The following is a 72,089-nucleotide window of genomic DNA, read 5'->3' on the forward strand; positions in this document are numbered from 1 at the left end:
GTCTATTATGATTATGATTATGATTATGGAAAATGATGAGGCTATGAAGATAACTTTTTTCTGCAAATTATTTCCGAGCATGTATAGAAAAGGATTTTGGATCTGGGTGAAATTCGACCCGTATCTTGGCGGGGCAACCCGAATTGATTAATTTGTGTTTGCAGCCATGGCGGTGCTTGATCCCCTTTTCCCGTTCCCATATTTTTGCAGATCTGAGCCTCTGGCCCCAAATTTATGCTTTGTTAAGTTGCAATCACTCAGACGCAATTGAAATGAGGCAAATATTTCAGAAGGGATGTTAAATGGTTTTTAAGGGTTGTTGCCCCCTTTTGATTTATCAAATCAAACTTTGATCCTTGACTTGGTCAAATATCAATCTTTGTTTTGTTGCTGATGATTTTCGTTATAATTCTAACAACCCTTGATTTTAGGGGTGTTCAATATTCGGATATAATTGAATCGAACACCATAGAGTAAATACATGGTTCATCCCTATGGTTTTCACACATGTGCAACCTGATTATCCTTTATTTAGGGGGATGATGTATGCGGTCGTTACTAGCATGTAATGTGCAAAGCATATTAGGGTATTACACTATTACGTCATGATGTCACTGTTGTAAAAAAACCCGATTACTTTAAAGTTTCTTATTTAAGTGTATGAAACGCTTTATTCATTCTGTCGGATGGATAAATATTTGGTTGATCTTAAGAGGCCGTGATGATGAATTTGAATGAATGCGTCTGAGTGAATTCGAGCAAAGTTTTTAGAGATCATCTGTATCTTGGCGGGGTAATACGAATCCGGATGGTGATGTCAAATTGCAACCGGGTTGGTAAATTTGCAGCCATGGCAGTTTGATCCACTTTGTTTGATTTGTTACCAAATCTGAGCCTCATAGTACTCTTATTATTGTATTTGCAGTTTTAAAATCATCACTTGTATATGTTCACGAATTTATCTTTATGCATTTGATCCCATAACCTTATGGTTGTATAAATACCTCAAGATACTTTTGAGGAAGTTGAAATGTATGATAATTGCTATATGTGGAATCTGATGTTTGTTAAGTGTAGAGTTTTGCTCTTTCTCATCTCATTATGATAAGGTTAGTAGTATTATATGGGCATTTGAGAAAACTAAGCTGCAAATTCAGTTGCTAGTCTTTTTATCCGATAACAGGTTGCCTGCCCTGTTTTGAAAAAAAGTTTCTTACCAAAGGTTAAGCAAACCATGGAGCTTACAAGTGTTGCAAAAAAGCCTTATCTGGAAGATGTAAACAACTTCTTGGCAGGTTGTTTCGGTTATCCGGGATTCGGTGACTAATAATGTCGTGCACAATCGGAATGTTGGAACTAATGTTTTCGAAGCTGTGTAAAGCATGGAAACTGAATGGCTTTTGTACAACGTTGGCAAATGTGGGAAGCAAGAAATTAAGTTGTTTTTAACTTTAGATACGAATGTTCGTCCAAGGTTTTTAAGATCAGGATCATTTTTCATGTATTTTTGCAGGATCTTTCATCAAATTTTTAGGTTAGATTTTTCACAAGTATGGAAGGGGCTGTTGATATTATGATTTTTCTTTCAACGTATAGTGTACGAATTTGAATTTGACTATGAATATGAATATGAATATGAATATGAATATGAATATATGAATATGAATATGAATATGAATATGAATATATTAATTGAAAAAATAACGGAGTTGTTATAATTCAGTAGGCTTATAACTACCTTTAGTGGATTGGTTCTTGAATATAGACTTTGAAAATCTTAAGAACAAGAGTATATGAGTAAAGAGAGAAAGGAAGAAACACTATGGATGTAAGTGTGAGAAATGGTACATCTTTACAAGCATAACTCATGGGTATTTATACTACAAAAAGATACTATGGAAGTGACCCCAAGTTGACTATAAAATTGTACCAAAATTGACTATCCATACTTGCATTATTGTAGTTCCATACTTGCACAATTATTATTATTATCATAACACTCCCCCTTGGATAGCAATTTTGTTTGTTAAAGATCAACTGTAAGTTACTGCCTCGTTAAAAACCTTGGCCAAAGAAAAACCCAGTGGGATAAAAACTTTAGCTAAGGGAAAAAGAGTGCAGCATATAGTTGACTCCCCCTCAAGTAGACATTGCTGAGCTGTTACATCTTTTGAACTTGCCTCATGCCAATATTGTGAACATGCGTTCTGAAAATAGCAGTTGAAAGTGCTTTGGTGAAAAGATCAGCAGAGTTTTGATGGATTGAACATATATCATTTCAATCTAGTTGTCCTTAATGATGTCTTGAGTGTATGAGAAGAATCTAGGAGGTATGTGTTTTGTTCGGTCACTTTTGATATATCATTCTTTCATTTATGCTATGCAAGCTGCATTATCTTCATAGATAGATGTTGGACTTTTATCGGGTTCTAGTCCACAAGAATAAGTAATGAGTTGTGTCATTGATCTCAACCAAAAACATTCCCAAGTAGCTTCATGTAATGCAATCACTTCGGCATGATTTGATGATGTTGCAACAAGTGTTTGTTTTTTAGAACGCCATGATATTGCAGTACCTCCATTTAGGAATACATATCCAGTTTGAGATTTAGCTTTATGTGGATCAGATAAATAACCTGCATCAACAAATTAACTGCAAAAGAAATGTCAGGTCTTGTATAATTTGTAAGATATACATAAGAGCTCCAATTGCCCTAAGTTATGGTACTTCTGGTCCCAGAATATCTTCATGATCTTCACATGGACGAAATGGATCAGCTTCAACATTGAGTGATCTAACAACCATAGGAGTACTTAATGGTTTTGTCTTGTCCATATTAAAATGTTTCAAAATCTTTTCAGTATATGTTGTTTGATGTACAAGTAAACCATTAGGCATATGCTCAATTTGTAAACCAAGGTAATACTTGGTTTTTCCGAGATCTTTCATTTCAAATTCTTTCTTTAGAAGTTGAATGGCTTCATGGATCTCTTTATTTGTACCTATGATGTTAAGATCATCGACATAAACAGCTATGATCACATATCCGGATGTTGTTTTCTTAATGAATATACATGGGCAAATATAATTATTTGTATACCCTTTGCTTATCAAGTAATCACTTAATCGTTTATACCACATGCAACCCGATTGTTTCAACCCATATAAAGACCTTTGTAACTTGATTGAGTACATTTCTTTAAGTTTTGCATTGGTTGCTTCTGATACCTTAAATCTTTCAGGTATCTTCATATATATATATATATCACTATCAAGTGATCCATATAGATAAGCAGTCACAACATCCATGAGATGCATTTCTAAATTTTTAGAAACTGCCAGGATGATTAAGTATCTAAAAGTAATTGCATCCATAACAGGAGAATAAGTTTCCTCATAATCAATTCCTGGTCTTTGAGAAAAATCTTGAGTTACAAGTATAGCTTTACCTTGTAACTTCATTTTTCTCATTTCCTTTTCGGGTAAAAATTCATTTGTGTCCCATACGTTTCACATCTTTAAAGTGAAAATGATTTATCCGAAAACTTTTCTTTTATTGAGCAATTCTAATTCAGCTCGTATATAGTCATGTCTATTTTGACATTCAATGACAGATTTTGGTTTCAGCTCATCATCTTTATTCATGATGTCATTATATGAAAAATTCTCATCAATATTTGTCATTCCATTTCGATTCCATATTATTGCATAATTTATTGCAATTTATGTATTTACATTTATCAATACCCTCTGCAGAAGGAATATTGATTTGTGGTTCTTCTTGAACACTTTCTGTTACCTCATTATCAGCTGTTTTTTCTTTTCGAGGATTTTTATCTTTGGAACCAATTGGTCTCCCACGTTTCAGGCGTGGCAAAGACTCATGAGTGACATTTCCAACTTTTAGAATTTCAATTCTAGCTGAAGCATTTACTGCTGGTATACATGATTTAGTCACTCCTTTTTGTATCTGTAAGTGCATCAGGTAATTTATTTGCAAGTTCTTGCATATGCATTATTTTTTTTTAACTTTCTTTTCGCATTCTTTTGTGCGATGATCAAGATACATTAATTTATGTTCACACCATGAAACATCCTTTTCTTTATTTTTCATTTCTCTCCCTAATCTAGGGAACAATGATAATCAGCAAAACGTGCTGTAAAAACATTATCCGTTATAGGTTCAATATATCTTATAATTGAAGATGTTTCATATTTAACATATATATATATCCCCATCCTCCTTTGAGGACCCATTTTAGTGCGTTGTGGTTGTGTAACTAGAATATACACTGCACAATCAAATGTTCTAATGGTGGGAAATATTTAGCTCTCGGCCAAAATCAAGTTGTAGGGGAGAATATTTATGAGTTGCACTTTGTCAAAAGTGAAATAATATCGCAGCATGTAAATTTGCATGTCCCCATATATATCACCTTGAATTCTTTCAAGAAACATTGGTGATTCTTTCTCAATGTGTTTTTCATTAATCACCATATGTGCTTTTCATTAATCACCATATGTGCTTTTAATTAATGGTTTTTCATTAATCACCATATGTGGTTTTCATTAATCACCATATGTACTTTTTCATTAATTACCATAGTACTTTTTCATTAATCACCAAATGTACTTTTTCATTAATCACCATATGTGCTTTTCATTATATATCATTTTCACCATATGCGCTTTTAATCATATGCGCTGCGCTTTTCATCATATGCGCTTTTAATCATATGCGCTGCACTTTTCATCATATGCGCTTTTCGGTGCTACATAGGTATTTCTCATTTCCGGTTATCATTGACTGATAATCATATCCATTATGATATATTTCAGAGAAACTTAACAATTTCTCTTTGATTTGGGAGAAAACAAAGCATTGTTTATCAGAAAATTCGTACCATTTGGTAATATGAATTTTTGCCTTTTTCGTTCCTTATATCAAGTTTGCAAGACCTGATATAGTATTTATAATTCCTTCATTTGATTTAAATCAATGAAATATTTCTTAGATTTGATCATAGTGTGTATGTTACCACTATCTGCAAACAAGTTACAATCTGAGAAAGAACCGCATTAGAAAGCGGCTCAACAATCGTACTAGTAACCTAGTAGCAATAGTCATGATAAGCCCAATTAATCATCATAAAACTGGACTCCACATAATTTTAAACTTTTATGCATAAAATAATATATATCAAATATAAGGTAACATTTCAAATATTAAATTACCATGTAAATCGATCTAATATATCAAAGGTCTGTGAATTATATTCGCTTGAAAGATATGCATATTAAGTATACAACAAATTTATGTATACATCAAATATATTTCTAATCTTAAAAGATCATGATGATTATCAATTATGCATTAAACATTAAAAATAATTCAATATGCAATTTATCGTGATTTAAAAGAAATCAAATTGCATCAGTGTATAACACATATAATCATGTATATGACGAGAGTTTAAAATAGTACACCGATCACAATATAATATGCCAACCAAATTCACTAACTTATTAATCAATTAGATTAATAATAGCATATGTCATGATATAACAAATTAATATAACCACTTTTTCCAAGTTTCATGTTAGACCAATTAAAAACTTACAAGGTAGCAACCATAACCATGTAGCATATATAATCACAATATATACAATATATATAGATCTATCCAAGATTCACAGTTGCTATTACCATATAACAAATTGTCGTATTCCACAAAATAACTATTAAGTAACGTAATGAGATGAAGATAAGTTGCTTAGAATTTACCAAATGTATAGCACGTGTCCAAGTATTATGCACATACCCATAATCATTAATATTAACATAATCATTAATATTAATAATATTCTTCTAATATATAAATCATAATAACACGTATGATGAAACATTGTAAATTTATACAGAGTATGTGTAATCAAAAGTCTAATTAACATACGTATTTATGATGCATGCCAATTATAATTCATTCAAGAATTAAAACATAAATATCGCCAGTATTTTTTTTTATTTTATCACCGAAGAATTGTATCAGTATACATAAGATGAGTCATTAGTAAGATGAGTCATTAGTAAGATGAGTCAGTAGCCTTGTAAATATTCAGAACAAACAATCCGGTTTACATAGCATCAGTAGCAAGCGTGATCTACTATTACAATTAATATACTTTAATCAAAAGGTACTACAGACGATTATAAATTATATAAGAAATAATCTGTATAATCAATAATAAAATACTCAGTATCACAAGAATAATTGGATTGGATTAATCGTAACTATAGCCAGATGAGCATATATAAATTATAAATATATAAATGAAACACTTAATTAGAACATAGTCAAGAGGTTATAATTGTCAAGCATACATCAATTTGATTAAATACCGTCTATATAAATAGCATATAATATCGATAAGCTCATCAACAACTTACGGCATCAGTTTATTGAAATTCAGTTTCGTAAGAAAACAATAATCTGTTTAAGTTTGTAGGTAAATATGTATATGAAACTGAAACAATTATGCATATTATCACAAACGTAATAATAAGAACAAAAGGATAGAACGATCTAACCGAATTGAAGGTTGAACCGGGCTTGTGTTTGACACAATTCCCTTAAACAGATTCTGCGTCTGTTCCCAGGGTACACCGGTCTGAAGCAGCGTACTGCCGGACTTGAACACTTGCCTTGATTAGTGACTTGTACTTGCTTAGATAAACCTTGATTATACGGAGCACTTCGTGCTGATAACGTGTTATAATTCAGTAGGCTTATAACTACCTTTAGTGGATTGGTTCTTGAATATAGACTTTGAAAATCTTAAGAACAAGAGTATATGAGTAAAGAGAGAAAGGAAGAAACACTATGGATGTAAGTGTGAGAAATGGTACATCTTTACAAGCATAACTCATGGGTATTTATACTACAAAAAGATACTATGGAAGTGACCCCAAGTTGACTATAAAATTGTACCAAAATTGACTATCCATACTTGCATTATTGTAGTTCCATACTTGCACAATTATTATTATTATCATAACAGGAGTAATGAATTTGTTTTGGATTTCTTTGCATTTTTTCGTTATTAGGATAAAATATCCAGCACAACAAAAAGTCAAAGACACAGATTTGACCAGGTTTATTAAAGTCAATGAGGCAGCTGATGGATTTTGCTTAACCTTGAAATCAAGAAACGGTTTATATTCATAATAAAACGGATCAAATTAAATCCAATTTGTACATTATAATAGATAATAGATAGATTGCTTCACACGTACCTCATGACTAATATATGACGATAACTGATCAAACCTAATACTCATGGTAACAAGTTTGAGTGCTTAATTAGGAAAAAAAAAGTGATTGAAAAATTGTTTTAACTCCGATAATCGTGCAAACTCGATCGGAATTTGGATTCACGAGGGTGTAAAACAATCATTAGATTGAATAAATTAATATCCAAGAGACTGGATTCCAGAGAGAACCGGAATTCGATCAGAGTATGTTTGACTGTGGTTATCTGATTTGATTTTTGCAAAGTAATGTTGTGGAGCTTATCATTCACAAGGCGTCACAAAAAATTATTAACTTTACAAGGTAACATATTGCACCAAGTCGTAGGATTAAGTAACAAAGGCAGCAAAACTTTATTAATGTGCAGCCTAGCAGCCTTAACAAAAAAAAAAAAAAAAAAAAAAAAAAAAAATCATCACCTGTCATCGACCACTCCTATAATCAAGATGATACGACCCCTCCTATAATCAGGATGATTAAAAAGATGTCTCACGAATATCATGAAGAACGTCCCACAATAGCATTTCGACCATGTTCTATACTACAGATCCAATTCCAAATCCACTCTTCGTTCAATAATGGATCAGTAAGACTTCTTAGTTAGATTCGAGGTGAAAAAGACGAGTATCTTTTGATGCAAGTGTACAATTCCCATTCCAAACAACAAGTCAAAAGCAAACCGAAAGACCATCTCCTATACTCATGTACATGGCATTATAAGGCAAAATTTGTTGGTCTACGGGTTTATTGCAACACTGAACAATGTTTGCCCTTGGACCATGCAACCGAATCACTTCAAAAACATTCCCATGTACCGCTATTAGGGATGTCATCGGGCCGAGTTTGAGCCGGGTTTGAGTAATCTCGGACCCGGACCCGATAAGGAAAACTAGTCCCAAACCCGGACCAAATACCCAACGGGTAAACGGGTTTACTAACTAGCGGGTAAGCGGGTTTACCCACGGGTAAACGGGTACCCGTTTATTTTTTTTTAGCAAATAAATACATTACCAAAAGCATATACAATCTATAACTCTGTAAATTATATGCTTTATTTATATGTGTATATTTGTACAGTATATATTATTTCCTATTTCCAATTATTATCACTATCAATTTTTAAATATTTTTATAAATCAGATTCTTGATTTGAATGCAGATGAAAATGTGAAGTTGATGGATGATAAATAAATATATAAATTCATATTGACCTTGTAATCAACATATTTTTTAATTTAATTTTTGTTATTATTCATTTTTAATTATTATTGTTATTATATTATTATTATGCGGATTACGGGCCGGGTAAATGGGCCGGGTAGACGGGTCTTTATTTAAACCCAGACCCAAACCCGAATATTTTTTGAAAATCAATCCCATACCCGGCCCGAGACCCGCAGACCCGGACCAGACTCGACTTAATTATGTCAGGTTTCGGTTTTTCCCGTCGGGTTCGGGCTTTTTTGCCATCCCTAACCGCTATAATGACCTTCGACTAAAGAGAGAACAAATGATTTAAATACCCCCATCTCTATTTTAGTAAGAGAACTAGATTAAATGATCTTAAACATCATATATTAAGTCCTCTTTTCTCAGAAGAATTCAACACGTGATCCCGGTGCACCCGGCCCAACACATTTTGTGTTTCACATCACTCCCTTCTCAAAAGAATTGACAACGTAACGATTGCAACACTTTAATCACCGACTCCGAACATTTATACATGGACATGTAACAAACTCCAAGGCTTTCCATAACAGACTTGATTAAAGTCAATCTCCCGGCCTCTAACAGAAAGAAGCTTCCCCTTCCACTGCACAAAGCAAGTCTCTTTTTATCCTTCTCAATGAGATCCAACCAATGACACGCATATATGATTCATGTTCGAACCAATTATGAACCCCAAGTACTTAGCTAGAAGATGACCAATATTAAACTCATTGTGAGGAGATTCAAGGATCCTCCCCATGTTCTTCGTTTGATATCCACATGTGATATCACTTAGTTCTAGCTTGTTTTTTTGAGGTGGGTCGTAAGTTTATGTTTGGCTCATTTTTGGTGTTTGTTGCATGTTTATATTTGACGCATTTTCTTTGTCTCTAACGAACACTCATGTCTTATTCTTTTATTCTTTATATAATATTCAGGTTCTTTACTCAAAAATATATATAAACAAAAAAAATCCAAAACCGTATCCTACACTAGTTTACTTTTAGTCCATAATGCTCTCATATGATAAGTGTCCAAAAATAATTACTACGCAAGGGCACAAGGCAAACTGAACGCATGTATAATTTGTACAGCACGTCTTCTAAAAGTAAACGAAATCTAAACAGCTTACAACTGGGAAAATTGTTTTAAAATGCATTGAACTTTCACCAAATTCCTATTGTATGCATTCAACTTTCAAATCTCTTATTCTATGCATTCAACTATTTTAATTGTTCTATTGTATGTACTAAGTAACCTGTAGAGAAGGTATCAGGTAATATGTGAAAAAAGTTCGTGATTGGTCCTTAGACTTAACGTCAGTTAAATTTTTATGTTAAATCATATCTAATCCTACCATTCCCTTCATCATTTTAAAAAATATCTTCATCTTCAAAAATACCTTCATCTTCAATCTCCTTCACTTACATCTTCATCTTCATCACCAAAAAAAAGTAAGAACTCTAATTTTAAAAGGGTAAATTACCAAAAAGGTACTCGTAATATAAAAGGCACGTCGTTTAACGGATCCTTTAACAAATCAAACAGCATGATCTTCATTTAATGGGTCCTTTAAATTTAAATGGGTTTATTTTTTGTTCATCAAAACAAGCAGCAAAAGGATGAGGCAAAGTCGAAGAAAAATATGAAGCATTTTTCTAAAATTAGATTTACCTCCTTATTCCCATCAAGAAACCTGCAAACCCTAGATCTATAACAAAAATTAAAATATGAACTAAAAAAACACTTTAACTAAAATCAGATTTACAAATACCGACCCATACAATAATCAGATAACATGCTACAAAAGCTTCTTCGATCCCAAAAGCTTCCTTATTTTCGTTCTTTATCGCTAACCAAAAGCTATAATAAATGACACAAAAATATGAAATTTGCAGATCTGAAAAAATCGATGGTGCAGATCTAAAATTTGCAGACATCTGATACATCTCTGGTGTTTCGTCAACCGCAGTCGGAGTTCATCCACTACCACCGGAGTTTATCCACCACCGCCGGAGCTCATCCAGTCGGAGTTCAACGATAACGGAGTTCATGATATTCATCTTCCGACATCGAAGATTAAATGTAGGGATGGCATCGGGTCGGGTTTGGGTCGGGTTTAGGTAATCCCATACCCGAACCCGATTAAGAAACTCCGCCCCAAACTCGGCCCGAAACCCGTCGGGTCCCCATTTACTTACATACTATCGGGTTTCGGGTTTTCCCACGGGTAAACGGGTATACCCGATTATATATTTTTCAATAAGTTACCAAATCAAGATATTGAAAATTAACTTAACTACTTCATGTTTAAAGTATTAAAAAATATCACATACAAAAATTTGATTGAAAATTTTCTGAAATTCTCATATACACAAAGTATATAAAATATCATATCTCGAAAACTTGTGGTATATGATTATATTGAATAAAACTATACTCGTTTTCAAAACAAATAAGAGAAATCTTTCATGCATTAACAATATAATACTAATACTAAAATTTTACATAAAAATTATTATTAAAATTTCTCGGACCGGGTATACGGGTATGCGGGTCGGGTATACGGGTCGGGTAAACGGGTTTGTATCCAAAACCATACCCAAACCCAAACGCGGAATTTTTTTTGTAACCATCCCCATACCCGGCCCATGACCCGACGGACTCGGGTCAGACCCGGCCCAATTATAACGGATTTCGGGTTTCACCATCGGGTACGGGTTATTTTGACATCCCTAATTAAATGACAGTTGTGATTTTGTTGCTTTTGCCTTTGTTGACCAAATCTAGTGACTTTGTTCTGTTTGGTTATAGAACCCAAGGATTGGAAACATTATACAATAACTCTAATTTATGGATTATAATCTTCATGACGTTTGAAGTTTGGGTTGTTAATTTTGTTATTTGGTTAAACTGGGCAACTTCAGTTCTAATTAAGTAGCAGATTATGTGATTAAAGATCTGAAAATTTAGTATGAAAATTTAATCAGATGAAGAATAGATCTTGATTTAATCAGACGATGTGAGAAAGATGATGAAAATAAAAATGATGAAAATGAAAGAAGGCGAAAATAAGGTTTTAGAAGATGATTTAAATCAGGTTTTGGTTTTAGATTTTTTGGTTAGTACAGAAGTTATTTTGTGATCTTTAAAATATTTGAACATCTCATTGGACCACTCCTTAGATTCCTCAATACTAGGTTGCTGCCTCTTCTGTAGGTAAAAATCTACCTTAGTCAACTCAGCATCAGCCACTATATCTTCATCTGGAGCTAAAACAGCAAACCTATTTGCACTAGTAGTTTTTTTGGTCTATATTCATACCCCATATTATGTTGGATTTGCACCCCTGTGTTCCTGAGAATCACTTTTCCTTTCTCTTGCTTCTTTTTAACTTTTTCAAAACCATCATTATCGGTAAGAACCACCTTTTTATTCATTGATAATTCAGCTTCAGTTCTTGGCCTGATTTTACACACCTTTAACTCATGCCCAAACACCTTGCAGTTATCACAAATAACTGGTTTCCATTCATACTCAACCGTAACTTCCTTAATACCTTTCACATTATTTTCTTTATCTTCGTATTTGATTTCAACCTTATCAACAAAACCTCTTTCAGCTTCTGCTTCTATCATAATCCTGGCATACCCAGCCCTGCCACTTCCTTTGTGACACATATGAGCAGTGGTGGTGTCCATTGACATAGGCACACCAATTCTACTTGCAATGGCACTCAAACCTTGAGTATTCCAGGCTTCTAGAGGCACTTCTCTAAGCTTTACCCATATTGGAACCTTCACTGGGTCAACCTTTTCCATTTGTAATTCAGGGTTCCATTTCTGGACCAATAGAGGTTTTCCCTCAACCATCCATGGACTACACTCAATTACTCTATTCATTCCTTGCTCATTGTTAAACTTGAAATAGCATATATTTTTGCTGTCCATGATAATATCTTGTAACCCAAATTTACTCCACATTTTCCTTAGGTTAAAACTCAATGCATTATATGACATGTTACAGCCAATAGTATAACCACAAGCAGTCAGATTCCACTTTTTACTACTCTCAGTAACAAATTGCTCATCAAAAACTACAAATTCCTTACCATTATCATCAGCCACATGAGGTATGTATGTTAATTTCTTATTCATATGATCATCCTTATTAACAATACCAGCATATGTAGGTTTGACAGTTTTACCAATGCTATGATCATTATTAATAGTTGCAACAGGAGATTTTACCTCATCCATGCTATTCACAGTATTCTCAGGATTAATATTCTTACTTGCAGAATCACTATTCATCACCTTCTCAACTGAGGAATTTGCAGATTGCTCAACATTAGGGTTAATAGCTTCAGTGACTTGAACATTGACTTGAACACTTTCTCTCTCTTGAGCCTTGTTTGATTCAATTGATGCTCCAGGTTTTACTAAATCATTCTTCTTATTCAGATCTTTATCTTTCCTTTTGATTTCATGAATGGAATCATCAAATTTTCCAGGAATTTTGCTTTTACGCGTGGATTTTCTAGGATTATTGGAATTCATGGATCTGATGATGTATTCTGATGAAATTGAATCAACGGAGCAGCTCGCCTCACACTTATGGAGTGATTTGAGCAGGAAATTGGTGAATCAATGGAAGAAATGGAGGTTAATTGCTTGAAAAAGGTGGATCTGTAATGGTGGAGGAGTAACTAACTTTCCCGCCAAAATCGCCTCATGGAGTATTGATTACTGGGATGGAAAATGTATTGGCAAATGAATTGAAGGGGGTGGATGTTGGCATTCTTATTTAGTTTAATGATGAATAAGAAGGAATTAAAGATTGCAACATGGAATATAAGAGGGATGTGCACTTTAGATAAGCAATCTGAAGTGAGGAATTTAATTAGGGATGAACAATTGAGCATTTGTGTTATTCTTGAAACTCATTTGAAGAAGAATAACATACAAAGAGTATGTAGTAATATTTTTAATAATTGGAGGTGGCAATCCAATATTAGCTATAGCCAAAATAGTTGTAGAATAATAGTGGGCTGGGATGATAATAAAGTTAATGTTATGCCTATTACTTGCACTAGACAAGTAATCTTTTGCTTGGTGGAAGTGATTGGTACCAATGAAAAGTTGTACTGTAGCTTTGTCTATGCCTGCAATAAAGGAAAGGATAGACTGACATTGTGGAAGGATCTTGAATTACAGAAAAGAATTACTAGTAAAGTCTCTTGGTTCCTTATGGGGGATTTTAATGTTACTAGAACTTTAAGTGAACACTCCTCAGGATGCTCTCAGATTACAGTAGATATGCATGAGTTTAATGAATGTATTAATGAGCTGGAGGTGGATGACATCAACAGTTTTGGGTTTCAATTCACATGGACTAAATTGAAATGACCCGTCCTAATTCATCCGGACGAAGTCCATATCGATTATAAACGATTCACAACAGTTGATTACATCGCGAGGTACTTGACCTCTATATGATACATTTTACAAACATTGCATTCGTTTTTGAAAAGACAATCTTTCATTACATCGAAAGTTGACAGGCATGCATACCATTTCATAATACAGCTAACTATAATTGGCTTAATAATAATCTTGATGAACTCAATGACTCGAATGCAACGTCTTTTGAAATATGCCATGAATGACTCCAAGTAATGTCTCTAATATGAGCTAATGCACAGCGGAAGATTTCTTTCATACCTGAGAATAAACATGCTTTCAAGTGTCAACCAAAAGGTTGGTGAGTTCATTAGTTTAACATAAATAATCATTTCATAATTTTAATAGACCACAAGATTTCATATTTTCATTTCTCATAAACATATGTCCCATGCATAGAGACAAAAATATCATTCATATGGATTGAACACCTGGTAACCGACATGGATTGATTCAAGATAATATTTATCGATTTATTTCTGTACATCTAACTGTGGACAACTAGTTGTAGGTTACTAACGAGGACAGCTGACTTAATAAACTTAAAACATCAAAATATATTAAAAGTGTTGTAAATATATTTTGAACATACTTTGCTATATATGTATATATTGTTATAGGTTCGTGAATCAACCAGTGGCCAAGTCTTACTTCCCGACGAAGTAAAAATCTGTGAAAGTGAGTTATAGTCCCACTTTTAAAATCTAATATTTTTGGGATGAGAATACATGCAGGTTTTATAAATGATTTACAAAATAGACACAAGTACGTGAAACTACATTCTATGGTTGAATTATCGAAATCGAATATGCCCCTTTTTATTAAGTCTGGTAATCTAAGAATTAGGGAACAGACACCCTAATTGACGCGAATCCTAAAGATAGATCTATTGGGCCTAACAAACCCCATCCAAAGTACCGGATGCTTTAGTACTTCGAAATTTATATCATATCCGAAGGGTGTCCCGGAATGATGGGGATATTCTTATATATGCATCTTGTTAATGTCGGTTACCAGGTGTTCACCATATGAATGATTTTTATCTCTATGTATGGGATGTGTATTGAAATATGAAATCTTGTGGTCTATTGTTACGATTTGATATATATAGGTTAAACCTATAACTCACCAACATTTTTGTTGACGTTTAAAGCATGTTTATTCTCAGGTGAATACTAAGAGCTTCCGCTGTTGCATACTAAAATAAGGACAAGATTTGGAGTCCATGTTTGTATGATATTGTGTAAAAACTGCATTCAAGAAACTGATTTCGATGTAACATATTTGTATTGTAAACCATTATGTAATGGTCGTGTGTAAACAGGATATTTTAGATTATCATTATTTGATAATCTACGTAAAGCTTTTTAAACCTTTATTTATGAAATAAAGGTTATGGTTTGTTTTAAAAATGAATGCAGTCTTTGAAAAATGTCTCATATAGAGGTCAAAACCTCGCAACGAAATCAATTAATATGGAACGTTTTTAATCAATAAGAACGGGACATTTCAATATGCATATATAATACTAAAATCTCATAAGTTATGGAGGAATCTACGGAAGTTGTCAGGCAAAGATAACAATAACAGATACGCTAAGATATGAATTAGCAGATACGCTAAGATATGAATTAGCAGATACGCTAAGATATGAATTTTTGTCTATACACTATTCATGCAGTCAATGCAATAAGATGTGTCTAGACTAAGAATAATAAGCAGGTAATTTACTAAGGATGATAAGCAAATAATTTCCGACAAAAATGATTAGCAAAACTTATGACATGCAGACACGGTCGAAGTCCAGACTCACTAATGCATCCTAACGACTTATCAGTTAGTCACACTAATGCAGACCCGGTTCGCTAAGACCACCGCTCTGATACCAACTGAAATGATCCGTCCTAATCCATCCGGGCGAAGTCCATATCGATTATAAACGATTCACAACAGTTGATTACATCGCGAGGTACTTGACCTCTATATGATACATTTTACAAACATTGCATTCGTTTTTGAAAAGACAATCTTTCATTACATCGAAAGTTGACAGGCATGCATACCATTTCATAATACATCTAACTATAATTGGCTTAATAATAATCTTGATGAACTCAATGACTCGAATGCAACGTCTTTTGAAATATGCCATGAATGACTCCAAGTAATGTCTCTAATATGAGCTAATGCACAGCGGAAGATTTCTTTCATACCTGAGAATAAACATGCTTTCAAGTGTCAACCAAAAAGTTGGTGAGTTCATTAATTTAACATAAATAATCATTTCATAATTTTAATAGACCACAAGATTTCATATTTCCATTTCTCATAAACATATGTCCCATGCATAGAGACAAAAATATCATTCATATGGATTGAACACCTGGTAACCGACATTCACAATATGCATATTAGAATATCCCCATCATTCCGGGATCCTCCTTCGGACATGATATAAATTTCGAAGTACTAAAGCATCCGGTACTTTGGATGGGACTTGTTGGGCCCGATAGATCTATCTTTAGAGTTCGCGTCAATTAGGGTGTCAGTTCCCTAATTCTTAGATTACCAGACTTAATAAAAAAGGGGCATATTCGGTTTAATAATCCAGCCATAGAATGTAGTTTTAAGTACTTGTGTCTATTTCGTAAAACAGTTATAAAAGCAGCGTATGTATTCTCAGTCCCAAAATATATATTGCGAAAGCATTTAAAAAGGGATTAATGAAACTCACCTAATGTATTTTGTAGTAAAAATACATATGACGGTATTGAGCAAATGTAGGGTTGACCTCGGATTCACGAACCTATATCATTTATATATATGTTAACACATATAAGGGTAATCGAACAAATTATGTATTGATATTAATAGTATATATATATTATTTTAATTGTTATATATTTTTATATACTTTGTATATATGTTTCACATAAATATTTGTTTGATAGAATAATAATAATAATAATAATAATAATAAAGATAGTGAATAACATGTTGTTTTATTTTGTGATAATAATAATAATCATATTAATAATAATGATATTAGTAATAATATTAGTATACATAAAATAATACTAATAAAAGTAATAATGATAGTAATAATAATAATAATCTTAAAAATTATGATAATCTTAAAAAAGATTGATAATTTTGATAAAAATGATAATCTTAAATATAATGATACTAGTAATAATAACAATGATAATAATGATAATAATTACAATATTCATAAATTTGTAGTAATACTCATAACATCAATTTTATATTATTTTCATTACAATATTAATTTTATTCATTGTTATACCTTACGGTTTCTTTATCTTTTACTCGTTCCTCTCGTTATCGATAATGTATAGTTTTTTTTTTTTAAGTTCTAAAATTCATAATTTTAACTATAAAAATAACTTGCACCTTATATTATTATTAAGCTTAACAATTGTTATATTAATCTTTTATCATAATAATCTTCATGATATATAACCATAGTACTTTTTTATTTATCTTTTAATAATCATAATCATATTCATTTTCATAATTTAATAATAATAATAACAACAATAAATGGAAAATACATATGTACATGTTCATATACTTGCATAAACAATAACAATAATGATAATAATAATAATAATAATATTTTAGAAAAACTACCTTAAAAGGCGCCATAAAAAAAAAACTGCTGTGTATGGGACTCGAATCCAAGACCTCACGCTCACCATACAACACTCTCGACCATCCAACCATCCCTGCTTTTCTGATTAATAACCATCCCGAATATTTATAACCCATTATTATTTTCTGTTCTAATATCTGCTTCTTTGTCCTACAAACCCAGGAACGAATCCAAAAAAAAAAACGAATTTGCCACAAAACAACAATTACGCTCTTCTATCTAATTAAAAGTAATCTAAATTAATTGTTTGTAATGATAAAACGAAAAAGAAAATAAAAAAAATTTAAAAAAAATTAAAACAAAGGTCTGCTGCTATCGCAGCTTCAAAATAAAAAAAAATTTGATTTCGTTATTGAGGTTGTTTTGGACAAATTTTTCAACACGAACTATGTTCTAAATGGTTCGTAAAAGATTACTGAATCACTAATTTCAACAAAAACCTCGAAACAAATACAAATTTGATGAAGAACAATCGTTGACTTTTTTTAGTTCAAAACTTTGACTTGAAAATTCGGATTCAATTCATTGAGTTAGGAGCTGAGATTCTGCAGATACCTTCACGATATGAGTTAGAATACATCTGTATTTCTATATTTTGTTAAGTGGTTTGGAATTGATCCTTTGATTTAAAAGTGAATATACAAAGATGTCGAGCTGCGAAAAGGAAAAAAAAATATGTTTCTGTCTTCTGCTTAATTCATTCAATAACCGCGATTATGGTTGATAATTGATACAAAAAAAATGAAGAATTTAAATGGTTTAGTGTAGCGAATTATGAGAGGATCGAATGGATTTGTAGGGTTGTGTTTATCACGGGCATAATAGAGTGACAGAGACAATTACTTTCAAAAAGGAAATAAACAGATAGTGGTAACAACCTACTCATATATATTGGTATTTGCATCTTATTTTTAATATAAATAATTATTAAATCTTTCGATAATATTATATTAATGTTAACTATATTAATTATCATGTTATCATAATAATATTAATGACAATGATAAGGATAATAATAATTATTAATATAATGTTAATATTAATAATAATAATAATAATATTACTAATGATAAGTTGCATTAATATAACAATAACGATATTAATAATAATTCTAATACCTTTAGTACTATTGGTAATACTAATAATATTAATCATAATATTAATAATTATTTTATTGATAATAATAATTTAAATAATAATAATAATAATAATAATAATAATAATAATAATAATAATAATAATAATAATAATAATAATAATAATACTTATAACATTAATATTACAATTTAATATTAACATACATATACTGAAAGATTCTAACTTCTTCTTATCATATTTAAGAATTATATATATATTCATATATCTATAATATACCTATAATAATTATGTATAGGAATTATGTAAATATATTATATAATAACTTACAATGATATGTTGTGTGTGTGTATATATATATATATATATATATATATATATATATATATATATATATATATATATATATATATATATATATAGTAAAATCATATATTACTTTTATTTACACAAATGAATTAAATCACATAAGTTTCTCTTTCATATTTATATATATGTATATTTAAATATATATGTATTTATTTACAGATAGTGATTCGTGAATCGTCGGGAATAGTCGAGGGTAATTGCATACATGATAATAGTTCAAAAATTTTGAGACTCAAGATTACAGACTTTGCTTATCGTGTCGAGATCATATAAAGATTAAGTTTAAATTTGGTCAGAAATTCCCGGGTCACTACATAAATCCTTAAAAAATCCAAGGTGTGGCACTTTGAAAAAACTTGATAGGATCATGATTAATGATGAGGTTATGAACTGTTTTCCTCAAGCTCATGGTATATTTTTGCCATATGTTGCATCTGATCACAGCCCTGCCATTCTTAGTTTACCAAATAGTATAATCAGTAAATCTAAATCATTTAGATTTATTGTAACGACCCGCACTTTTTCGATCGTTCTATACTTATAAGATTAATATTTACATAAATTAAACCTTACCAACATGATAAGCAATCCAAATTGTTGAGACTTATGTTTTCGAAAAGAGTTTTACACAACGTTTGACCGTCTAGTTTGACCGATGATATCACGAGCTATACAATATATGATAATTATACGTTTGTGTATATATATGTATATATACATATTTAACATGATCTAAGAATGTTTTAATATCTCATTTTGTATTAATAACAATAAGTTATAAGTATATTTTGAAACTACTAACTTAAGTTTTCAAAACGATAACCATACGTAACGTTATTTGACTTAAATACTTATAACCTATAATGTTTATACATATATCGTATAAGTAATGTATTTAATCACTTTTAAAGGGCTTACATACATAAAACAATATAAGTATATTTACAAAAGATAGTTATATTTGAATCCTCGTTCCGTTTTCTCAAAGATTTATATACGTATACCTAGGGTATATGTACCCGTATCATACGCAGCTTCTAGATGTATTTACTATTGGTATATACCAATAAAAATCTGCTCCTTAGCAGCCTTAAATGATTAAGAAACATGTGGAACCAACCATTTGTCAAGTAGCATGAATTGTTTAGCAAGAAAACAAAGTTAGGTATCTTTTTTTTCCTTTATAACCTAAAAACGTTTTTATGCATGCACACCATTTCTTCACCCCATTTTCTCATACTTACACTTCCATTTCTCTCTCAAAATACTCTTAACTTCATACTTGATCATCTTCAAGCATTTTCCCCATCATTTAGCTTCAAAAACAACACTTAAACCTCATAAGAAAACCTTACAAAAACACTTCAAGAAATCCTTCCAAGAACACCAACTTACTTCCAATCTTTCATCCACTTCCATCACCCTTTTGGTTCTAGGTTCTTACTCCTCTTTTACAGCAACCTTGTCCAAGGAACTTGAGGTAGAATCTATGTTCATAACCTTATTCGATTCATATATATATAGCTATCTTATTTTATGGTATAAAATTTTAACAACAAGAACATAGTTTGAATGTTTTCAAACTTGTTTGCAAACTAAATAGATCCTTCTAACTTAACTTTTAAAATACTTCAAGACCTGTAATATAACTTAAATATATGCTAATTTAACAAGGTATAACTTGGTTTTTCAAAGAACACCTTAAAACTGAATCTACGGTGTCGGAGTGTAACCGGGGGCTGTTTTGGGTTGGATAATTAAAAACCATCTTAAACTTTGAATTGGAGGTTTATTTTCTGGAAAAATGATTTTTACTATAAATATGATAACACATAAAAATTTCATGATTTAACTCAAAGTATAAGTATTTTTAGAAAAATAATCATTTAAGGTTGTTGACATGATGGAAAATGATTAACTTCATAAGTTTCACTAAAGTTTGACCTATGACCTGTGATTTCGAATACAAACTAAGGTATTTACAGTTCATAGTCTTAAAGAGGGACTCGATCCAAGGAAGTGGCAAGTTGAATCAACGAAAACGGAGTTGTAACGAAGAAACTATGACCAAAACGAGATCGGATATCTAAGACTAGTTTAGCTACGAAAATAATTGGAGAAAATTAAATAAATCACATCTTTTTAAAATAACATGATATTTTATATATATGTACTCATAATTTAATTTTATATGGTTCAGGATCACCCGTAAACAATACGAGAAGATTAATCATAAGATCCCATGATTGTACGCAACATGTCATTTGACAACACCGGTACTTTATGTACGCAACACGTCATTTGACAACACCGGTACCATGGGTCAAGATTAATCTCGACCAATACATATACGATAGGGTTTTATTTATTTCGTTGGGGGTTTTATTTATTTCATTGCGGGTATATTAAACATCTAAAAATGAACCATTAAAATTGAATTACTAACAACGAACTGCTAACTACGGACTAAGGAATTATTAAAAGTATTAAAAGTATAACAAGTATATATATGTGACGTTTGTTTAAAAAGAAAAGGTATTGATATATTATATATGGATAGGTTCGTGATATCAACCGGAGACCAAGTCAAATTATATATATCTTCAAGACGAAAGTGAGTATATAGTCCCACTTTTAAACTCTAAATATTTCGGGATGAGAATACATGTATTTTATGTTTTACGTTATGGACACATGTAACTGAAAATATATTCTACGTTGAGTTGTACCACTGGCATACTTCCCTGTAGCTTGGTAACTAATATTTACAGCGGTATTGTAAACGCGAATCCTGTTGATAGATCTATCGGGCCTGACAACCCCAACCGGACTGGACGACCAGTATTCAACGGTTGCACAGTACTTCGTTTGGTGACTACACTTGGTACGGTGTAGTAAGATTTCATATTAAAGGGAATATGCGACGTGATTAAATGTTAAGTATGGTTACCAAGTGCTCAACCACTTAGAATATTTTTATGAAAATGTTTATATATGAAATCTTGTGGTCTATATATATATATATATTGCTGCCGGCACTAAACCTATATCTCACCAACTTTATGTTGACGTTTTAAACATGTTTATTCTCAGGTGATAATTAGAAGCTTCCGCTGCATTATGTTGAATTTGAGCAGGATCTTGCGTACGCATATTTGTGTCAAAAATAAAACTGCATATCCAAGAACTTGTGTTGTAAAATATGCTAGAAATCGTGTTGTTATCATCATTTGTAAAGTTTGTAAGTCGAAGATTATCGCTAAACGATAATCATCTTTATTTCGTCCAAAGCTTGTATCAAAAATAAGAATCATGGTTTGTAATGTATAATATATGCAGTTTTTCTTTTAAAAATGTCGCATATAGAGGTCAATACCTCGCAATGAAATCATACGTTATCTAACACGTTCTTACGGTTAAGGACGGGTTATGACATTTATGAATTATATTACTGAAAATCCAGAATTTTTGCAAGTGGTTGAAAAAGGATGGGAAACTAATAGTACTGGATGTGTTATGTTTTGTCTTCTTAAAAAGCTTAAAGGTCTAAAAGGTGAATTGAAGAAGTTAAATTGGAAGAATGGGGATACCTTTAAGAGAGTCAAACTTCTCAAAGCAAAGTTGAAGGATGTTCAGGCTACACTTGATGCTGATCCTCATAATGGTAACATAAAGAAAGAATCAACACAATTACTTCAAGAATATGAGGAGGCTAAACATGAAGAATTCTTGATCTTGCAACAGAAAACAAAGATTCAATGGCTCAGTGAAGGAGATAAAAATACAAAATATTTTCATAAAGTATTGAAAGGAAGGAAGCAAAAATCTAGAATTGAAAGTGTGTGTAGTGAAAGAGGTGATAGATTTTATGGTGATGAAGTACCTGTCCAATTTGTCAACCACTTTCAAAATTTCCTTGGGAAAGTGGATAATGTGCAGCCTGTAGATGAGTTGGGTAACATATTTACTATGAAACTCAATAACAGTGAAGCTGAAGAGATGGTTAAAGTTGTTACCAAGGAAATTAAGGAAGCACTTTTTGATATAGATAGTGATAAAGCAGCTGGCCCAGATGGCTTTACATCCCATTTCTTCAAGAAAGCTTGGTGCATAGTGGGGGATGATGTGTGTAATGCTATAAAGGAGTTTTTTGCAACAGGGGTACTAATAGGGGGAATCAACTCCACTTTAATATCCCTAATTCCCAAGCTTGAAACTCCTGATAAAGTATCTGACTTCAGACCTATAGCCTGTTGTAATGTCATATACAAAACCATCAGCAAGATACTTGTGAATAGAATGAAAAGTGGTCTGGAAAAGCTGGTTAACATAAATCAGAGTGCATTTATACCTGGCAGGGCTATACAGGACAACATCTTGGTAACTCAAGAACTTTTAAAGGGGTATAATAGGCTTCATGGTTCAAAGAGATGTGCACTCAAGATAGATCTGCAAAAAGCTTATGACACAGTAAGTTGGAGCTTTTTAGAATCAATCCTAGATAAGTTTGGATTTCATAGAAGAATGATTCAATAGGTTATGAGTTGTGTTACCACTACCAAGTTCTCAATTTGCATAAACAATGAAATAAAGGGTTATTTTAATGGAGGGAGAGGTTTAAGGCAAGGTGATCCCATATCACCTTACTTATTCACATTGGTAATGGAGATACTCAATCTTATTCTAGCTAACAAGATAAAGAATAATCCTGAGTTTAAATTTCATGTGGGCTGCAAGAAGATGAACCTAACTCATGTATGCTTTGGTGATGATTTACTGGTATTCTGTCATGGTGATATTAATTCAGTTAAGATCATTAAGCAAGCATTGGAAGATTTCAGTCAAGTGTCAGGGCTATTACCTAATATAAATAAGAGCACAATATTTGTTGGTAGCCTGCAAATCCCCCTGCAACAAGAGATACTTCAATTACTTCCTTTTAAAATAGGCAAACTGCCTGTTAAGTATCTTGGAGTGCCTTTGCTTGCTAAAAAGTTGAGCATAGCAGATTGTAAGGACATCATTGATAGAATAAGGAAGAGAATTGATAATTAGAAAAATAAACACTTATCTTATGCTGGAAGGTTGCAACTCATTGCTTCTGTTTTATCCTCCATGCACATTTATTGGGCATCTGTTTATAAGCTCCCTCAATCCACCATTGCAGAAATTGATAAAATTCTTAAAAGATTCTTATGGGGCCATAGTGATAATGTTAAAGGAAAAGCAAAAGTTGCTTGGAAGTATGTATGTACTCCCGAGGATCAAGGTAGTCTAGGGCTTAAATCATTACAAGAATGGAATGAGGTATTGTTAATAAAGCAGCTATGGAAGTTAATTGAGAAGAAAAATTCCCTGTGGTTCAATTGGGTGAATCTGGTGAAACTTAAAGGTAAATCAATACGGGAAATTGAATATAAACAAAGTGATAGTTGGGGATGAAAACAACTACTGCTTTTGAGAGATAAAGTTAAGAATCATGTATATGAATCTGATGATGGTGTGGTTAAATCGGTCACTAACAGTGGTAAAAAGGTTCCATATAAGACCAGTCAAGTATGGGAAGATATGAGGAGTGTGCACCAGTTGGTACATTGGCATCAGGTCATTTGGTTTCCACAAGCTAACCCAAAACATGCGTTTATTCTATGGCTTATAAAGTTAGACAGATTAACCACACAGGACAAATTGGCGAAATGGTACCCAAATTTGACATTTAAATGTGAGCTTTGTGGTAATTGTGAGGATTCAGTCAAGCACTTATTCTTTGAATGCAATTTCTCAAGAATGGTGTGGACTGAATTAAAAAAGAATCTTTTGTTTAAGGGATTACCTGGAGATATTCAGGGTATTATTAATACGCTTGCTCGATATCCATTTCGAAATCAAATTTGGGATGTCATCAATAGAATCACAGTTGCTGCTGTAGCTTATCACGTATGGCAAGAAAGAAATAACAGAATCTTCAAAGGAAAAAGGAGGAATGCAAATGAAGTATTGATGATTGTGGAAGATGGAATTCGTATGAAATTGGCATCTTTAATGGTGAAGAATTCGCTTCAAGTCAAGAGAGCAGCTGAAATTTGGGGCATGCAAGTTGAGATGGGTCGATTGAAGCTGGGAATTGGAGCATCAATTTGAGTTTGGTGTTCTTGTGATTCAAATTAGTGTAACAGTAGTTGATTTAGGTATCGATGTACTGTATATGTGTAACGGGTTAAGGGTATGCCCTAACTCTGTATATTCTCATGGATATTAATAAAATCAAATTTTATTAAAAAAAAAAAAAAGTTATTTTGTGATTCTTGTTATAATATGTGGAAAAAGATGAAAAAAAATATGTAAATGAAAGAATGTGAATAAGGGTAGAAGATGGAAAAGGGTAAGGAAAGGTGAAAAAAGGATCAACGATGTAATTTTGTCTAGAAAAAATAAATTATGCAATATCTAACAAACATGAGGGACTAATGATGTAATTTTGAAAGTAAGATGACCTGAAAGTTACTTGTTATAATAAGTTAAATATATACAATACAACAATTTAAATAGTTAAATGCATACAATAGAAGATCTGAAAGTTTGATACATACAATAGGAATTTGATGAAAGTTCAATGCATTTTCAAACAATTATTCTCATACAACTGACCTTAAACAGCTTACAAGTGACCGATTCCCTCAAAGGTAAATAAACGCATACCTTGGGGTAAAAATGTAAAAAGTGAATTATATATAAACACACTTACCAGTAGTAGGGTTAAAAATGGGAGAAACACTCGGAAAATAACGAATGAGGCTCCGGCGAAAGAGAGGGGAGGTTTCAAAAGGGTGGTTGCCACCTCTCTATTGCCACGTCATCATTGATGTACGTATGAGCCCATGATTTCATTCCCCCATAGTTTTTTACTTTTTATCAATCAACAACCCTTTTGCATTGCAGATGAGATATACCATGGAACTGAATGAAACTTATGATCATAACATTTCATTTCATTTATTTATATTATATTATATTTTACTTGCTGGTAATCTGTCTGTTATGATTATGGAAAAATGTTTTTTTTTTTTTTTTTTTCCTCCTAAAATAACGATTACTATGGATGGAAAATGTTGAGGCTATGAAGATTACCTTTTTAATTCTGCAAATTATTTTCCGAGCATTTATAGAAAAGGATATCGGATCTGGGTGAAATTCGGCCCGTATCTTGGCGGGGCAACCCGAATTGATAAATTTCTGTGTTTGCAGCCATGGCGGTGTTTGATCCCCTTTTTCCGTTCCCATATTTTTGCAGATCTGAGCCTCTGACCCCAAATTTATACTCTGTTCTGGTGTTTTATTTTATTACTACACAAAATAAGTTACAATATAATTACTCAGACGCAATTGAAATGAGACAAATTATTCAGGAGGGATGTAAATGGTTTTTAAGGGTTGTTGCCCCCTTCTGATTTATTAAATCAAAGTTTGTCTTAACATAGTAAGTTCAGAATAGTTTATATCGAATTCGCGTCCAACCTTTTATTCTTTCAGTCGGATGGACGAGGCAATACGTTTGATTTTAAGAGGCTGGGATGATGAATTTGAATGAATGCGTCTGAGTGAACTCAAGCAAGGTTTTAGAGATCATCTGTATCTTGGCGAGGCAATACGAATCCGGATGGTGATGTCACATTGCAACCGGGTTGGTAAGTTTGCAGCCATGGCAGATTGATCCTCTTTGTTTAATTTGTTGCCAAATCTGAGCCTCATAGTACTTTAATTTAATTATTCTATTTGCAGTTTTAAAATCATCACTTATGTTCATGAATTTTGTTTGTTATGCATTTGATCCCATAACCTCATGGTTATAAAAACACCTCAAGATGCTCTTTAGGAAGTTGAAATGTATGGTAATCGCAATCGGCGGTTATTATTATTTTTTATTTTATTTTTAATTTTTTATTTTGAACGGTAGAATATGATGTTTGTTAACTTAAGTTTTGCTCTGTCTCATATCATTATTATAAGGTTAGTATCGTATGGGCTTTTTTTTATTGCCAATCAGCCGATAATACCAAGCTGCAAATTGGGCTTTTTGTATTGCAAATCTTGGTTTTTTGAGACCTGGTGGTTGTAATAATTTTCATGTATATTTGCAAGCTCTTTCATCATTTTTTCAGGTTAGATTTTTCGTCAAGTTTGAAATGGATAATTGATATTATGACTTTTTTCATCGTATCGTGTATTTTAATACAGTATCATATAATGTAAATGCATTAATTGAAAAAACTAATGAATTTGTTTTGGATTTCTCCACATACCATTAGCAGGATAAGTAAGATATCCGGCCCAATAAAAAGTCAAAAACCCAGATTTGACCTGATTAAAGTCAATGAGGCAGTTAATACATTTTTGCTAAGCCTTGAAATCAAGAAATGGTCATTTGATCTATTATATCAACAAAAATGTATCAAATCAAATCAAATTTTCAAATTTGTACATTATAAATTTATAATAGATACGGAGTAATAGATTAATTTACACGTACCTCATGACTAGCATATGACAACAACGTATACTTACTGCAGAAAATGTTGGTGGTTGTTTTAAAGATAATCATCATTTCCTTATAAACATATGCACATTATGATGGATTTTGTACTTAGAAGAAAATAAAGATAGTTGCAAAATAGAATTAGAATACATACTTTAAAATAATATCAAATATGTAAAGTGTTATTCTCACTCAAACCGCTTAATTATTCACATTCACGTTGTTCATTTAAATATTAGTACTAATCTCAATTTCTCTTGATATTAAATCTTAAATGGTGGGCAACCCTAGAAAGGTGGTTATATTACTCGTATTACTTAAGTGGAAACAATAGTATTTGTTCTGCCTTGGATAAATTATTATGTATAATTATTAATGTTAATTATTAAGTGGTGTTGATTCGTGGTCATTATAACTATCTAATCTGATTGTTTATATTCGCAATACAGTCGCCATTTTTGTGGGGTTTAAACCAAAATCACAAGTTAAAGTACATGAAGAAGGCAATGAGATTATATTTTAAGATGTCACATCTTGATATGTGGCAAAAAAAAAAAAAAAAAAAAAAACCAAGGAAAATCCTACCACTCGCGTTAACAGATCAGTGGTACCCCAGGGTATCCGAATTTCATGGGACCGATGGTTCGAATCCAGTAGGAGTCATCTCAAATTGTGCCTTATGGACAATTAATATGGAGCTTCTCATAGGACTAACGAATCACCACCAAACACTACCGAATCGTCGGACCACCACCACAGCGCCTTGAACACTGTCGGACCCGCAAACCACCATCATACCACCACCGGACCACCATATTAATTATAATTATATTTATAATTATAATTATCAATTAATTATTAGTTATACGAATTCGCGGTTGTACAGTTGCGCAACACACACACATACACACACATATGTGTGTGTACTAATGTCTCAATGTTGTTCCAGTGTAACCATATCAGTTCACATATATTTTTCTTTTTTAAAGGAAAAAACACACTTTAAAAAAACAAAAAATAAAACACTTTTTATACGGATTTTTTTACGTAACTTTACAAATGTATACACCACAACCTTTTGATTGGAAAGATTCTTCATACTGATTGGAGTAATTATTATTTGTGATTGGTAGTATAATTATAAATCGTCCTTTAATGCACCTAAGTACAACATCTGGGATCTTGCGTCAAATTTGTTGGTATACAGGTTTCTTTAGTGTTGAGTTTAAAGATAAACATAAGAACTCATTTTAAGATAGTTCTTTTAGATTGTTCATATCGAGTAATCAAATTCAGAGATATATAGAAGATTTGTATTTTGTGGTTATCGTGAGTTTACTTGTCTACAATTTAGACCTTAGGAAGTTATTATCGAATTGAGAAAACGTGAAATGTCAATTATTATATATAACAAATTAACAATTGTCTTTTCTTTTTCGTTTTAGACAATTTCAATGGTCAAAGTTGTATACGTGTGAAATACTTGTAACGCCGTCTCACACATTTGATTAATCCATATATTCAAATAAAAAGTTTCCCTGGTAGATGAACTAGAAAATAGTTATCTATCATATTTTATATAAATTTAATATAACAAGCTTTCTATTAATTATAAAAATATGTAAAAAAAAAAAAACTTTTGACAAAGCTTCATTATTATTATTATGTTGTTTATACAAAACATGTTTTCACCATTACAGTTACACTATCATCAATATATATCTATCTACTCTTTGATTTGTATCCTCATTTTCTTGAATTCATTATTTGTATTGGTTGAGTACGTTTTTTATTTTTTATTTTCTATTTTTTATTTTAAACCATCTTTATTTTATAGGAGTTTTCATAATGTTTGCCAAAAAAAAAAAAAAAAAAATCTATCTACTCTTTGGTGGAGTACATGTTTAAAGATTTCTTGACGTAATTGTTAAAGGTTCTCGTTAACGTGAATAAATATGGTACATAGCGATCCTGTACTAATTTCAAGTGTTGATTATTTATTTTTTTTTGCCGAAAAAACTAGAACATTATAAACTAAAGCATTTTAACGAAACCTTAAGACTAAATCACGTACAAAACATAGACAAACAAAAGACTGAAACAAAATGCAAACTTACAAAACCACAAGTAACAAAATATATTAAAGCACTAAGACCACTGCCCATTCGGCTTGTGATTTGCATGTGATAAACTCTGTTCTCGAAGACACCGTTGACATTGGCGTGTGATGACTGATGAGCCTCGCTCTCACATCTATGTCCTCACTTTTGTTATCAAATAGCATATAGCATCACGAGCCGGATTTCTTTTCTTTTTTCTTTTTGGTTTGTACGTATAGCTTTAACACGTGTAAGCTACTTTTTTTTTTAATTAATTTGATGGGGCCATGTGATGGTGATAAAATATGTCATATTGTAGTTGGTACTGACATGTGATGGGGAAGAAATGAGAAGAAAATGCTAATTAATGTGGCAATGTGATGGGAACAAGGCGTGACGGTTGAGAGTGGTCTAAAAATACCACTCATCCATGATGATCAAGTCTTAACTAATACACTGTCACATTGTTGTAACCTCAACATTTCTTTTGTATAACACACCCGAGATATTTCAGTCTTAAATATGACATAATTTTAACCATCACATGAACTCACCAAATTAATTGATTAAACCAAATTGCAAATAATAATGCACTATATATAACTGTGGGAAACAAAAGAACCCGTGATGCAATATGTTATTTATCGACGAAAAGCTTGACGAATTGCAATTGGGTAGAAGAAGCCAAGACCAAGCCAATGGCGTTATTTTTGGCGAGCTTTGAAGATGTGGTTTTAACGCACCCGTTGGTAAAACTCTACGATACTAGTAAAGTTGAAGATTTACAAATAGAAGTGTCAGACATCTTTTTCATTACACATTATTAAAGCCAACCAATTAATCTTAGACTTCTTTGCCCTACTACTAATCTAACTAAAAGAATTAAGCTTAACGTCATCAAATATAACATCTCATCTTGGATTTCTGCGTATAAATGTGATATTGATCTCGTTTCTATATCGGTAATAGTCGATTGTATGACACAAATCAAATTTTGATCTTATTTTTTTTTCTTTTCAAAATTGAAATACGAGAGCATGTAATCACATCTTTAACATTAATTAGTGAATTTAATTTCATCTAAAGACCATCATCAAAAGATATTTTTTACAAACATCACAAGCCATCCTACATTCTCCAAAGATGGAATTTCTAGAGCATCATCATAAATTGAACATCTAGTAGAACTTAGATCTATACTTTAGAAAAATTCTAATTTATTGTTATCATAATCTTAAGATGCTTTTATTTGCAGGCGTGTAAAATATCATATATTGTAGTGTTTAATTCCAAGTATAAAAGTCTTTGTTTCATTTTAAAACCTACTTAAAGAATAATGACGTACATAACAATATATAGGAATATATTTAATCTAGGCTTTTTATTATTCAAAATATATCTACTTTAACTATATCATTATGTGTCTATATCCACTTTGAGTATATCATTTGGTGTCTATATATATGCATGCATATATTGTTTGAATTATAACTCAAAACAAAAATGTCTCTTTTTGTCCTAATATTTGTCTTTCTTTTTAGCCATGCATTTGCAACTTCAAACAATGATCAAGAAAACTTCATCCAATGCCTAATCAATTCACCAAACCTTACAACTCCGATCACCGGAGACATCTACACTCCGGCCAACTCTACCTTCCCAACCGTCTTACAAACATACATTCGTAACCTTCGTTTTAACGAATCCACAACTCCAAAACCATCCATAATCGTAACCGCTTTAGACCTTTCACATATTCAAGCCACCATTTTATGTGCAAAAAAATACAACTTATTACTTAAAACACGAAGTGGTGGCCATGATTATGAGGGTTTATCGTACGTTTCGTACGCTAATGAACCTTACGTTATCCTCGATTTGTTTAACATACGAGCGATTAATGTATCGATTGAAGATGAAACTGCATGGGTTCAAGCTGGTGCAACTTTAGGCGAACTTTTTTATCGCATATCCGAAAAAAGTAGCACTCATGGCTTCCCTGCTGGAGTTTGTCCTACAGTTGGAATTGGTGGACATTTTAGCGGTGGAGGGTACGGTAACATGATGCGAAAATACGGTCTTTCAGTCGATAATATCATCGATGCTGAGATCATCGACGTTAATGGTAAACTTCTTGATCGAAAATCGATGGGTGAAGATTTGTTTTGGGCTATTACTGGTGGTGGTGGTGTGAGTTTTGGGGTGGTGGTTTCATACAAAATAAACATTGTTCGTGTCCCAGAAATCGTTACTGTTTTTCAACCTAGACGAATTTCAGAACAAAATGTTACTAATGTCGCTTACAAGTGGTTACGAGTAGCGAACAAATTAGATAATAATGTTTTTATTCGTATGGTTTTAGACGTGGTAAACAACACGAATGGTGAGAAAACGATTCGTGGTTCGTTTCCAAGTTTGTATCTTGGAAACACTACTTCTTTACTAAACATAATGAACGAAAGTTTCCCTGAATTAGGGTTACAAAGATCAGATTGTCAGGAAATGAATTGGACACAATCGATTTTATGGTACTACAGTTTCCCGCCAAATTCGCCTGATTCGACTCTTTTGAGTCGAATCCCACGATCACTTACTCATCTTAAACGAAAATCCGATTATGTGAAGAAACCTATTTCGAAAGCAGGATTAGGGTTTATATTCAAGAAAATGATTGAGCTACAACTTCCGGTTTTAACTTTTAATCCGTATGGTGGACGAATGGCTGAGATATCCGAATTTGCTAAACCGTTCCCACATCGAGCTGGGAACATTGCAAAGATTCAATACGCGGCGGATTGGAATGAAAATGGAGTCGAAATCGCGAACCATAACGTAAACCTAACTAGGGTTTTGCATGAATACATGACACCATTTGTGTCCAAGTCTCCTAGAGAAGCTTTCTTGAATTATAGGGATTTGGATATTGGTGTTAACGATAATGGGAACAACAGTTTTATTGAAGGGACAGTTTATGGATTCAAATATTTCAAAAAGACAAATTTTATGAGGTTGGTGTATGTGAAAACAATGGTGGATCCTGGTAACTTTTTTAGAAATGAACAAAGTATACCTGTTTTGGCATCTGCCGGAAAGTAGGCTATGTCAATATTTGACTTATAAATTGGCTTGTAAAATAGGATTTGTTAGTAATTGTTTTGTGTGTTATTTACTTAAATAAGGTATATAAGACTTTGAATTAAAAGAGTCTAATTACCTATACCTCTTCTAGATATGCAAAGTATTTCAACTTTGATATCTTCAAGAAAGTAATTGAACTTATGTAATTCTTTGACTTATATATTGGCTTGTAATATTTGCTTTGTAAAGCTTTATAATCCGTTTCCATTCTTGTTATTATAACGAATATTCAATAAGAATTTGAAATCACTTTTAGTTACCTTGTTTTTGCCAAATTACGATGATAATTTATTTATTATTTTTATCAATTTACTATAAGTATGCATTAATATGTTATATTGTATGATGTATGATAAAGTTATTACAAATTATTGAGAAAATATGACTGACTTTTCAAAATATCATGACTTTTCAAAACATTAGTATGATATACCTCCATGGAGCTGGCCTACTTTTATTTAATTATATAATTAAAAATAATATATTTGGTCACACTTTATATGTCCAACACTCTAACATGGCTGACTCCTTTAGATGAGGTCAGGAGTTCGATCTCCGTTGGATATATATTAAAAACACAATTGCATCTCTGCCATGGAGTATATCCACACATGACACATTTCCCATATCGTTTGGGGGGTAAAGGGGAGGGGATTTTATTTGACAGTGCCCTTGAATCGCTTTCAAGGTTTCCTCCCGGGCAGCGATGGGGGCGGGGTTATTAACGCTGCATTGGCATAGTTGAAATGAGAGATGATCGCAACGAGTGGTTTATTCCTCTCGGGTGATCCCGCTGTAAAAAAAAAAAAACATGATTATATATATATAAAAAACATGATTATAATTTTATATAAAAGTTTTTGCTTCCCCCCGCTTCCCCCCGATTGGTTACTTCCCTCTTGATCATACCACTATATATATATATATATATATATATATATATATATATATATATATATATATATATATATATATATATATATATATATATATATATATATATATATATATATATATATATATATATATATATATATATATATATAACACTCCGTATTGTTATAATTCAGTAGGCTTATAACTACCTTTAGTGGTTTGATTCTTGATGTTATAATTCAGTAGGCTTATAACTACCTTTAGTGATTTGATTCTTGATTTAGAATACTAATAATGAAGTGTAAGAACAAAGATGATAATGGAGAGAAAGAAAGAAACACTTTGTAAGTGTGAGAAATGGTGCAAGTTTAATGCTTGCATTCATGAGTATTTATAGCCTAAAATCTCAATATAAAAATACATACTTTGTGTACCAAAATTGACTATATGTATACACCAAAATTGACTATCCATATCTATATTATTATTATTATTATAACACTCCCCCTTGGATAGCAATTTTATTTTGTTGAAGATCAACTATAAATTACTGCCTCGTTAAAAACCTTGCTAAAGAAAACCCAGTGGGAAAAAACTTTAGCTAAGGGAAAAAGAGTGCAGCATGGAGTTGACTCCCCCTCAAGTAGACATCGCTTCAGCTGTTACATCTTTTGAACATGTCTCATGCCAATGTTATGAACGTGTGTTCTGAAAATAGCAGTTGGAAGTGCTTTCGTGAAAAGATCAGCAGAGTTTTTGCTAGATTGCACATATCTCATTTCAATCTGGTTGTCCTTAATGAGATTTTGAGTATATGAGAAGAATCTAGGTGGTATGTGTTTTGTTCGGTCACTTTTGATATACCCTTCTTTCATCTGTGCTATGCAAGCTGCATTATCTTCATAGATAGTTGTTGGACTTTTATCGCGTTCTAGTCCACAAGAATCAGTAATGAGTTGTGTCATTGATCTCAACCAAAAACATTCTCGAGTAGCTTCATGTAATGCAATCACTTCGGCATGATTTGACGATGTAGCAACAAGTGTTTGTTTTTGAGAACGCCATGATATTGCAGTACCTCCATTTAGGAATACATATCCAGTTTGAGATTTAGCTTTATGTGGATCAGATAAATAACCTGCATCTGCATAACCAACTAAATCTTGTTTTGATTCGTTAGAATAAAATAATCCTAAATCAGTAGTTCCTCGAAGGTATCGAAATATGTGTTTGATCCCATTCCAGTGTCTTTTGGTAGGAGCAGAGCTGAACCTTGCCAACAAATTAACTGCAAAAGAAATGTCAGGTCTTGTACAATTTGTAAGATACATAAGAGCTCCAATTGCACTAAGATATGGTACTTCTGGTCCAAGAATGTCTTCTTGATCTTCACATGGACGAAATGGATCAGCTTCAACATTGAGTGATCTAACAACCATAGGAGTACTTAATGGTTTTGCCTTGTCCATATTGAAACGTTTCAAAATCTTTTCAGTATATGTTGTTTGATGTACAAGTAAACCATTAGGCATATGCTCAATTTGTAAACCAAGGCAATACTTGGTTTTTCCGAGATCTTTCATTTCAAATTCTTTCTTTAGAAGTTGAATGGCTTCATGGATCTCTTTATTTGTACCTATGATGTTAAGATCATCAACATAAACAGCTATGATCACATATCCGGATGTTGTTTTCTTAATGAAAACACAAGGGCAAGTAAGATTATTTGTATACCCTTTGCTTATCAAGTAATCACTTAATCGGTTATACCACATACGTCCCGATTGTTTTAACCCATATAAAGATCTTTGTAATTTAATCGAATACATTTCTTTGGGTTTTGCATTTGATGCTTCTGGTACCTTAAATCCTTCAGGTATCTTCATATATATATCACTATCAAGTGATCCATATAGATAAGCAGTCACAACATCCATGAGATGCATTTCTAAATTTTTAGAAACTGCCAGACTGATTAAGTACCTAAAAGTAATTGCATCCATAACAGGAGAATAAGTTTCTTCATAATCAATTCCCGGTCTTTGAGAAAAACCTTGAGCTACAAGTCTAGCTTTATACCTTGTAACTTCATTTTTCTCATTTCTTTTTCGGACAAAAATCCATCTGTATCCTACAGGTTTCACGTCTTTAGGAGTGAGAATGATGGATCCGAAAACTTTTCTTTTATTGAGTGATTCTAATTCAGCTCGTATTGCTTCTTTCCATTGAGCTCAATCATGTCTATTTTGACATTCAACCATAGATGTTGGTTCTGGATCATCATCATTATTCATGATGTCATATGCAACATTAAATGAAAATTTCTCATCAAGATTTTTCATTTCATTTCGGTTCCATAATATTTTTGAATATGCATAATTGATTGCAATTTCTGTATTGACATCATCAATCTCCTCTGCAGTAGGAGTACTGATTTGTGGTTCTTCTTGAACACTTTCTTTTACTTCATTATCAGCTGATTTTCTTTTTCGAGGATTTTTATCCTTTGAACCGATTGGTCTTCCACGTTTCTGACGTGGCAAAGATTCATGAGTGACGTTATTGCCAGCTTTTGGAATTTCAATTCGAGCTGGAGTATTTACTGCTGGTATATATGATTTTGTCACCGTTTTTGTATCTGTAAATGCATCAGGCAATTGATTTGCAAGTTCTTGTATATGCATTATCTTTTGAACTTCTGTCTCGCATTCTTTTGTGCGAGGATCAAGATACTTTAATTGAGGTTCACACCATGAAACATCATTTTCTTTATTTTTCATTTCTCCCCCTAATCTAGGGAACAATGTTTCATTAAAATGACAATCAGCAAAACGTGATGTAAAAACGTCACCTGTCATAGGTTCAATATACCTTAATATTGAAGATGTTTCATATCCAACATATATTCCCAACCTCCTTTGAGGACCCATTTTTGTACGTTGTGGTGTCGCAATTGGAACATACACTGCACAACCAAATGTTCTAAGATGGGAAATATTTGGCTCTTGACCAAAAGCAAGTTGTAGGGGGGAATATTTATGACTTGCACTTGGTCTGATGCGAATCAATGCAGCAGCATGTAAAATTGCATGACCCCATATAGATACAGGGAGTTTTGTTCTCATTATCAATGGTCTAGCGATTAACTGTAAACGTTTAATCAATGACTCGGCTAAACCATTTTGTGTATGCACATGAGCAACAGAATGTTCAACAACAATTCCTATAGACATGCAATAGTCATTAAATGCTTGAGATGTAAATTCACCAGCATTATCAAGTCTCACCCTTTTAATGGTGTAATCAGGAAAATGAGCTCTCAATTTAATAATTTGGGCAAGAAATTTTGCAAATGCCACATTACAGCTTGATAACAGACAAACATGAGACCATCTGCTAGATGCGTCTATTAGAACCATGAAATATCTAAATGGTCCACATGGTGGATGAATTGGTCCACATATATCACCTTGAATTCTTTCAAGAAACATTGGTGATTCTTTCTCAACCTTAAGTGGTGAGGGTCTAGTTATCAATTTTCCAAGAGAGCAAGATGTACATGGAACCATTGTATCATGATGGATTTTTCTATCCTTTAGTGGATGTCCATGAGTACATTCAATAATCCTTTTCATCATTGTTGATCCTGGATGGCCTAATCTGTTATGCCATAAACTGAATACACCAGGATCAATATATTTTTCGTTAACTACCATATGTATTTCTGGTACATTTATATGTGTATAATGTAATCCAGAACTAAGTCTTGGCAGTTTTTCAACCACATGACTCTTGTCAGTGATACTTAAATATTTCTCATTTTCTGTTGTCACTGACTGATAATCATACCCGTTAAGGTATATGTCGGAGAAACTCAATAAATTTCTGCTTGACTTGGGAGAAAATAAGGCATCATTTATTAAAAATTTTGTACCATTTGGTAGTATGAAATTTGCCTTTCCTATCCCTTTTATCAAGTTAGCAGGTCTTGATATTGTATGTATAGTTCCTTCCGTTGGTTTTAGATCAATAAAATATTTCTCGGATTTAAGTATAGTGTGTGTAGTTCCACTGTCTGCTATACAGAGATCTCCACCACTTGATTGATGTTGTATTCCAGCAAAATTCATATTGAACTTCATATATAAGAAATAAATAGTGAGTACATTAATATTACACAATATTTTAAACGCAAATAGATAGTACTGAAACATTTAGCAAACATAATGACAAAGACAGACGATATTAAATCGTTTATTTTTCAAAAAAGACACACAACTTAAACATTCAAGAAATCTTCATATAAATCAGATGGTTTCTCAGTGACTGTTGGATCAATATTATCCACAAAATTTACTTCCTTTTCTTTACCTTTCAGCGAATCCTGATACATCTTAACAAGATGTTTAGATGTTCGGCAAGTATTAGCCCAGTGGCCCATTCTACCACATCTGTAGCAAGATTCTTCAGAATTTTTAGAAGAATTTTCTTCAACATCTTGTTTAATGGGCTTGTTTTGTGGTTGATATTTATATTTTCGTGGATTACTATTTCTTTGACCACCACGGCCACGACCACGACCACGTCCACGCCCATTACCATTACCATAAGGATGGTTTCTACCATAGTTATGGCTTTTGGCATGATGATGGTGATGGTTATTATAACCACGACCTTGCCCGCGTCCTTGTCCCTGTTTATAATTATTTGCAGTATTTGCTTCAGGGATTGCAAGTGTACCAGTAGGACGGGATTGCTGATTTTTCATTAATAGCTCATCATTTTGCTCTGCAACTAAGAGATATGAATTAAGTTCAGGATATGTTTTGAACTTTAGCATTCTCAAATTTCTTTGCACTGTGATGTTTGCAGCATTCATTGTGGAGAAAGTTTTCTCCATCATGTCTGCATCACTAATTTCATGTCCACAGAATTTAAGTTGTGAACATGTATTATACAGAGCTGAGCTGTATTCATTTACTTTCTTAAAGTCTTGGAACCTTAATGTTCTCCATTGTTCCATTGCAGCTGGAAGTAAAATTTCTCTTTGATTATTGAATCTGCTTTTGAGACCTTCCCATAAAACATGGGGATCTTCTACAGTCACATAATTATTTTGTAAGCATTCATCAATATGTTGATGAATAAAGCAACATGCCGTAGCTTGTTCTTTTTCAGAACAAGTGTTGTTTTCATTTATGGTTTCAAGAATGCCCATTGATTTAAGATGCATTTTTACTTTTATAACCCATGGCATGTAGTTGTTTCCAGTTGATTCTAAAGGAGTAAATTTAAGCTTTTCCAGATTCGACATTTTCTATTATCAAAAATTAAAACAAACATCATGATAAATTAGAGTCAATTTATATTCATAAGTATATAAACATTAAACATAAATTTAATATAACATAAATGATAAGTAGGTGACAGTGTCGACCATGTGTAAGCAATCATAAATAAATGTTATATAACAAAAATATAAATATTAGTAAGCATAAATGAAAATTTGGCGACAGTGTCGACCATATATTTTTTCAGGTGGTATAACCGACCTATATCATTCTGGTGGTATAACCGACCATATATCATTTTGGTGGTATAACCGACCATATATCATTTTGGTGGTATAACCGACCATATATCATTTTGGTGGCAGAGCCAACCATATTTAGTATTAAGATTATCGTGCTGATAACGTGTTATAATTCAGTAGGCTTATAACTACCTTTAGTGGTTTGATTCTTGATGTTATAATTCAGTAGGCTTATAACTACCTTTAGTGGTTTGATTCTTGATGTTATAATTCAGTAGGCTTATAACTACCTTTAGTGATTTGATTCTTGATTTAGAATACTAATAATGAAGTGTAAGAACAAAGATGATAATGGAGAGAAAGAAAGAAACACTTTGTAAGTGTGAGAAATGGTGCAAGTTTAATGCTTGCATTCATGAGTATTTATAGCCTAAAATCTCAATATAAAAATACATACTTTGTGTACCAAAATTGACTATATGTATACACCAAAATTGACTATCCATATCTATATTATTATTATTATTATAACACGTATTATATACTTAATTTATTTTGTTTTGTTTTGTTTTATTATATTACTCCGTACAAGATTATTAATGTAAACCGGAGTAGCTTTTTATGTGTTGGCCCATTTGTGAAATTTGGCCTGCTCCAATCTAAATTGGGCTATTACTTAAGCTTGTGAAAAAGGCCTGTAACTTCATTGTTAGGTCTGGCCTCCATCAGGTGATAGATACAGATATAAATAGTGAATGCAGATGCAAAATTGTTAGAATTCTCATTAGTTTAAGTATGAGGCAAGATGAATGAAATTACGATTTCATTTCTTTTGTCGATGATCTTATTGTAACGGAGGCTGTGACGATTAATTTCTTGTTTAATCATCAGACACGGCGGCGACGGTGGTTGTAGGGTGGCGAAAGTAATTTCGCAGCCATGGCTGACGTCGCTGTCGATTTATGTCTGAATAAAGGCGAATCTGAGCCCTGTATTGGTTTTTACTTGTTTATTTATTTATTTTCACGTTGTTTTTCTAGTAATCAAAATTTTATCTATCTGTTATCAGTACTTATCTGGAAATTGAAATCAGGGTTTATATATCGGAAAATGAGGTTGAGGGCTAATGTAATTAAATAGGCTGATTATCGTACTCGTTACAAAAACAATTAAACTGTAGATGTTCTATAAGAATCAACCTAACACGATCTAGAGACGGAATAACACTAGAACGAGTGATAAAACGAATATCTAAGAGCTTTTGGGTTTGTACGAGTCAAACCAAGATTAGATCTTAATTAACACGAAGCGAGCGATATTCTGTGCTATTTGGACATAGGGATTGAGTTGCAGACAACCTAAGGTTAGTAGGATGCATGACCTAACAAATGAGGCTTAAACTCATTACGACCGATTGACAATTGACAATGACCGACAATGACAAGCTAGTTTAACTATTAATTTAAAGGGTTATGTAGTATTCAATAGTCACTGTTCATTCATTATCACAGACCGAATTATGCGTTAACAAATACAGAACTAGTAGCGATTTACAAATATGCACCAATTTGAATAGTATTGGTTTCTATTTTAAATTGCATAAAAAATTACAACACAACAAATGAGTATTACTGAGTTAAGTAGAGGCATAATATTTGTGTTTACATCGGAGAGGTTATGGAGTATATATATTTTCAAAAACATCGGTAAAAAATGGTACATAAAATAAAAAAACATATATGGATGGGAGGTGAAAAAGGTTCTCATAATATAGTGCAGCATTGATTCGTCTTCTTTGCCTGCTTGTAGAACATCTGTTTTCACAATCAACCACATAATTCTTGTTACTAGTATCCATCCAATAATATACTCGTAATAGATAATACAGAGTAATAAATTATTATTTAAATCACTATATAAAGGAAAAAGAATCAGCTGAAAACATAGTTGATTGTTCTAATTCATATGTTCAAAACTAGTAAATGCAAGCCTGAATGTAAAAAGGACTGCCAAAAAATCTCCTTTATGTATCTTTACATGCACTTTGCTTAAAAGGAAAACTAGTACTGTAAATTGTCAAAATATTGCCACCAAATCACTCAGCTTAGAATAATAGTCATAAGTTTGCAAGTTATTCATTAAATACAGTAAGTAGCATATGTTATATGACTATATCCCTACAGTCAACTAACAATGAGAATTTTAATTTGACGTATCAAGTACCTGAGAAGCTGCACTGAGATCTGAACTCTTCTCAACTAAACTATCTAGCTTTTCCCCTCTTTCAAGAACACTATCAATGGTTTTATGCTGCAACAAAAAAAAAAAAAAAAAAAAAAAAAAAAAAAAAAATCACATGGTGAAATAAAAACTTTAGGTCACATGTAAGATTAGTTTCTCAATTATGTAAAAATCTAAAAATTCACTAATATTAAGTATAGAGATGGCAAAATGGGTTGATTGGGAAAATAGGCATTAAATGTGGGGGGAAAAATAGTTTGAAACATTCTTATTTTTTTGTAGCAACATGGGGAAAACGGTTGTAATTTTCTGTTAAATGCTTACAACAGTTGCATTATTTTCGGTTAGGAATTTAAAAAAAAGTTGACTGCATGGAATAAGGAAAACGGGGTAAATGATAACATACGAAAAAGACACTAAACTATGAGTGCTTACAAGAATAATTTTGGTTTCATCTAATTCTCTCTGAATTTTTAGCAGCTTATCTGCCTCGGCAGGATCCTGAAAAAATGGAAAACCAGTAACGATGAAGAGCAATCAGAACTTAAAACTAAAACGCAAAAGACTAACAGGTCTACAAAATTGATTAAAACGAGAACTAAGTAGGTACCTGAAACTTGGTTAAAGCATCATTAAGATATGGCCATGGTTGAGTACTATCTGCTTGTGCTGTTCTCCATGAATCACCAAAACACTTCTGATACTCATCTATCACCTAATCAACATTCTCGTTTTGCATTAGTTCATAAAAACTGTAATATCTTCCCAAATCTAAACTTTAAAAGATTACAACTTTCATGGATTAAACAGAATTGCAGGCACTGGGATCTTTTCATATACTTAAATGAAGATTAAAGTGATACGAGCATACCTTGTTCAGTACAGAGAATGCACTTCTAACAGGATAGTGATCATCCATGAATCCCACCACACATAGACCATTTCTGTTATATGAATGCACCTTATACTCTATCACAATTCACAACATAAACATATATCATTAGATGAGCGGCTCAACAACTTCTTAAAACACAATAACTAAAACAATTTCAATTCAAAAACTTAAAACTCCGTTCATAAGCTACTCAAATCCTTTCTTCATAAAACAGACGTAGACTTCTTCAAATATTTTACAATCTGATACTAACTTATTCAGACCAGAATCAACAATCATATCCGTTACAATTACGAATCGAATATAAGTTTTTTTTATTTATTCGATATCTATCAACCTATTAACAATTCAAACACAAACTTTATAAAAAAATTCATTTTATAACACAACCTTTTCTCTTATTAATCTCGGTAATCACAATTGTTACAGTCTATCATTTTTTTTCCAGTATTAGAATCAAAACCACCAATATCATCAAAAAGTGATATCAATCAAGGTCAGTACTGTATTTAGTCTCCAATAAGAACACAATCATATGCACGCATAAAGTCCAAAAATTCATAATATTTAAAGTTCTGAAACTTAAATATACGTACAAAATTTGATGCACATAAACAACAACTATATAATCGGAGTGTTTTAATTGTTCATTTGATCAAGTTCCTTATCTGCATCTAAGATTTTATCTACTTCAATAAATTTGAACGTATCATAATTTTTTAAGTATATACCTATATACTTTATGTGTGCAGATGATATATGTGAAATTAAAATTAAAATAAAATTAAAATTAAAAAGACCTTCGTGCTGTACGGAATGGCGTTGATCAGGTGGTGTACGTTTAGCGACGGTGCGGCCAACGAAAACGATGAACTGACGAACGGTGACTCTTTGAAAATAACCAAAATGATTAACATCAGTTGCGTTTGCAAGGATTACAGGATCCGATCCATCTGATCTCGAATCACACTTTAATACTAGTAAAGCTGTGATCTTCATTATATTAAATCAGAATTAGGGTTTCAATAACAGAATATTGATATCTTGGGTGATCTAATAAACGTGTTTGTGGATCGATATATAATTGGATTTGTAAACTGCGTTATTATGACGGTAGAATAATTTCTTTAGATTGTTGGTTGTTGCTTTTTCTTTTTCGGGAAGAAGAAAGGTGTTTGGATCGAATTTTAAATCTTCCCAACTTTTTGCTTCATGTGTTATGATAATAATAATAATTGTGCAAGTATGGAACTACAATAATGCAAGTATGGATAGTCAATTTTGGTACAATTTTATAGTCAACTTGGGGTCACTTCCATAGTATCTTTTTGTAGTATAAATACCCATGAGTTATGCTTGTAAAGATGTACCATTTCTCACACTTACATCCATAGTGTTTCTTCCTTTCTCTCTTTACTCATATACTCTTGTTCTTAAGATTTTCAAAGTCTATATTCAAGAACCAATCCACTAAAGGTAGTTATAAGCCTACTGAATTATAACACGTTATCAGCACGAAGTGCTCCGTATAATCAAGGTTTATCTAAGCAAGTACAAGTCACTAATCAAGGCAAGTGTTCAAGTCCGGCAGTACGCTGCTTCAGACCGGTGTACCCTGGGAACAGACGCAGAATCTGTTTAAGGGAATTGTGTCAAACACAAGCCCGGTTCAACCTTCAATTCGGTTAGATCGTTCTATCCTTTTGTTCTTATTATTACGTTTGTGATAATATGCATAATTGTTTCAGTTTCATATACATATTTACCTACAAACTTAAACAGATTATTGTTTTCTTACGAAACTGAATTTCAATAAACTGATGCCGTAAGTTGTTGATGAGCTTATCGATATTATATGCTATTTATATAGACGGTATTTAATCAAATTGATGTATGCTTGACAATTATAACCTCTTGACTATGTTCTAATTAAGTGTTTCATTTATATATTTATAATTTATATATGCTCATCTGGCTATAGTTACGATTAATCCAATCCAATTATTCTTGTGATACTGAGTATTTTATTATTGATTATACAGATTATTTCTTATATAATTTATAATCGTCTGTAGTACCTTTTGATTAAAGTATATTAATTGTAATAGTAGATCACGCTTGCTACTGATGCTATGTAAACCGGATTGTTTGTTCTGAATATTTACAAGGCTACTGACTCATCTTACTAATGACTCATCTTACTAATGACTCATCTTATGTATACTGATACAATTCTTCGGTGATAAAATAAAAAAAAATACTGGCGATATTTATGTTTTAATTCTTGAATGAATTATAATTGGCATGCATCATAAATACGTATGTTAATTAGACTTTTGATTACACATACTCTGTATAAATTTACAATGTTTCATCATACGTGTTATTATGATTTATATATTAGAAGAATATTATTAATATTAATGATTATGTTAATATTAATGATTATGGGTATGTGCATAATACTTGGACACGTGCTATACATTTGGTAAATTCTAAGCAACTTATCTTCATCTCATTACGTTACTTAATAGTTATTTTGTGGAATACGACAATTTGTTATATGGTAATAGCAACTGTGAATCTTGGATAGATCTATATATATTGTATATATTGTGATTATATATGCTACATGGTTATGGTTGCTACCTTGTAAGTTTTTAATTGGTCTAACATGAAACTTGGAAAAAGTGGTTATATTAATTTGTTATATCATGACATATGCTATTATTAATCTAATTGATTAATAAGTTAGTGAATTTGGTTGGCATATTATATTGTGATCGGTGTACTATTTTAAACTCTCGTCATATACATGATTATATGTGTTATACACTGATGCAATTTGATTTCTTTTAAATCACGATAAATTGCATATTGAATTATTTTTAATGTTTAATGCATAATTGATAATCATCATGATCTTTTAAGATTAGAAATATATTTGATGTATACATAAATTTGTTGTATACTTAATATGCATATCTTTCAAGCGAATATAATTCACAGACCTTTGATATATTAGATCGATTTACATGGTAATTTAATATTTGAAATGTTACCTTATATTTGATATATATTATTTTATGCATAAAAGTTTAAAATTATGTGGAGTCCAGTTTTATGATGATTAATTGGGCTTATCATGACTATTGCTACTAGGTTACTAGTACGATTGTTGAGCCGCTTTCTAATGCGGTTCTTTCTCAGATTGTAACTTGTTTGCAGATAGTGGTAACATACACACTATGATCAAATCTAAGAAATATTTCATTGATTTAAATCAAATGAAGGAATTATAAATACTATATCAGGTCTTGCAAACTTGATATAAGGAACGAAAAAGGCAAAAATTCATATTACCAAATGGTACGAATTTTCTGATAAACAATGCTTTGTTTTCTCCCAAATCAAAGAGAAATTGTTAAGTTTCTCTGAAATATATCATAATGGATATGATTATCAGTCAATGATAACCGGAAATGAGAAATACCTATGTAGCACCGAAAAGCGCATATGATGAAAAGTGCAGCGCATATGATTAAAAGCGCATATGATGAAAAGCGCAGCGCATATGATTAAAAGCGCATATGGTGAAAATGATATATAATGAAAAGCACATATGGTGATTAATGAAAAAGTACATTTGGTGATTAATGAAAAAGTACTATGGTAATTAATGAAAAAGTACATATGGTGATTAATGAAAACCACATATGGTGATTAATGAAAAACCATTAATTAAAAGCACATATGGTGATTAATGAAAAGCACATATGGTGATTAATGAAAAGCACATATGGTGATTAATGAAAAACACATTGAGAAAGAATCACCAATGTTTCTTGAAAGAATTCAAGGTGATATATATGGGGACATGCAAATTTACATGCTGCGATATTATTTCACTTTTGACAAAGTGCAACTCATAAATATTCTCCCCTACAACTTGATTTTGGCCGAGAGCTAAATATTTCCCACCATTAGAACATTTGATTGTGCAGTGTATATTCTAGTTACACAACCACAACGCACTAAAATGGGTCCTCAAAGGAGGATGGGGATATATATATATGTTAAATATGAAACATCTTCAATTATAAGATATATTGAACCTATAACGGATAATGTTTTTACAGCACGTTTTGCTGATTATCATTGTTCCCTAGATTAGGGAGAGAAATGAAAAATAAAGAAAAGGATGTTTCATGGTGTGAACATAAATTAATGTATCTTGATCATCGCACAAAAGAATGCGAAAAGAAAGTTAAAAAAAAATAATGCATATGCAAGAACTTGCAAATAAATTACCTGATGCACTTACAGATACAAAAAGGAGTGACTAAATCATGTATACCAGCAGTAAATGCTTCAGCTAGAATTGAAATTCTAAAAGTTGGAAATGTCACTCATGAGTCTTTGCCACGCCTGAAACGTGGGAGACCAATTGGTTCCAAAGATAAAAATCCTCGAAAAGAAAAAACAGCTGATAATGAGGTAACAGAAAGTGTTCAAGAAGAACCACAAATCAATATTCCTTCTGCAGAGGGTATTGATAAATGTAAATACATAAATTGCAATAAATTATGCAATAATATGGAATCGAAATGGAATGACAAATATTGATGAGAATTTTTCATATAATGACATCATGAATAAAGATGATGAGCTGAAACCAAAATCTGTCATTGAATGTCAAAATAGACATGACTATATACGAGCTGAATTAGAATTGCTCAATAAAAGAAAAGTTTTCGGATAAATCATTTTCACTTTAAAGATGTGAAACGTATGGGACACAAATGAATTTTTACCCGAAAAGGAAATGAGAAAAATGAAGTTACAAGGTAAAGCTATACTTGTAACTCAAGATTTTTCTCAAAGACCAGGAATTGATTATGAGGAAACTTATTCTCCTGTTATGGATGCAATTACTTTTAGATACTTAATCATCCTGGCAGTTTCTAAAAATTTAGAAATGCATCTCATGGATGTTGTGACTGCTTATCTATATGGATCACTTGATAGTGATATATATATATATATGAAGATACCTGAAAGATTTAAGGTATCAGAAGCAACCAATGCAAAACTTAAAGAAATGTACTCAATCAAGTTACAAAGGTCTTTATATGGGTTGAAACAATCGGGTTGCATGTGGTATAAACGATTAAGTGATTACTTGATAAGCAAAGGGTATACAAATAATTATATTTGCCCATGTATATTCATTAAGAAAACAACATCCGGATATGTGATCATAGCTGTTTATGTCGATGATCTTAACATCATAGGTACAAATAAAGAGATCCATGAAGCCATTCAACTTCTAAAGAAAGAATTTGAAATGAAAGATCTCGGAAAAACCAAGTATTACCTTGGTTTACAAATTGAGCATATGCCTAATGGTTTACTTGTACATCAAACAACATATACTGAAAAGATTTTGAAACATTTTAATATGGACAAGACAAAACCATTAAGTACTCCTATGGTTGTTAGATCACTCAATGTTGAAGCTGATCCATTTCGTCCATGTGAAGATCATGAAGATATTCTGGGACCAGAAGTACCATAACTTAGGGCAATTGGAGCTCTTATGTATATCTTACAAATTATACAAGACCTGACATTTCTTTTGCAGTTAATTTGTTGATGCAGGTTATTTATCTGATCCACATAAAGCTAAATCTCAAACTGGATATGTATTCCTAAATGGAGGTACTGCAATATCATGGCGTTCTAAAAAACAAACACTTGTTGCAACATCATCAAATCATGCCGAAGTGATTGCATTACATGAAGCTACTTGGGAATGTTTTTGGTTGAGATCAATGACACAACTCATTACTTATTCTTGTGGACTAGAACCCGATAAAAGTCCAACATCTATCTATGAAGATAATGCAGCTTGCATAGCATAAATGAAAGAATGATATATCAAAAGTGACCGAACAAAACACATACCTCCTAGATTCTTCTCATACACTCAAGACATCATTAAGGACAACTAGATTGAAATGATATATGTTCAATCCATCAAAACTCTGCTGATCTTTTCACCAAAGCACTTTCAACTGCTATTTTCAGAACGCATGTTCACAATATTGGCATGAGGCAAGTTCAAAAGATGTAACAGCTCAGCAATGTCTACTTGAGGGGGAGTCAACTATATGCTGCACTCTTTTTCCCTTAGCTAAAGTTTTTATCCCACTGGGTTTTTCTTTGGCCAAGGTTTTTAACGAGGCAGTAACTTACAGTTGATCTTTAACAAACAAAATTGCTATCCAAGGGGGAGTGTTATGATAATAATAATAATTGTGCAAGTATGGAACTACAATAATGCAAGTATGGATAGTCAATTTTGGTACAATTTTATAGTCAACTTGGGGTCACTTCCATAGTATCTTTTTGTAGTATAAATACCCATGAGTTATGCTTGTAAAGATGTACCATTTCTCACACTTACATCCATAGTGTTTCTTCCTTTCTCTCTTTACTCATATACTCTTGTTCTTAAGATTTTCAAAGTCTATATTCAAGAACCAATCCACTAAAGGTAGTTATAAGCCTACTGAATTATAACATCATGTTTATATTCCGATAGTTAAGTTATTTTCTTGATGATTATTATTATTATTATTATTATTATTATTATTATTATTATTAACATATTATCTATTACACAAAATTTGTCTTATATGCTATAAGGATCAGGTTCAAACGAGAACCACTAAAATGGTGAGAACTGCGAGAACTATTTAATTTAATAATTTTTATGCTTTTAAATGCAACAAATTACATGTAAATGTTAATTAATGCATATATCATTAACAAACATATGTTCATTAGCTCAAATTACGTGTTAAATTGTTAATTATATAAAACTATTCACATGTTCGGAAACAAATATGCACATGTGAACGAGAAAATATATATTTAATTATATAGGTATAATATAAGTGTTTTTCAACTATTTTATGTTAATTCATACTCTTCATCAAGGTTTATGTGTGATTCAATCTAGTTTCATATGAAAACCTTTATAAATTAATAGTTCTCGCAGTTCTCACCTTTTTTATAGTTATCGTTTGAACTTTTGGCTATGCTATAAATAGCACTATTTAAATTTTCGGTTTTCACAAAAATAAACCCATAACTTCCATTAAAATACAAATCAAACCCCCCACTTTATACCTATATTCTAAATTCTAAATTATTATTTATCTCATTACTAAAACCAAAAACACTGAATAATAACACCCACCACGCTTTACCGACTTGTACGTTGCGCTCACACAGTTGGACCCACAGGGGCCACTAATGTGCTACAGTAATTTTTTTTTTGGTCTCCAACGATAAAAGAAGCAACTTTCGTAAAAGAACCAACTCTTCAATGTTACTAAAGATGTCGAAAAAAATTATTTTTTACCAAAAAAATCAACTAACTTTTTTTCCTTTTTTTGTTTTCTTCCTCAACGATAAAAGAGGCAACTTTCATAAAATGAACAACCCTTCAATGCTATCTAAAGATGTCGAAAAACATTCTTTTTTACAAAATAGATCAACTAACTTTAAAAAAAAAAAAATAATGAACCCGAACGCTAAAAGAAGCAACTTTTACAAAAACCCTTCAATGTTAGATGTCGAAAAAAAATTCTTTTTTACGAAATAGATCAAGATTTTTTTTTAACTCGCATTCAAAACGGAGCCCCCGGCGCCAAGCGAGGGCTCCACAACTAGTTATAATTATCACGTAGTAATTATTAATATTAATTATTATTAATATTAATATTATTATTATTATTATTATTATTATTATAATTATAATAATAATAATAATAATAATTATTATTATTATTATTATTATTATTATTATTATTATTATTATTATTATTATTATTACTATTATTATTATTATTATTATTATTATTGTTATTATTAGTTTGTCTACTTTGTTCAACAAAGTTTGTTGGGAACACAGAGTTTCGTTTTGTGTAGTTGTTGAGATCGATAGTTATCTCGATTTGTCTGTTTATTTGACTTCGGAATGGTGTATCTTCGGCAAGAAATATAGGTTCGAATGGTGAAGGTTTTATCCAAGGGCTCGTGGATCGGGGATTATTAGCTCCTTCATCAGCTTTTTGATTGGAGAAAGTTCTCTAACGTTCTAACATACAAAATCGATAATATATTGTGCGAGAGACGGTAAATGATAAGATGAAGAAGGCTGAATCAAAGGATGAACGGTTTGTCTCGACTTTTTGTTGTAATATTTTGTTTGTTTCGTTTTGATATCTTGTATGGTTATCTTTTGATTCCTTTGTGTTTAGCTTGGTGTACCATAGTTAGTTTAGTTTGATTAGTTTACGGTTGTTTGAGTTAGTTTTCTATATGGATTTTTGTTTTTTAGCAAAAAAGTAAATTAAATGAAGTTTATAATTTTTTCGTTGAAATATATATAGAGAGAGACAGGTTCAAACGATAACCACAAAAATGGCGAGAATTGCAAGAACTTTATAATTTTATATTTTTTATGCATTTAAATGCAACAAATTACATGTTAAATTGTTAATTATATGAAATATTCACATGTTCACAAACAGATATGCACATGTGAACGAGAAAATATAACGTTTAAAAAGAACTATCGCCGATGACGAGACTGGAAACGACTCAACTTTTCTGTTCAAAAGGCTAGTGCGGACAATGGTGTTGACACCAACGACATCGAGAATGTATACGTTGCCGGTTAGTGGGTGTTGGTTTTGTTAGTTAGATGATGTCTTCATTGTTAGACCATTTGTTTATTTTCGTTTATTTCCATGACTTTAGTTTATATGTCGTTTGTTGTTGGTTCATGGCGAGACTCGGGTTTAGTTAGTTCTAGTTCGGTTTTTTCTTTAGGATTAGTTTTCTACTTTCGAGTCTCGCCCGTTTTTCTTGTTGTATCTTGTTCTTTCTTTCTCTCTTTTCAAGAAAAAATTTGTTATAAAATTTTCGTTCTTATGAGAAAAAGACATTTACAACTCTCTCTTATAAAAGAATATATAATTATAATTATATGTAGTTAATATTAAAATTCTATAATGATGATGTCATTATTAGGCTAATTCATTTGTTAACAAAAAATCAAAAAAAATAAAAAAAAAATCTAAGCATGGTGGTGGGTGATGTGATTAATCTAAATAATTTTGAATTAAAATTAAATTTTATTAATTAATTATTATTATTAAATCTTATTAATAATTATTTTAATTATTAAACTTAAATAATTTTGAATTAATTTAATTACTCCGTAAGTATTTTGATTTGACTACGAGAAGGTATAAAAGTTAGGTAGAAGGAGACCGATTCTAAATTTATATTTTAATTTACAATTTTAAAATAAAATGACAACAAATATTATCCCTTATAATTGGATGTAGATTGTTTAATAATAATAATTAATTAATAAGATTTTTCTTAACAAATGAATTAGCCATATCATTATTTTATAATTTTAATATTAACTAGATACACGGAGTATATATATTTTGTTACAAGTCCTTCATGTTTCCTGATGTACTTCTAGTAGCATAGACATTCTTTCAAATGTCTTGCCTTAAAAAAAAAAAAAAAAAAAATTTTGTTAGAAGTCCGGGAACAGAGTTTTAAAAGCCCAGACCAGCCCAAGTGAGTGTAAGCTAACCGTGGGCCCTGGCAGCACGATAAACCTCATAACAAAACCCTTGGTCCCGGTTGGCCGTCTGACCACCAGAGAAACCATACTTCAGCCACGGTAATCTACATGTCATTTCATTTTCGTATTACACATATCTATCTGTACATATACATATCTTGTTGAAATACTCGCGTTAATTGTGGTTGCTTTGAATTAGGAGTCAGTGCTTATAGTTTTGATTTTTAGTACGAGAACACATCTTCACTCCTGATGCAGTTTTATTGATTAATTAAATAATCATTTTTGCTAAAATTGGTATACGTTTATTTTATTTTAATAATGTGTTCTTTATACAACAACGACAACAACAAAAACCAATACCACACGAGTGGTGTATGGGGAGGTGATATGTAGACAATCCTTCCCCTATCCGAGAATAAAGACAAGTCATTCCTCCCCAGAGTATTCTTTATGTTTGATTAAAATCACTGCTTTAGAGAAAACAGGAATGAGCTTGTTTGTTCTCAACTTGGAATTTAGTAAATAGTTTCTGGATCATTTAATCAGTTGTTCAAATGTTTTTTAGAATTACAATTTTCAAGCAAAAAGAATTTTAAATATAACAAGTTTTATTTCTTCGCTTAATCTTGTTTCAGGTCATTGTATGTAGACTGCAATAAGCAGCTGCAAGCACATAAATACATGGATGTTGGATGGAAATGGTGCAGATTGCGCATATTTAATAATCATGCTAATTTCAAGTCAATATTGCACTACCAGATGTTTATACACCCCAAGTCATTCTATTCTTGAATCAATCGGTCGTAGACACTGGTTCAAAAATTGGGAAGCACAAAGAAGAAATAAACTAACCGCAAGCACTTTTGCTCAAGCCATCGGCTTCTGGCCCAACCGACGGGTCCAGCTCTGGCTAGAAAAGGTTGGTGCGGTTGAGCCGTTCACCGGAAACGAGTCTACTTTTTGGAACAACATCAAAGAAGAGGAAGCACTCGAACGATATAAACTATTAACTGGAAATCCAGTTATGTTTCCCGATTTTCATACTAGCGGGGTACTAAATAATCAAGAAAATTGGCTTGCAGCTTCGCCTGATGGCTTAATTGATAAGAATGTTTATAGATTACCGTACAGAGGAGTGTTAGAAATAAAATGCCCTTTTCATAATGGTGATATGAGAAAAAATTGCCCGTGGTCAAGTGTACCGTATAATTGTGTTCCGCAAGCTCAAGGATTGATGGAGATATTGGATCGAGATTGGATGGATTTTTACGTGTGGACTCCTAATGGTAGTAGTTTGATTAGGATCGATAAGAGTGTAGAGTATTGGAACGTTTTGAAGATAGTTTTATCGGACTTTTGGAAGGATCATGTGCAGCCTGCGCGAGAGATTTACAGTAATTATGTGGTTAAAGATCCTTTAAACGAGTTAAAGAGTTATTGCCCGGCGCCTAAGCATGAGTTGTGTCGTTATATTGTCAATGAAAGTAAACGTGTTGTTGGTGATTCTAGATTGTTGATGCGGGAAATTAATGGTAAGTTGATAGATTGGTAACTTTACATGTACAAATTATACCAAGTTTCTGTAATACAAAATCATTTAGATCCCAACATTGTTAATAGTAGCAAAGGTTATGTGTTTTTTCTGACCCTTTCGAGTTGTGAGTCTAGTTGACTCGCCGGAGTGGCTGAAAAAAATAGTGAGTCATATTGCGAGTCACGTGCAATTCTGAGCCGACTCTTTTTAGTGGAATTGAATTCGACTTGTGACTTGTACAAGTCTAACAACTATGTTGCAGACTTGCAGCTGAGTTCTATTTTAATTTCTCGGTCATTGTTTTGTGCAAGTGGGAAATCACTGGTTAGGCTGCCTTGTAAGTTGGAACCATAATAACGGGTTAAAATGCAACTTTGATGGGTTATCTGGATGAATCAAGTAGATACAGTTATCTTTTGCCAAACAAGACTACTAGTTTTAAGTTTCACTAACTAGACTTGGTGACAAAAGATGTGTGTGACGATCACATTGGATTGCAGATTATGATATATATAAGTGGTATATTCTTTGACAAAAATCGTTTGGGGCTCTTTTAGTCGGTTAAACAAGGATGAATTGCACAATGCAGCTGACCCACCCATTTGCCACCTCTATAATATTTCCATGATCTTCTATCTCAAAATAACATATGTATGTTTGTTGTAAATACAGCTGGCTACTTTAATTGCTGTATACACAAAGTGGAGCTTTGCTAGGATTGAAGGAATCAGATGGGGATGAGCTGCAGTGATCTTTATCTTCTGTATCATTTACTAGTTGAGGTCCTTTGATTTCTTCATAGGAAGTCATTGGTTCAACCTCACTATTAGCATATCTTGTGGTGGCCAGGGAAAAGGGTCGGAAACGGTCACGGAATAACCTTGTTAGGCCACATGCATCTTTCCCTGGGTAGCCTGGACTGTGAAAAACTTATATGTTTACCCGTTTTTGAATATAACATCTAATAAATTAATTAACCCATAGTCCTCGTCTCAAGGATTGAAAATTGATGCATAGTGGCGCCTAATTTTTGACTAACCAAAATCATAAATTTTGGTCATAGCTACCCCTAAGCAAATTTTTAGACATTGTGACCATGTTATGCAGCGCTTCATATTTGTGTTCTCGAGACCATCAAGGCTTCTATCGGTAGCGTACTCAGAGACTATAACCAACTCACTGACTTGATTATGGTAACCAATGAAAGGGATCAGAGAGTTGTCCTTTGTATGCCTTACAAGATCGACCTCTGCCAATTTGGTTATAAGAACTGAAGTTGTTTTTGCCCTTGTTATCTCCTCTCATATACCCTTTTAGGTTAACCTTTGAAGTAAACAGATTTTTTGTATTCTTAACAAAGGTAAACATTGTTTTTTGATATTGGTAATTATGTTTGTCTATATCATTCTATATCATGTATATATATTTCTGGGCACTATGAATAAAACCAGAAGATAAGGCTTGCTTTTAGATACACTTTTACTAGTCTTTGTACTAAAACAATATAGAACTCAGATTGGTTGGAATGAAATCCGGTAATTATACCTTTTTTCGAAGATAATATTTGCATATGCAACTAATCGTACTACACCATGCGAATAAATGAATGTTTCGGATGTGATTCATTCTACCATTAGACCATCTGTAACGGGTCCAAGTGACCCCGTTACTTTCTGATTTGGCAATAAGAAACCCGAGTTTGCAGCTGTATCCCTTCGTCACTTTCCTCCGTTTCTATGGCGTTTGAAGCAAAGAGACACCGCAAGCAACGGCTGTTTCTTCTTTTTATTTTATTTTTTTATTAATTTAAAAATGTTATTTTTATCCCCATTTAATACTTAACCCAATTAGATTTTAACACATCATCACAATACTCCAAACTAACACAAAAAAGTAACACCACCAATACTCCATTCAACAAAGTAACACATCCTACTCATCCAAAAAGTACAAAAAAGCAAGTGACATGAAAAGTGACACCGCTAACCATTACAAATGGTCTTATATGCACATGAGATTAATCCTACCATTATATGCACAATCATAAGTATACATTTATATATAAGTTTGTACTCTTTTACTTTTGATGCATTATAGTCGTCCTCTATCAAATAATTCAAGCACACACCCAACACAATTTTTACACGAATATATACATATAACGTCCACCACAAGACTTGAACTCATGACTTTCGCGAGTACCGAAAGACGACTAAATATTTATAAAGCATACTTTAGAATAATACCCCACCTTACCAGATTTGTAAAAAAAGGAAATGTCAGAAAAGCATCCCGATACCAAACCATTGGCCCTTTGATTGTTAACATAATATTTATATTTAAATTGTGATTTACAATAAATAAAAAAAATTACTATTTTTGCAACTACAACTTGAGTGAATCACAATACGAGTTATCACTGTCTCAGAGGCCCTTAGACTTACTATTAGTTATGGCAAGTAGGTTTAGTCCAAATTCAAGTTTACAAGTTCATGTTCAATAAATATAGTATAAAACTTAACACCACCGAAATAATAGAGCCAATGTTTAATAAAAATTCATACAATCAACAGAAATAAGAACATACAAAGTCCACATACAAACTACCTATCGATCATCTTCTGCTTTCATATGTAACTAAGTTCTAGGTATCATCAGAAAATAAAGAAAAAAAACTCCAACTTAATTATTCGTATATCCGAACAAACTCCTGAAAATCAACAGGTACACTGTATAACTGCCCAAGTTCTTTCAATCAAGCTTCACGGACGAGAACAAATAATGCACGAACCAGAAAGAAGAAAGTAACCCAACGGTCCCTGTAGCTAGCATGATGGCTAAGACCATCAAGAGCGAGTAACCCAAGTAGAGTGTAGCCGAAACTGGTCCACTAAGACTCTTCAGGTCAAAAATTAGATAGTTTATCGAGTACAAGAAAATGTACAACGCAACCGAACCTGAAGCAAAGAAAGATTTCCACCACCATTTCCAGTCCTCAACGCAAAGATGCATGTAGGTCAAAACTAGTGACACCTCGGCACATACGACTGTGAGAAGGATCAAAACGACAAACAAGAACCCGAATACGTAGTAAACTCGACCCATCCATATGCTAGACATAATGAAAAAAAGCTCGATGAAAAGGGTACCGAATGGGAGTGTTCCCGCACCTAAAACTAAAAGCCAAGATGGGTACTTTTGAGGCGGGATTTCGCGGGGTATTTGATTAGTTCGAACTGGGTATTCGATATGGGCCGCTTTTGCACCAAAATAACCACCGACAAACGTTAAAGGTACCGAAATGCAAAACCATAGTAAAATGAGGACGATAAATAATGAAAACGGGATAGCTCCGGTACTATGTGAACCCCATAAGAGAAAATTCAAAGTGAAAAGGATCAAAAACGCGATACCAGGGAAAAAGCACGCAACTTTCCAAGAAACCGAGACCCATCCCTTGTGGTCCCCACAGAAGATCGTTCGCCACATGCGTACAGCCACGTAACCAGCTAAAATTCCAAGAATCATGTAGAATATTAACATTCCAGTAACGAGGGTCCCACGTGAAGCCGGTGACATGAACCCGAGAGCTGCAAACATGATAGTCACAACTGCCATACCAAGAATCTGAACACCGTCTCCAACCATTACACACAGAAGTGAGGGATTACTAGGAGCACGAAAAACATCAGCCACAACGAGCTTCCAACCCGATAATTCTTCATTCATTTGGGCTTGAGTCTCCTTGTCTAACTCCTCATAATGAGTCAAATCTCGCCTAACCGTTCTTAAAAAAATCACAAGAACAATTCCTGCCAAAAAAGTGATTACCATGAGTGAGTTAAGAATCGAAAACCAATGAACCTTTGATCCCTCCATTTTCAAATAAGCATCCCATCTCGAAGGCCACTTGATATCACTCTCAACAAATGCAACTTCGTAAGAAAAAGCAACCGGCTCGTTTTCCTTTATAGCCATATTCACAGTGTTCTCCTCACACGTGATTTTAGACGGGTACTTATCGTAAGTTTTCAAATTCTTTAATGACTCGGGACTATGTTTAATACTGCAAGGAGTCACCTCGAATCCTACAACCATATACCCGGGGACATCGGATTTTTTTTCACCGATAGACGGGATGACATCAGCTGCATCCCCTGTTCCCATTACACTCGCCACATTGGTCTCTTCATACTTATGTACCAAAACGGTAAACTTCAAGTGATTAAACACGTAATATGCATCTTGAAGTTTAATCCCTATCGGATACCCGGTCCATCTCAAGTAATAAGTATCCCTTTTAGTATACCGAATAGCAGGCAAGTTATCAAGGATCAAATTAACCTGATATATCTCATCAATCCTATTAGTTAACAACTTACACTCATGACTCGATAACGGTTTCGTTTGACAAAGAAAGATCTCGGTCTCATTTGTGTGCATTTTAAACCTATAAGGCGAGTTTTCGATACGATCACCCATTAAAAGTTCACCAAGATTTTCAGCACTGTCTTTTACACCTTCAGGGGGTTGACAGAAGGGTAAACTGTAATAACTATATGGGATTTCTGTATCTATTGAAGTCAAAGAGTTGACTTTTACAGATAATGGATCACCTACAATATATTTGTGTGGGTAACTACCCGGAAGATAAAACCCATGACCCAGTTGAGATATCAAGCAGATCAACAATACCCAGATCTTGAATTTATCAAAAGTTTCCATATTGTGTCAGATCTCGAAAACCCTAATTGCCAAGAAAATAAAACAGTGTAAAAATGGGAATTTTTTTGTTCATATAAATAAAATTAGCATCAAGACGGAAAGTAATCAATTCGATTGTCAATCTATGAATATAGATACGAAAGATTATATGTATAAATCGAATTAAAACTTACCTTGATTTTTAGGGTTTGGAGGATTATAATAGAAGGGTTACTTCTTGTTGCCGGTGCTTCTTATTTTTGCCGAGTGTTTATTAGGAGAGGAATAAAAGTGATATTCCGTTAAGGGGGTTTGGATTTGCATTTACAAAACTAATTAGATAAAATTAAAACTACAACAAAATTCAATTCCGCAAATGCGAGGTACGAGAAAGTGAGATGTAAACAATTCTTCCTCTACCCTAGCGTAGAAAAGATGTCGTTTCTCTAATCGCGAATTGAGAAAAAATTCTCCACCCACAGGAAGAGAAAGTCATTCATCTCTCTACTCCAGAGTAGAGAGATTCCTTCTGTAAGGACCTCCGACATAAAAAAAAAAAAAAAACTTACAATAGGATATTAAAAATAAAAAATAAAACTAATTAGATAATTATATTTTAACTTATTATCAAAAAGCGTTATTCATTCATTTTGTTTGAATTTGATTAAGTTGTTTCATAAAAAATTAATTTAATAATAAGTTTTGCAAGTGTTTGCTTAATAAGAATTTTTTTCGATAAATTAACAAACAATTAGTAAGAAGAGTCGGATAACATAATAATCATGTTTTGCTTCAGTTATAAGTTACAAGTGACTTGCATTTTCATTATCACATTTTGAAGAGTCTCTCAAATCGCAATTAATTGAATTTATCTATTTGAATTCGCATTGTATTTGTATTATATATACAGATATATACTTATTTTATTAAGAACTTCAAATATGATCCCGCGACTATACAACTATACCTTGCTATCTAGTTCCAAACAAACACAAAAATAAGTTTATTCGGTCAATGTCTTTGACCCATTGGGCCGTATAGATAATAAAATAAATAAAAAAGAATGGGTCCAATCTAGACCCATTTTAATCAAAAATTAAAGGTCCAACAAAAAGATCCGTTTGAAACCACATCATACCCATATAACATATACAACATCGATAACTTCGTTAAAATATCACCGTTGCCAAATCTTTGAATATTTAACTTTCGCATTTCAATTGTCAGTTTATTTTCAGTTTTAAGTTACAATTTAACATTTAATTTTCAGTTTCCCTTTTTAAGTTTCAGTTACAATTTTAAGTTTCACGGTCCTTAATCTAGTGGTAAATAATAAACAAATTAAATAATTTATTTATTCACGTACAACAGAAAAGACATATCTTCCTCTTCGAGATCTATTATTATATGCACATGAACTACTTTATAAACACCTAATATTTCACGATTTATACGTGAAAAATTATCGTATTAATATTTTTTTTTAGTTATTGTGACGATCGCTCCAAATTCATATGGACGAACATGTCATTCATCGATTTCATTGCGAGGTATTTGACCTCTATATGATACGTTTTGTAAACATTGCATTCTTTTGAAAAGGCACACCATAAATAAATATTTAAATCAAAGGTTTTCGACATCTGATGATTTCTACATATAGACAATTACCGTAAATAATAGTTTACAATAGTACTTACATTGACAATGCAGTCAAAATAAGATACATGGTGATGATTTGGTGAATGCAACGTTTCCTTGATAAATATGCCATGTAAGACTCCATGCACATAGCTTGTCTAACATATAAGCAAACAGCGGAAGACTTCTAGGAACCTGAGAATAAACATGCTAACAAGTGTCAACACAAAGGTTGGTGAGTTCATAGTTTTAGTGTTTCGCATAATCTGTATATAAAGGTGGATCACAAGATTTCAGTTGTTCAATCCATAAACGTTTATCAAAATATTCTACGAAATTGAGCACCCTGGTAACTAAACTTAACGTATATATAATTTGTACCCTTTGTATAATCGTCTTAATAATACACGCAAACCAACGTGTACGCTTCTCAAATAGCATACGTCCGTTAAAAGGCTAGTGCTCTAGCTCGGACGGGGATGTCAAGCCCTATGGATCCATATACTGTTATTTGCGCCCACTAGTCCATATCCTATGTACTGGCAGCTACTAGTTACCAAAGCTAAGGGATTTTCGGTTCAAACTCAGTGTAGAATTAAGTATGTACTTGTATCCATTGCGTTTAAAATAAATTGCATGTATTCTCAGCCCAAAAATATATATTGCAAAAGCAATTAAAAAGGGAGTAATGAAACTCACCTTAGCAGCATATAAAGTCGTTCACCAAAATGTGATCGAAACTCGGATTACCAAATAATCGTAGATCTCAACCTAGAGAACATATGTTGGTCAATAAATGTCTATCAAGCTAGGTCAGGTCATAGTGTATCACAATCCTAATGCTCGAGATCGACATACAAAAGTTATCCAAAGTCGTTTCAAAAAGTCAATTTTGACATTAGTTCAATAAAACGAGACATACCTTATATAAGGAGTCATTTACTCGGTTGGTAATATTCAAAAATCCAATTTATCAATCTTACAAATAAGTTGTTTAAATATTAATTGCAGATTCAAAAGCAATTCCAATTAACGTTAATTATAATTCAGTTGACCATATCTTTTAATCCGTTCATCGAAACTATTCGATATTTAAATGAAAAGTTATTGATTTTTCGCCAGCTTTCCGAAAACATGTATATCATATACCTTTTACCAGTAATATATGTATTTAATTCGTGATTCATTATAAACTGTTTAACGACGAAATTTAGTATACAAGTATGTATAAATATATATTCGAGCACTAGACATGGATACACTATTAATATATAATAGATAAGATATAAATGCTTACGTATCAATATTGTGATTTAATATTGTAGGAAGGTACGTAGACGCAACGGAGATGATAAACACTAGGTTTGTCTTGCGAATAGTACCCATGAATATTACCCATAACCTTCATAATTATAACCCATACTTTCCTTAGTTCTATCCCGTTCGAAAACCATTTTGAAAGTGACACGCTCATGACCTCGTCGTAGTATTTTATGTATAATACTACTAATAATAATAAGATTAATAATAATATTAATCTTAATAATAATTTAAATAATAATAATAATAATAATAATAATAATAATAATAATAATAATAATAATAATAATAATATAATTAATAATACGAGTAATATATAATACGGAGTAATATGAAGTTCAAAGAGAAATGAATGATTGTATGTGACAACTGTAACTCGTCGAATATTTAAACACATTTTCAGGATTTGATCCCCATGCGATCGCATGGGGATGATGTTATAATGTCATGCGATTGCATGACTTAGTTTTACAGCTGGTATCCAATTTCCATTCTTGCCGACACCAATTTCAATTATATTAGACACATGATATAAGTTATAGATTATTTAATATATATTATATTTAATCTTTAGAATTAATTAAATATTATATTATATTTACGCTCATGGTAAAAATATAATTTTTACAAAAATGACACGGTCGTGGTCTCACGACTCATGTACCACTTTCGGTTTTTCGAGTGCACTTTCGTACGTTTAGAAAACTAGCCTTTTACGTTGCATAACGTGTACTCTTAATAACAATTTGACTTATTCATCAATAAATTACCTTATGAAAATGTATCTTATAAAATTTGAGCGTCATGGTCATTTGCTTCTATAAATCAGTGACTCGTTGTTTACCAGAATGTATTATTTTAAATTGGGACATTTTATGACTAAGTTAAAATATATAAATATTTTTATTTAGAGTTGTAAATTTGTATGTAATATATAGGTTTGAAATATTTATCTAATGATATAAAGATAAAGTTTAAATTTGTTCGGAAATTTCCGGGTTGTCACAGTACCTACCCGTTAAAGAAATTTCGTCCCGAAATTTGATCGTGGTCATCATGGCTAATCATAAAAAATGTTTTCATGACGTATATGTGTCGATAAATAGAATTTTATCACCGTTGAATAATATGGATAAAACAATCCAATTACTCGAAGCATATGAGAGAAGTTATCGTAAAAGAGTGAAATGAAAGAATATTGATTCGTCTTAACTTTTGACGTAGTTACGATTGATTTCTGGAATTTAAGGAATAGAAAATCTTCATAATCTAAATAAGATTCGATTCTTCGGAATTTAAGATCTTCTTTAATTAAATGAGGTCACCTGCCTCGATTGCTCTGTCTGTTATTTCGCTTATAAATTAACCCTTTTGTCTCATTATTTTCACCACTCCTACATCTTCTTCCTCATTTCATACTTCCAAAAGATTGTGAAATGCTTCATCCAGTTCTGATTCTTGATATATTCCTAACTTTCATATCTGTCATTCTTCTTTTTCTTCTACCACCAGATGAAGTTACTTTCTTCTACCATTACCTTGGGGTTATAGTGTTTTTCATTCCCCCGTGTCTTTATATTGCTATACGCATTGATATACACGGTTTGTAAATTTCGGGGTTGTTATTGGGCCTATATTCTCCCTTATATTTCGGAGCTCCATGCTTTCGATTTCTCTTCCAGACCTTAATTCAAGTGAATAATGATCCAGAATTTGTAGGTATGAATTTCGGAATGAACATAGTTTAATGTTCTAAGAAGGGAATGGTAATGTCACGATCTTGATTTGTCAAATTACCAGAATATCTGGAAAAGACCGAATCATCAATAAATATATTTTCTTGATATATTTAGAGTTTATATAGAATGAAAGAGTTATGTAACATGGTTCATGATGAGGGTGTGATCTGTGAACCTTTATCACGTTCCATTAGAAACTCAGCATGACTTACTGTAATATAATCACGTTGATCAAGTGTCATTATATTATACTAACTCATGCTTCAGCTCCCAACACCACTTCAAAAATATTCATATTTTAAACTCGAAGGTTTCAGAATTTAGAAACTAAAATAGTTTCTTTTATGATGTAACACAGATATCATAAGGAGAAAATTGATTTCCGATAAGAATGATTATGGAATTATCTCCAGAAATATGGAGGATATTTATAATGAAAGATACGATGATATCTTAGAATTTCTAATATCAGAGGATGATGAAGAATATTGTCCGCAAGGGTTTAGATTCGGAAGCAAGGTATTCGTTAATGGCTTCAGCAAATACTGAATCATTTGGATTCTTGGAAAGCAGGTTTCGTCCTTGTGATTTATCCACAGCCTCCTTCATACTTTGCTCAATCCGTTTTCCAGTTCTAAACCTTTTCTTTTTCTGAGCTTTACCACCATACCATTCTTTATCATCAAACTTTTGACTGTTAAGGTCGTTTACAGTTTTTGCTGCTTTACCAGCATTTTTCAAAATTTGGAGAACTAATTCTCAGTTTAGGGTGTTTTTCAGAATCTTCACATTCGAAGTGTGTAAATCTAGGAGATATACGTTATATGCACACATATAGCTGTTGCCGTAGACATGGTGCGAGATTTCAAAATACTGATTGCTAATTCCCGATGATTCGTATGGCAATTCTCGTTACAAGATGCAGATGAGTAAATGATAGGGTTTTAATGAGTATAATGATTTTTCGGAAAGTTAAAGATCAATGATGTTGCTGGTAAGTTTACTGCTAATGTGGCGAGATATAAAAGGTTCCTCGGTAACAATGACGAAGGGCAAACTTATATACCAAAGTTATAATAAGGCTTATTCTAATGAATAATTTGAAGTTGATTTGTTAGAGCTGTGACAAAACTGTCTATGTTGAAAAGGGTTTGAAAAGTTATTTTTGCTAATAAATGCCAAAGGGTCTGACACGATTACGTGTTAAACTATGACTTTGGTTTCGAGAGTTTTTCAGGTGCATAACTGTGAGTAACATGTGGTAGGATCATCATCTCGATGGTTCATTGTTTGAAGTGTTTTTCCAGAAATTTGGGATGGTTTGAACACAGATTGTAATCGTTAATATACATATGATGTTCTAGCACAGTTTTGAAATCAAAGTATAGCTTTGAAAGATGTAGAGATCTAAGAATGATGTCACTGGTTCAGAGTTATGACTTGAATTCTGATCCGTCAATATCAGAATATGTATTTGAATTTGTATGGAAACGATTGTATATCGCTGTGAGCATAGTTAATAATTTTTGAATCGAAGTTGAAGAATGTACAATATAACATATTAATTGTGAACTTATATATTTCTCGAGAATTACCTACCCGTTAAAGATTTCACAAGTAATATTTTGTACAAAAGAATTTTCATTACAGACTTTATGAAAATATATGTATGTATATTTCTTCAGATGTAATATGGATTTAATGAGTTAATATCATATTAAGCTCATTTGATTTTCGACTTTACTTAGAAATGATTAATCTCTAAAACATTAAAGATTACATAGTCTTTGCGGAGTATTTCACTAATAAAATCAACACTTCATTATTTATTCTTATTGATATTCCTCAGTGAAGGATGTTGGTGCTCGTGGAATTTTTGTGAACCTTACAAGGCACAGATGATGTTTTCTGAAAAGTTTCGAGTACATCAAAAATGAAAATGTAAAATCAATTATGTAATTGAATAATGCACTTGGTTTATTATGAAATGGAATTCATTAAGTTGAAACAGAGATTGTAGTTAACAATGGTTAAGTTGTTAAGGAAGGATGTACATCATTGCATATTAGTAATATGAACTAACCGAGTAGTACCTACCAGTTAAGATTCACACGTAATAGCTTAGTACGAAAAGATTTATTTTGATTTTAAAATTCATATATATTAAATATACATAAAATTTCTTCAGGGGAAATGAGTTAATACTTCATCGGTTATTGTTGCTGGTATTTCTTGGTAATTACGGTGCGTATGACATTGATGCTCGTGGAATAGATTGTGAAGTTGAGGTTTGCGATGCGGTTGTTGTTGGTGGTGGTAATGGTACTGTTGGTATTGTTGTCGGTGGTACTGTTGATGCCGGTGATGTTGCTGGTGCTTGTAACCTTTGCACCATATTCTCCAAAGCCACTACCTGAGCGCGAAGCTCGTTGACTTCTTCTACTACACCGGGATGATTGGCGGTTCGGACGAGCGGATGAATAAGATCCAGAATTTGAGATAGTATATTATCGTGACGAGATACTTTGGAAATGAGAGAGAAAATGGTGTCTCGAACAGGTTCGCCGGTAAGTGCTTCAGGTTCTTCGCCAAGAGGGCAATGTGGTGGATGGAAGGGATCGCCTTCTTCTTGTCTCCAATAATTAAGTAGGCTACGAACCCATCCCCAATTCATCCAGAATAGGTGATGGCTGATTGGTTGATCCATTCTGGTTACACTGTCTTCGGAATTCAGGTGAATATCCATATCGGAATAGCTGTCAGAGTTTAAGGAATTTGAACTAGATACGAGATCGATCTTGTATAATTAGGGAAATGATTTTTGATATGAATTAGATCATAGAATTTAGTTTGGTATTCTTCAATACATAATTTACATATGTATATATAATACCAAAATTCCATAAATCACGGAGAAATTTTCGGAAGATGTCAGGAAAAGTTTACAGTAACAGATATGCTAAGATATGAATTTTGTCGGTACACTATCTATGCAGTAAATGCAGTAAGATGCGTCTAGACTTAGGAATGATAAGCAAGTAATTTTCGACGATAAATGGTAAGCAAAACTTTTGACATGCAGCTACGGTCGAAGTCCAGACTTACGAATGCATCCTAACAACTATCAGTTAGATACACTAATGCAAGACCTGGTTCACTAGGACCAACGCTCTGATACCAACTGTGACGATCGCTCCAAATTCATATGGACGAACACGTCATTCATCGATTTCATTGCGAGGTATTTGACCTCTATATGATACGTTTTGTAAACATTGCATTCTTTTGAAAAGGCACACCATAAATAAATATTTAAATCAAAGGTTTTCGACATCTGATGATTTCTACATATAGACAATTACCGTAAATAATAGTTTACAATAGTACTTACATTGACAATGCAGTCAAAATAAGATACATGGTGATGATTTGGTGAATGCAACGTTTCCTTGATAAATATGCCATGTAAGACTCCATGCACATAGCTTGTCTAACGTATAAGCAAACAGCGGAAGACTTCTAGGAACCTGAGAATAAACATGCTAACAAGTGTCAACACAAAGGTTGGTGAGTTCATAGTTTTAGTGTTTCGCATAATCTGTGTATAAAGGTGGATCACAAGATTTCAGTTGTTCAATCCATAAACGTTTATCAAAATATTCTACGAAATTGAGCACCCTGGTAACTAAACTTAACGTATATATAATTTGTACCCTTTGTATAATCGTCTTAATAATACACGCAAACCAACGTGTACGCTTCTCAAATAGCATACGTCCGTTAAAAGGCTAGTGCTCTAGCTCGGACGGGGATGTCAAGCCCTATGGATCCATATACTGTTATTTGCGCCCACCAGTCCATATCCTATGTACTGGCAGCTACTAGTTACCAAAGCTAAGGGATTTTCGGTTCAAACTCAGTGTAGAATTAAGTATGTACTTGTATCCATTGCGTTTAAAATAAATTGCATGTATTCTCAGCCCAAAAATATATATTGCGAAAGCAATTAAAAAGGGAGTAATGAAACTCACCTTAGCAGCATATAAAGTCGTTCACCAAAATGTGATCGAAACTCGGATTACCAAATAATCGTAGATCTCAACCTAGAGAACATATGTTGGTCAATAAATGTCTATCAAGCTAGGTCAGGTCATAGTGTATCACAATCCTAATGCTCGAGATCGACATACAAAAGTTATCCAAAGTCGTTTCAAAAAGTCAATTTTGACATTAGTTCAATAAAACGAGACATATCTTATATAAGGAGTCATTTACTCGGTTGGTAATATTCAAAAATCCAATTTATCAGTCTTACAAATAAGTTGTTTAAATATTAATTGCAGATTCAAAAGCAATTCCAATTAACGTTAATTATAATTCAGTTGACCATATCTTTTAATCCGTTCATCGAAACTATTCGATATTTAAATGAAAAGTTATTGATTTTTCGCCAGCTTTCCGAAAACATGTATATCATATACCTTTTACCAGTAATATATGTATTTAATTCGTGATTCATTATAAACTGTTTAACGACGAAATTTAGTATACAAGTATGTATAAATATATATTCGAGCACTAGACATGGATACACTATTAATATATAATAGATAAGATATAAATGCTTACGTATCAATATTGTGATTTAATATTGTAGGAAGGTATGTAGACGCAACGGAGATGATAAACACTAGGTTTGTCTTGCGAATAGTACCCATGAATATTACCCATAACCTTCATAATTATAGCCCATACTTTCCTTAGTTCTATCCCGTTCGAAAACCATTTTGAAAGTGACACGCTCATGACCTCGTCGTAGTATTTTATGTATAATACTACTAATAATAATAAGATTAATAATAATATTAATCTTAATAATAATTTAAATAATAATAATAATTATAATAATAATAATAATAATAATAATATAATTAATAATACGAGTAATATATAATACGGAGTAATATGAAGTTCAAAGAGAAATGAATGATTGTATGTGACAACTGCAACTCGTCGAATATTTAAACACATTTTCAGGATTTGATCCCCATGCGATCGCATGTGGATGATGTTATAATGTCATGCGATTGCATGACTTAGTTTTAGAGCTGGTATCCAATTTCCATTCTTGCCGACACCAATTTCAATTATATTAGACACATGATATAAGTTATAGATTATTTAATATATATTATATTTAATCTTTAGAATTAATTAAATATTATATTATATTTACGCTCATGGTAAAAATATAATTTTTACAAAAATGACACGGTCGTGGTCTCATGACTCATGTACCACTTTCGGTTTTTCGAGTGCACTTTCGTACGTTTAGAAAACTAGTCTTTTACGTTACATGACGTGTACTCTTAATAACAATTTGACTTATTCATCAATAAATTACCATATGAAAATGTATCTTATAAAATTTGAGCGTCATGGTCATTTGCTTCTATAAATCAGTGACTCGTTGTTTACCAAAATATATTATTTTAAATTGGGACATTTTATGACTAAGTTAAAATATATAAATATTTTTATTTAGAGTTGTAAATTTGTATGTAATATATAGGGTTGAAATATTTATCTAATGATATAAAGATAAAGTTTAAATTTGTTCGGAAATTTCCGGGTTGTCACAGTTATTGATTTTTGTCAATGCTCATTTTTCAAACGAATAATAACGATTTGTACTTAAAAAAAGAAAATTGTCAAAATGCTCTCGCAAGTGGCAATGTGCCTTACGAGTCTCGTGACTTGGGCAATGCCCAGTCATCGAGAAAATTCGGGTCGTGAACGATCGTGGTCAAGTCTCAAGGGGCTTACGAGCCTTGCGATTGGGTGATACTTGTGTGTTTTGGCTTGTGATCTTGCGAGTTGTGCCTAAATCATGCATTCCAAGGTCGCAAGGTGACATTGCAAAATGTGTTTTTTGGTTTATAAACTTTGAAAGGCCATATATTCTGACTCATAGCTATGATTTACCTATCGTTTTTTAAAATCGTTTATTTTTTCTTTAGTCTATCCGTTGGCAAACGACCGAAGGCGGTTTGTTCCAACAATTTTATAAAATTCGGCCCGAAGAGCTTCATTTTGTCAATATTCGTTGATTTTAACTTTTAAAAAACGCACTTTGATCGCTCATAAGTTGCTATAGAAGATTATAATTTGCAGTTCGTTTAATTCCTCACCATTATTGAACTAAACAATTTCCCTCAATCAATTTGAACTCTGCAAAACTCGAAAATCACACATTTATACTGTAACATCCCGTGTTTTTCCGTTAAAATTTAATTTTAACACCGTCTTCTTTTTTTTTTTATAATATCTTTCGTTATTTAAATTCGTAGTTTCCGTTGACTAACGTTCATAATATTTCCGCTATTCAATTTTAACACCACTCGTTTACTCTAGCGTTTTAAAATATCTCGTTTGGTTAAATTACGCACCCGGCTTAAAATTGAGGGACCATTTTTACCAAATGGCCAAACTACTCACTAGTAGTTGACTAAGTCAACTACTTCTCCACCATCCTCCACATTTAATTTCTTTTTCTTTCTTCTTTTCTCTCAACCAAAAACTCCCATCCTAAATTCTTCATCATCTTCAATCATCATCCAAATTCAAGCAAGGAATCAAACATCAAAACAAATTGTACTTTTGGAATCCTCGTTTCATCCTCTTCGATTTGATACTAGTCTCATGGCATGGGGTAAGAATTTCTCATGAAACCCTAACTTGTTAAATTCGTTTTTAGACTTGTCAAGTGGTTAATTAGTGTCTATGGCTCGTAGGGATGTCGTGTATGTAATTTGTATGCTCGTTCTTCGTGTTTTGAAAATATGACATGAACACCCAAATGGGTCTAGCTTAATCTTGAGTTTTGGTTGCTCAAATGATGTTATAAGATAAAGTGTATGTGTTAAAAGTGTTAGTTACTTCATTAGCTTCGTTTTGATATGTTGGATGATGATAAACTAGCTCAATAACATGAAATGTGTTTTTGGTGAATCGATTATCGTTTTGGTAGGAACTTGATGCGGTTGAATGCTAGTTGAGACACTTGTTTGAATATATGCTAGTTAACTAGTTAAATTGTATGCGTAAATAACTTCGAAATGGTGTGATGTATGCTAGCGTTTGATTAGTGAATCATAAGTCTCATTTGTGTCGAAATTGATTTTGAAACGATAACGTGGCTAGTGATTTTGACGTAGTAAATGTTTATTGAAACTTGGAATATGCATCTAGTTGCAATGTATGCGTTATTACCTTCAAAACGGCATATCATTTGTATGTTAAAAGTTCCCGAATCATAAAATGCGTTTCTTTGATTTTTGGTTGAAAATGATGAACTTTGATGATGTTTTCGATTTGGAAATTGTCGGTTATGATCTATGAAAAGTGTTTAGTTGTTTTCCTCGTCAAAATACCTTTCCGATGATATAAGATACATGTTCTAATTGTTTGCGGATCATAAAATGTGATTGTTTGTATTTTGGTTCGTGACTTGGACCATTTTTCTGCAAACTGCATGATTCCCAGGTATTGCGCGCCGCGCATTTACCCGCGCGCCGCGCATTTACCCGCGCGCCGCGCAGAATCAGAGATCCCAGATGTTTGCCTTCTTGGTTGAGTTCTGACCAGAAATTGCACTTGGGTGCGCGCCGCGCAACCCAGTGCGCGCCGCGCAAAAGCCCCAGGCCACTCTCTTTTGTTTTTAAATGTCACAAAAATGTTTCCGCTTAACTAAAACTCCGTTTAACATGAAACTTGACTATTAGGCTCTTATATGACTTCTCGTCTTGGGAAAATTGTCGGATACCCGACCCGACCCCGTTGACTTTGACTTTGACCAAGTTTGACTTTTAGTCAAACTTAACCAAACGATTATACAATCGTTCTAACATACTTAACTACTTGTATCGTGCATGAAACTTGACAAATTGATTCACATGCTATATTAATCGAGTCGTAACGAGCCATAGGACTAATTGAACACATTTCGCCCGACCTTGTGTCGTAACCGGTTAATTGATACAACTTACTTGTTTAGGTTAAGGCTAAGCAACTTTCATGCACACGTTTACTTTGTGAAGTACTTTTATACTCGTGCACTCGAGGTGAGATCATAGTCCCACTTTCTACTCTTTTGAACTTACTTTTGGGATGAGAAAACATAAACGATTCTTTTGAACTAAGTGAACACAAGAACGGGAAAACAAACATTCTACATACGAGTTTAGAACAAAAATCCTCAATCCGATTATCATTAGTTACATCAGATGGTGTAAGCGAGAACTTATGTTATATGGCCATATGGGTTTGACAACCCTCATCTTTGACGGTTCGCTACCGTTTACGGATGAAATATATTTTCGAGAATCAGTGTTTGTTCTAGCACTATTGATGGGGTATTCAACGGACGGAATGTTAAGCTTTGATAATTGGGTGCTCGTGAATATTAACTTTTAGAATGTACTATTATTCAACTTTGCAAATCTTGTGGTTCGACTTACTTTACTTTTACTCACTTACTCAAACCTATGATTTCACCAACGTTTTTGCGTTGACAGATTTTTCTATGTTTTCTCAGGTTTTCACATGGCTATTTGTTACACGCTTCCGCACTCTTTGATTACTTGATTGGAGTCTACCATGCATGCATACGCTAGGGATAGCATTTTTGGATTCAAACTTTTGTCTACTTACTTACGCTATTTATAGCAACTGTGGTTTCAAACTAATTATGTCGCAAGTTATTTCATTCATACTTTATAACTTCGTAAACTTAAACTTATTGTCGATCCGTTTGTTAAACTAAACTTTGTACCTTTCAAATGAACGCGACATAATTTTGGTCAAACGAGTCTCATATAGGGACTACGACCACGCAACGGGACCTAAGTTAACGACGCCGTCAATAACGGTTTTGGTCGGGTCGTTACAAGTGGTATCAGAGCGTTGGTTGTAGAGAACTAGGATGCATTAGTGTGTCTAACAGAGTCGTTAGGACGCATTAGTAAGTC

The 72,089-nt window shown here is 32.4% G+C and overlaps 5 protein-coding genes across 5 annotated transcripts; 3 read left to right on the plus strand and 2 right to left on the minus strand.

Moving 5' to 3' along the window:
• Positions 1-24,237: 24,237 nt before the first annotated feature.
• LOC139901899 (uncharacterized) lies at positions 24,238-25,263 on the plus strand. The gene is made up of 2 exons (XM_071884566.1): positions 24,238-24,514; positions 24,587-25,263. Exons 1-2 carry the CDS (start codon positions 24,238-24,240, stop codon positions 25,261-25,263), a joined length of 954 nt encoding a protein of 317 aa, XP_071740667.1.
• Positions 25,264-31,254: 5,991 nt separating this feature from the next.
• Positions 31,255-33,154, plus strand: LOC139898347 (berberine bridge enzyme-like 8). Its single transcript, XM_071881080.1, has one exon. It carries the CDS (start codon positions 31,258-31,260, stop codon positions 32,848-32,850), a length of 1,593 nt encoding a protein of 530 aa, XP_071737181.1. The 5' UTR covers positions 31,255-31,257; the 3' UTR covers positions 32,851-33,154.
• A 7,721-nt stretch (positions 33,155-40,875) lies between these two features.
• LOC139898349 (VAMP-like protein YKT61) lies at positions 40,876-43,646 on the minus strand. Its single transcript, XM_071881081.1, has 6 exons — positions 43,238-43,646; positions 42,414-42,511; positions 42,153-42,257; positions 41,978-42,043; positions 41,525-41,611; positions 40,876-41,115 (listed from the first exon to the last, which is right to left on the minus strand). Exons 1-6 carry the CDS (start codon positions 43,434-43,436, stop codon positions 41,065-41,067), a joined length of 606 nt encoding a protein of 201 aa, XP_071737182.1. The 5' UTR covers positions 43,437-43,646; the 3' UTR covers positions 40,876-41,064.
• Positions 43,647-52,142: 8,496 nt separating this feature from the next.
• LOC139898350 (uncharacterized) lies at positions 52,143-55,050 on the plus strand. Its single transcript, XM_071881082.1, has 3 exons — positions 52,143-52,218; positions 52,758-53,654; positions 54,329-55,050. Exons 2-3 carry the CDS (start codon positions 52,808-52,810, stop codon positions 54,370-54,372), a joined length of 891 nt encoding a protein of 296 aa, XP_071737183.1. The 5' UTR covers positions 52,143-52,218; positions 52,758-52,807; the 3' UTR covers positions 54,373-55,050.
• Positions 55,051-56,191: 1,141 nt separating this feature from the next.
• On the minus strand, positions 56,192-58,669 carry LOC139898351 (transmembrane 9 superfamily member 11-like). The gene is made up of 2 exons (XM_071881083.1): positions 58,555-58,669; positions 56,192-58,403 (listed from the first exon to the last, which is right to left on the minus strand). Exon 2 carries the CDS (start codon positions 58,379-58,381, stop codon positions 56,408-56,410), a length of 1,974 nt encoding a protein of 657 aa, XP_071737184.1. The 5' UTR covers positions 58,382-58,403; positions 58,555-58,669; the 3' UTR covers positions 56,192-56,407.
• Between the last annotated feature and the right edge of the window lie 13,420 nt (positions 58,670-72,089).

Source organism: Rutidosis leptorrhynchoides, chromosome 3 (assembly GCF_046630445.1).
Source record: "Rutidosis leptorrhynchoides isolate AG116_Rl617_1_P2 chromosome 3, CSIRO_AGI_Rlap_v1, whole genome shotgun sequence".
Lineage (NCBI taxonomy): Eukaryota > Viridiplantae > Streptophyta > Magnoliopsida > Asterales > Asteraceae > Rutidosis > Rutidosis leptorrhynchoides.

Bases quoted from the DNA above. Each gene is read 5' to 3' on its own strand.
- LOC139901899 (XM_071884566.1), top strand. From the start codon at position 24,238: ATGCACATTTATTGGGCATCTGTTTATAAGCTCCCTCAATCCACCATT. The intron at 24,515-24,586 runs GTAAATCAATAC...TGCTTTTGAGAG, and splicing joins GAATCTGGTGAAACTTAAAG to ATAAAGTTAAGAATCATGTA.
- LOC139898350 (XM_071881082.1), top strand. From the start codon at position 52,808: ATGTTGGATGGAAATGGTGCAGATTGCGCATATTTAATAATCATGCTA. The intron at 53,655-54,328 runs GTAAGTTGATAG...TTGTAAATACAG, and splicing joins GTTGATGCGGGAAATTAATG to CTGGCTACTTTAATTGCTGT.
- LOC139898347 (XM_071881080.1), top strand. From the start codon at position 31,258: ATGTCTCTTTTTGTCCTAATATTTGTCTTTCTTTTTAGCCATGCATTT.
- LOC139898351 (XM_071881083.1), bottom strand. From the start codon at position 58,381: ATGGAAACTTTTGATAAATTCAAGATCTGGGTATTGTTGATCTGCTTG.
- LOC139898349 (XM_071881081.1), bottom strand. From the start codon at position 43,436: ATGAAGATCACAGCTTTACTAGTATTAAAGTGTGATTCGAGATCAGAT. The intron at 42,044-42,152 runs GTACCTACTTAG...CCATTTTTTCAG, and splicing joins ATGCTTTAACCAAGTTTCAG to GATCCTGCCGAGGCAGATAA. The intron at 41,612-41,977 runs GTAAGCACTCAT...TTTTTGTTGCAG, and splicing joins ATGAAACCAAAATTATTCTT to CATAAAACCATTGATAGTGT.